Genomic DNA, 72,089 nt, shown 5'->3' with positions numbered 1-72,089 from the left:
TTCTTCCCAAATCTCACCACGCCCTTCACAGGCGACACTCGGAGAAATACCCGCTCTCCAACCATAAAATCCACATCTCGCACCTTGCGATCTGCATAACTCTTTTGCCTGGACTGAGCTGTACAAAGCCTATCCTGAATAATCCTGACCTTGTCCAAATCCTCCTGAACCAGATCTGTACCCAACAATCGAGCCTCTTCCAGCTCAAACCATCCAACTGGAGATCGATACCGCCTACCATATAAAGCCTTATAAGGAGCCATTTGGATACTCGACTGGTAACTGTTGTTGTAGGCAAAACTGATCCCACGAGCCTCCAAAGTCAATGACACAAGCTCGGAGCATATCCTCCAAAATCTGAATAGTCGCTCGGACTACTCGTCCGTCTGAGGATGAAATGTTGTATTCAACTCAACTTGGGGGCCTAACTCTCGTTGAACTGCTCTCAGCTTATCACGACCCGGATATTCCAACCTCAGGGGTCGTGATGGCGCCTACTAATGGGAGATAGGCAAGCCAAACCTTAACTACTTGCTACGTTTCCATATTGCTTCATTTAACAAACACAAGGTGATAACATGATAACAACGAAACTTTAAATAATTAAGCGAAAGTCAACAATTAAATATCTTAAGTCTACATCTATTACAACTTTTAAAACCTCAAATACCCAAAACCTGGTGTTACAGTGTCACAGACTAACTATGATTTCTACATACAAGGTCTGGAGAAATAACAGTACGCTGTTTCTGAATAAAAGAAAATGAAACGGGAAGTAGAGATAGAGGGAGACGCTAGGGCCTGCGAACGCCTGCAGTTTACCTTGGGTCTCCGGGTGGACTGAAGGAAGTACCCCAACTACTGTCCAAAAGCTGCTCCTAGATCTGCACATAGTGCAGAGTGTAGTATCAGCACAACCGACCCCATGTGCTGGTAAGTGTCTAGCCTAACCTCGGCGAAGTAGTGACGAGGATAGGACCAGACTACCAAATAAACTTGTGCAGTTCAAATGTATATACAGCGGAAAAAGAAATACAGAAAATAACCAGTCAATATGGGAGGGGGAAATATGATTTGGGGAGATAACACTTCCGAATAGAAAGCATCAAGTAAGAAAAGAAACAACATAACTCGAATATCAACAAAGAATCAGAAATCAACAATTTGCACGGCATCACCCTTCGTGCTTTTACTCTCGTCCTCTCCAAAGCAATTTTATAATAAAAGTGTGCACGACATCACCCTTCATGCTTTTACTTTCATCCTCACCAAATCAATCATATAATAAAGATGTGCATGACACCACCCTTCGTGCTTTTACTCTCTTTCCTCACCATATAATCAATGAAAATCGGTACGGAATGGTACATCGTACGGCACGACATCACCCTTTGTGCTTTACACGCTTTCCTCACAATAGCAAACAATGCACGACATCACCCTTCGTGCTTTAACACTCTTCCTCACCCAAACAACAATCACAAGCAAAAGGGAAAGGGAATAAATAAAATAGTAATAGAGATCCCGGCAAGGGAACAACAGTTAAATAATTAAATCCTGGCAATGGAACAACATTAATAATCTCAACATCCCGGCAAGGGAGATAAATCAACAAAGCAACAATATCCCGGCAAGGGGAACCCTTTCTCTTTCTTTCACTTTTATTTCATAACTCACTTTACCACTTGAGCCAATGCTCTAACGGGTTCAATCATCTCATATACTTTCACAATTCATAATATAACTTGAGCCAATGCTCCAAAGGGTTCAATCATCTCATATACTTTCACAATTCATAATATAACTTGAGCTAATGCTCCTCGATGTTCAAAGGTTACAATTCCTTCCACAAACTTTCCACAATAATTAGAAATCATCACCAAGGCATGAAAGGTACAACGAAATCAAGATCTTCAAAATTTAAAGACTCACGATCATGCTAGACACCAACATATAGATACTCGTCACCATACCTATACGTCGTACTCAACAATTATCACATAGCAAATAAGACTCAACTCCTAATCCCTCAAGATAAAGTTAGACCAAACACTTACCTCGATGCCTCGAACACAACTCAAGTTTCAATTATAGCTTTACCCCTTGATTCCTCCGCCAATTCGCTCGTATCTAGCCACAAGTTACTTAATTACATCAATAAACGCTAAATGAATCGATTTGAATGCATGAAAATGAGTTTTCCAAAGTTTTACCCAAAAAGTCAAAATCACCCCCGGGTCCACGTGGTCAATAGTCGAGGTTCAAACCAAAACCCGATTACCCATTCCCCCACGAGCTCAAATATGTAATTTGTTTTGAAATCATACCTCAAATCGAGGTCCAAATCCCTAATTTTTGAAAAACCTAGGTTCTACTCAAAACACTCAATTTCCCCCATGAAAATAATTGATTTGAAGTTGAAATCATGTTAAAAGATGTTAATGATTGAAGAAAAGTAGTTAAAAACGACTTACAATTGATTTGTAGAAGAAAGGTTGTTTGAAAAATCGCCTCTTATGTTTTTGGGGTCTAAAAAAATGAAACATAACTGAAAATCCCATCTAAATATACTGCCCTTAGATGCCCTGTGCCGCACAAAATCAACCGCGGCCGCACAGGCCTTCTTGTGTTCTGCAGTGATAGGTCTTAGTATTTTGGCCATAACTTTCTCTACAGATATCTAAATTGTAAGTTCTTTACTTTTCTGGAAACTAGACACAAAGTGCTACAACTTTCATTTTTGAATTATCTCAAAATTACTTATGGATCAAAAGATGTAGGCTTCCGAAGTTGGACCAGTGAAGTGTTCTTCACCACGGACCGCACCAAAACTAGTGCGGCCGCACATGCCCTCACCGCGGTCCGCACAAAATCCAGTGCGGCCACATAAGCCCCCCCCCCCCGCTTCAGCATTCCTCTTTTGTGTGGACCGCATTGGTCGGTTCAGAGGCCTTCCACCTCTCTGAACCTGCAACACCTATGTTTTTAAGCCTAAGGCATCTCGGTACCTACTGGAAACTCACCCGAGCCCTCGGAACTCCAAACCAAGTGTGCATACTAACTCAAAAATATCATATGGACCTACTCGTGTAATCAAATCATCAAAGTAACATCATGAATATCAAATTAAATCTCGAGATCAATGAAATTTTCTCAAAACTTCTTTAAAAATAAATTTTGCAATTTAAGTCCGAATCACGTCATATGACATCCGTTTTTCACCAAATTCCACAGAAATGTCTTAAATCATATATAAGACCTGTACCGGGCAACAGAACTAAAATACGGGCCTGATACCATCATGTTCTAATCAAATTTTATTTCAAATTTCTTTAAACAATTCTAGAAAACAATTTCCTTTGAAAATTCATTCCTCGGGCTTGGGACCTCGGAATTCGATTCCGGGCATACGCCCAAGTCCCATATTTTCCTACACGGGTCTGGGTCCGTTTACTCAAAATATTGACCGAAGTCAAATTAGCTCATTTCATAATCAAAATTTATCATTTTTCACAGATTATCATATTTAAGATTTCCGGCTACGCGCTCGGACTACGCACGCAAATCGAGGTGACTCTAAATGAGGTTTTCAAGGCTTCAGAACATGGAATTTCATAAGTGATGACCCAAAAGGTCATCACAGATAGGTATTCAAAACTTAACACTAAAAAATAATGATCTGCTTAGTAATCTGGCCTGGCGCTTGTTCACCAACCCCTATACCCTCTGAGCTTCTATCTTACTAGCTAAATACTCACACATTACTAGCAGCCAAAATGCTTCACTCGTTTGGAAAGCTATTCAGTTAGGCTGGCATCTTTGCCAGCATGACTTAGTCTGGAATATAGCCAAAGGCACCCATGTTCGCTTCTTGCAAGACCCTTGGGTGGGGCCTAACATTGTCCTCCGTAACACTATAGAAGGTCCCCCCCCCCATCTTACGAAATAAAGGCAATTGTCCACCAACACACTATTCATAATCACATTGACCTAACTAATCTACCCTTCGACATGCCTGAACCTGTTTGTACCCTACTAAAACAAATTCATATACCCACCCTAATTAACCCCCATTACTATGATCAACTCATCTGGGGTTTGACTGCCAATGGCAAATTCTCCGTTAAATCCTTATATCATGATTTAACACCACCCACTACCACTTATCCCCGTAAATGGCTTTGGAAGCTCCATTTACCCCCAAAAATTATCTATTTTCTCTGGCTCCTATCACACCAAAGATTAGCTACATCCTCCCACTTACACCACATCAATGTCACCCAATCCAATTTGTGCACTCTTTGCCTCTAAAGAGAGGAAACAATCACCCACCTACTCTTCCAATGCCCTATGACCTCTACTGTATGGTCTCAATTGGGGGTTGAGGCCTTATTACAAGCTTGCAACCTCCTCCTCTCCCCATCTATTCAAATCATATACCACCTAATCACCAACTCTCCCACCCCCATTCCAACTGCCCCCCTCCCTGCCTACTGATTCCCTATACTGTATGGCATGTTTGGAAACTACGCAATCACTATATTTTCAAAAGGCACTCCTCACCACCACCAGTTCCTTGCTATTAGAAGCCATAGAATATCACTACCTTATTCAACAACACTCCCCATCCACTGCACCCACACAAATGCTTGTTAAATGGCACCCTTCTCCAATAGGCATAATTAAACTAAATACGGATGGGGCTGCAAACACACACCTTAATAATCGTGGTATAGGGGGAATGTTTCAAAATGCCACTGGACACTGCTTATTTGGTTTCATGGGCAACAAAACAATAGGGAACTCCACATCCATGGAATTACATGCATTATTACAGGGTTTGCAATTAGCTTGGCATCACCAATTCATACCGCTAGAAGTGAACGTGGATTCCACAGAGGTAATTTCGATGCTTAATGATCATAACTTCCATTACTCATCCGTATTAATGGAATGCAGGTACTTGCTACAACAGCTGGCTAATCCTCCTATTACTCACACTTACAGGGAGCAAAACTATGTTGCACATGCACTTGCCCAAAATGGTGCTACTACATTTTTGCCGAATCAAGCCACTGTTTTTTGCCAGCCACCCGACTTTTTGACCCCACAACTGGAGGTTGATCGCCAAGGCACAACTTATTCAAGACTTGTAAAACTAGCGGGCACCCCAGTCTTTTGAACTACTCGCCCCATGCACAAGCCCCAGGTTCTCAAATGGAAACTCATGAGCATAGAATCCCCTTTGCACCACTGCAAGCTAGGGAACCCCTTAGTGTTCATCCTTTTGATTACTCCTTTTGTACTGTAATGCAACGAGCTCCTTGTAATATTCTTGCTTAATTAATATAAGTTCGTCTTGTTGACCAAAAAAAGAAATACTCGTATTTGGTCTAAGAATAAATCATAATGAGGTTACAGTATGATAGGGAGATTAAATAATGATAGAATTATTTTTAAAATGACATGTATAAAGTATAAATATAAAATATAGGTTTGATTTTACAATAAATAAACTTGGATAAAAATTTATTCCAATTTTAATATCAGGCTTCTTACGAGACACTTGAAAAGGGTGGATGTATATCATTTTATTATTTTATACCAAAATTCAAAAGTATTGTCCCCCATTGCCTCATTGAAGGTAGAACAAAAACTACTACTACTATAATTATAGTAGAAATAATCTCAAAATTAATTATCAATAAAAAATTATCAAATTTCTTATGTCCAAATGGGTAGCATCAATGTCGCATTTATGATAAGTACAAATATATTCCTTACTATAGTTTTAAGTTGCAAAATAGCCAACTACCCCCAACCATATCTCATATATATATATATATATATATATATATATATATATATATATATATATATATATATATATATACTTTGGATTTTCCAAAGTTGGTTTCTATCAGAATAGATTCATTTTTGAAGTCCATGATTTTGCACATAGGATTCAAAGTATATAAAGGTTTGTAATAAATCCTATAACAGATGCATATTACTTCTATACCAGGTAAATAATCATAACCATGTAATTTAATGCTCAGTATTAAAGCATTCAAAGAATTCTCATCATTAAGAGAAATCTGCAAATTAGGATAAGCATTAAAATAAACAGGGTCATAGGCCAAACTGGTTTGCACATTCCCTATAAGAGACTTTTTCCAGTTCTGGTTTCTGCCATCTCTGAGAGCTGCTATAAAGCTTTTAGGTAAGCCTCTTAACGTAAGTGGCTTAAAGGCGACTTGTATTAAGCCTATATGTATAAATCTATGTGAATCCCTATAAGGGGCTAAATCACTTTCAGATAATAATCTGAATGTAACATGGTCACTATCTACAGTGATAGTCTCCTCAGTCGTTTTAACTACTTGTTTTAAACCTATCCTTTCAAAGGTACCTAACTGGTATATTACCTTAGGCTTGACTAGAGGTATTGTCCACTTATTAAGCAGATCTAATTGTTGAGGCAATTCATATTCTTCTTTTCTACTATTTTTAACAGTAGTTTTCTTCCTAATGATATTCATTAAGAAAATAGTGTTAAACTTAGCTTCTAAGGTTTTCTACAAGCATGGCTCTGATACCATATTATTCCCTCTACCTTCGGCAGATGCCCGTCTTCTTTCTCTTCCTCGAGGAGGTCTATATGTATGTCTCATAATCTGTAGAACAAAATAAAGAACTATTAGTTCAAATATTCTCAGGTGAGAAATTCATGAAGGGTATTATCAGACCTTTTTTTATATATTATCTCAAGATCAAAAGGGACTAATAAAGCTTGCCACCTTGCAAACATTTGTTTAGAAACATCATGTTTAAAATCTTTATTAAAGATAAACTTTGCTGCTTGACAATCAGTCTTTATTAAAAAAAATATTATATAAATCAGTCTGAAATTTCGTAACACATTTGACAATAGCAAGAATTTCTTTAGCTACAGTCGCATAATTTTTCTGGGAGTTATTCCATTTACCAGAATAAAACTGAACAAGGTATTCTTATTTGTCTACTGGAGAACATTGTTTTAGTATCCCTCCATAACCAATATCAGAGGCATCAGTTTCCACAACCTTTGCCCAGGTGGGATTGACGAGAGTTAAACATGGAAGGTTATTAACCTTTTGTTTAATTCTCTTGACTGCTTCAGTATGATTGTCAGTCCAAGCTTTAGGGTTCTTCTTTAATCTTTCATAAAGAAGAGCAGTATCTTTAGCAAGGTCTTTTATAAAAGGAGAAATATAATTTAAGCTTCCAAGAAATCTCTGAAGCTGGGTTTTATCAGTAATTATATCAGGGAACTTAGAAGCAAATTCAATACTTCTATTAATAGGAATAATCCTACCCTTTTCAATATTATGACCCAAAAATCTAACAAAAGTTTGGAAAATCATCATTTTTGGTTTTGATATAACTAAACCATTTTGAATAATAATCTTTTTAAACAAGTCTAAATGTTTGAAATGAGGTTCTAGATTTTTTGAAAATACTAGAATATCATCAATATAAACAATTATAAAATTCGTATAAGGAAGGAAAATACCATTCATATTTTTTTGAAATTCAGATGGAGCATTTTTCAAACCAAAGGGCATAACATTCCATTCATATTGACCCATTGGCACATTAAAAGTACTTTTATATCTATCTGATTCAGATATCTGAATCTGCCAATAACCTGATTTTAAATCAAAATTTGAAAATATAATGGCATCATGAAGTCTATCTAATAAATCCTTTTTATTAGGAATAGGATATCTAATCCATTTTAATACCTTATTAAGAGGTTTGTAATTAATGACTAATCTAGGAACTCCTCGTTCCTGCTCAACATGCTTATTCACATAGAAAGCAGTGCAAGACCATTTGGACTTTGAGGGTCTAATTAAACCCTTTTTGCTGTAAGGAATCAATTTCCTTTTTGCATAATTCTAAATATTCAGAATTCATTTGACAAGGTCGAGCCTTAGTAGGGATATTGTCCTAAAAAAATCTTCTTCATAAGGAAGACTTATAATATGCTTCTTCTTACTCCAAAATTGATTCGGATGATCACCACAAATAGAAGCAGCAAATTGGGTTTTGAGAAAATTGATTTTTTCTGCTAACTTTGGATTTTTTAAATCCTGTTCAATCGTAATGGAACAAATTTCATTCTTCAAAAACTCAATTTGATTGACCTTTGAAGAAACATTATTAGAAATAATTTCATTCAAAAATCTTTGGACTAGCTCAGTTATAAACTCAAAAGTGATACTTTTACCATTGTAAGTACCAGTAAAACTTTTTGTATCCCAATATAAAAAAGGCATTAATTTTATAAAAAATGGGATACCAAGTATTACATCCTGTTGAATATCTTTTATCAAAACAAAACTTTCAGGGATGCATGTGTCCTGTTGGCAAATATAAGCTCTAGGTAATTTATATGAAATCCTCATTGCACCACCACTAGCATTTTTTAAACGGTGAGTGGTTTTATGAAAATATCTGGAGGGTATTACTCCTTCTTTTACACAATTTAAATCTGCTCCACTATCAAATAAAGCAACAAACTCTTTTTTGAAATTGTAGTCAATTAAAAGAGTTATTTTTATTAAAACTTTTGGGTGATAAAATATTGTAATTTTTCTAGAAATTCATCTTCAGGAAAATCCATTACTGCTAGTAAAGTATTAGTAGTTTGTTCTTCTAAAGAGCTAGCAATATTATCTATCTCAGTAATCTTAATACTGAAATCTTTATTAATCACCACAGAATTTTCTAATTTGAAAATTCTTTCATCTAAAGCTACATTTGAAGCTTTTAATTCCGAGATCTCTTTCTTGAGATTACTTATCTTAATACTTAGACCTTGGACAGTAGCAAGCCTTTCAGACTGAGACTTATTTTTCACCATTTTCCTGGTTTCAGACATGGTGTAAGGTCCTTTTTGAGATGAAATTTCTTCTATCTCTGTTCCTACTTCTGGGCTTGTAGGAATTTTATCTATAAGTTGGGACCTTAATTCAGGGTCTTTAATCACCCTTAGTAAATCAATCAAATTGTCATTTCACAGGACATTGATCTTCAAGTTCCTAAATTGAGAATAGATATTAAAAAGTTCATCGTCGGTATCACAACAATGATTTGAGCATTGTCCTTTATATATATATATATATATATATAAAGTGGGAAGCTTCTACCTTCAAAGTTAATTTACAATATCCTTTAAAATCTGAGTTGCTATTTTGTCCTTGAAGAAAAATGACAAACCTTCAATTAAATAATTTTTTTTCATTAGTAGTGGGGAATTAGAAGTTAATGGATAATACTTAAATGCTTTATACACTTAATTCAATGTATTCAAGTACGTTTGAGGACATTTATATTCTTCTTTGATTACTTCTCAAAAACTGAAGAATTCGAAAAGATACTATTATTTAAATAGAGGCCAAATTCATATGCATTAAAAATGGTATCTGAGTAGTTTTTTTTCACATCTATTTAAGAACCTAATATTAAGGCGGGAATAGAAATTGATCCAGTAAGTTTTATCATATCAAGTAAACAAGTTATCATCTTTCATGGATCCATAATTAATTATTCAATAGCCTACTATTAACGTTTTTAGTGGAATTGATAGGTTAATTAGCGAGAATATTCGTGCCCTTTATCACTTTGATTTTTTCCTTTGTCAGTATCTCATTGAATCATGGATTTACTAAATAACTTTCCTCTATTAGAGAGCTTCTCTTTGGTTAAATATTTACCCACACCGGGTGTTTACATCAAACTATATTAACTCATTATGATTAATTAATTTAATTAGATGAGAATGTATATAATTTACCATGGTTAAATGATTGAAGTCCATATACAAAACACATATCATGTATCTATTGGTTTAGTGTAAACACCCGGTGTGGTTACGTTTTTACCCTTCTCTTTCCTTCCACCACTACTTGATAAAAAGTACTTCCTCCGATATACCTTAATTTATTTTTTGGGATTTTCACACATATTATGAATCCATCTTTTAACATTAATTAACAATAAAATTGACCATATTAAACTTAATTTGTTTATTGAAAATATAACAAACTCTTCTAGAATCTTTACTCCAAATATAACTTTAGAAAAAGAAGTAATTTCTTCGTGATATTTAGAAAAAATCAAATATTATAGACCACAAAAAAAGACTAAAAAATTATTAAAGTGGGCCAGAGAAAGTACTTGATCAATTTCCATTGCAATGTTTTAAGTATTGACAGTTACTAAATCTTGGAAATGGAATATTGAATGTTTCATTAACAACTCATAAAAATGAGGTACTCTATTTGATTATCGGTTTATAATATTACGATATTCTTTTGTAACTACTTTCGTTTTTGAAATTGATTCAATGTTCAAAAAGTTATTTGGATTGTGCAGTGTGCAAAAAAGAGGATAATAAGGAGATATTTTATTTCATCTGGGCTCTCTTTGAATAATAGGAATTTTCGTTATGAAAAACTGGCATGTAACAATTCATAATAGGAATTGGCAATTTTTTAGTCTTATATTAGGTTTGGCAAAGATAGTCCTAAACAATTGGCATTATATAGCCAAATCCTAAAAAAAAAAACTATTTTCTTTTATATTCCCTCTAAAAAAAAAAACTGCACGCTTATTTTGGTTTTCCTCCCCCCTTTTCTCTTTGTATTTCTTCTTCTATCTCTTCTTTTTTGCACTCATAGTTTAGCATATACTTTCCGATTCAATAACATTAACAAATTGAACATAACAAACAAGTAGATTTAAATTTCTAAATTCAATAATCATTTGAACTTCAAACTAAATCCAACAACATTACAACCAAGATAAATATTCAAATTAAATCAAGAATTAAAACATAAACTCACATTAAATCACCGGATTAAGAACGAACTTCAAACAAAAGATGAACACGAATTAAATCTAAGCTAATCAACAAAGATGGATGATCCAAGCGATTAAACTAACATATTTCTATATTACAACTAAATTCTTTTAAACGAATAAAAACAAACAGAAGAAGAAATAATTAATTGAATTTCAACTTGAATCTAACAACATTAACAATTTCTAAAAAAATACATAAAAACACATGAAACAAACTGAAAAAATAATTAATTAAATTTCAATTTGAATCTAACAACATTAAAATTAAACTAACAATTTCTTTTAATAAATAAAAACACATGAACAAACTGAAAAAACTAATTAATTAAATTTCAATTTGAATCTAGTAACATTAAAAATACATTAAACTAACAATTAAACTAACAACATTAAACTAACAATCTAATAACATTAAACTAATAATTTCTTTTAATAAATAAAAACACATGAACAAACTGAAAAACTAATTAATTAAATTTCAATTTGAATCTAATAACATTAAACTAACAATTTCTTTTAATAAATAAAAACACATGAACAAACTGAAAAACTAATTAATTAAATTTCAATTTGAATCTAATAACATTAAAATTAAACTAACAATCTTTTTTTAAAAAATAAATAAAAACACATGAAACAAACTGAACCCAATTAACAAAACGATAAACACGAACAAAACAAGAATCAAACATTTACCGATTTTAGATCCGAGAATATCAAAACAAAATACGGACAAAATGAAACTCAAACCCACTAACCGGATCGAAACGACGAAGAACTTGAATGAAAACAAATCTGTCCGGAAACGATTATCGCACCAAAACAATTTGACGCCGAAGACGACCACGAACGGACGATCGAAGAACTGAAGAAGGAAGCAGCGGACAGCAGCAGTGACGGAGCAGCAGCAGCGATCGGGCAGCAGCAGCGACGAGGGCAACGACGAAGAAACAGCAGCAGGCGACGGGGTGGAGAAGAAGACGCAACAGCAGCCATGGGTGTTGAGCTCAAACTCGATGGCGATGGACGAGTGGCTGACGAAAAAAAAGACGCAGCAGCCATGGTGGATTGCTGGTGGTTGCTTGGCTGCGTTGCTGGTTTTCCGGCGACTGGAGGAGCTCGTGACGGAGGGCGGGGTCGTTGGGATATCATGAGGACAATGAAGAAGAAGAAGCAGCAGCCATGGACGGGCTGATGTATGTGTGTGTGTGTGTGTGTTTTGTTGTGTATGTGTGTGTGCGCGTGAGTGTATGCGTGAGTGTATGTGTGCTGCTGTGTGTCTGTGTGTGTTGTCGATGGGTAGGGGGAGGTCGTGTGAGGGAGAAGGGCAGCAGCCATGGCTGCTTGGGGAAGGTGATGGAGAAGAAGAGGGAAAGAGAGGGGGGGCGGGTGGTTTAGTCTTTTAGGGTTTGAGTTTTTTTTTTGTTTTTTGTTTTTGTTAGGAAAATGAAAATGAAAATGAAGAAAGGGGTTGGGTTTTTGGGGTTATGGACTAGGTCGACCCAGTTTTAAATGGACCGGGTCGTAGGGGAAGGTTAGATATATTTGGGCCTGTGGTTCAAAATTGAAGAAGAGGCCCAATTCCGATTTTCTTTGTATTTTTTGCTCTCTTTTCTTTTACTTACTAATTAATAAAACTAAAATTCTAAATTAAGTTATAAACTAAATTAACTTATCAAAATACTAATTAACTCCAAATAACAATTATCGCACATTTAAATAGCAATTAACTGTAAAATCGCACAATTTAGACGTTAAATGCTAAAAATGCAACGTACATTATTTTTTATGATTTTCTCATTTTGTAAAACAAACTTAATTAAATATTAAACGCAAATGCGACATATTTTTATATTTTTTTATTAATCTAACAAATAAACATGCGCAGACAAAAATACAAATAGTTATCTGAAAAATTCTAAGAAATTCAAAAATTGCACACAAAAGAAAATCATTTTATTTTGAATTTTTGGGAGTAATTCTTTCATAGGGCAAAAATCACGTGCTTACAGCTGCCCCTCTTTGCTCGAAGACACGAAGGGTTTTCGTGCAAAGATAAAGTGAGCGATTTTTGCCCATCCGAGTACTCCGTGTGAAGCATTTTTTGAAAAAGATTTAACCGAACCTTTGCTTCAAAGGTTTCCTACATATCCCTGGTTAGAAGGGAATCAGGTTAATGTAGTTCGGGAAGTTTTGGTAGCTGGGACTACCATGGGATTGCAATGTTACTGTTGTTGCATGCTGTTATCACTGCTTACCGATCTCTTTGTTACACCGTGCTTAAAAGAAAAATCAAGAAACTAGGCTAGACTACGGATTACAAGATCCCATCTATCTTCCATTTGTTCTTGATGCCCTGCTTTCTTGTTGGCTTGCGTCTATCCCAGTGCTTCTTTCTTTCGAGAACTGATGGGGATGACACCGACCTTTTGCTACTCTGAATACCAATTCTCACTGTCTAGTTCGGTCCGCTGGGGATATGACTTCCTTCATTAAGCTTTTCGGTGGTTCCTCTGGGGATACGGCTTTCTTCATCAGATTTGTTATGCTGGGCATAATTCAATGTTCACAGGCCGCTTCTTTTAAGATGCGTCTTTTCTTCCTTTTGACTCATGCGCTTGAATTTGCGCTGGGATCTCTTGTTGCAACCTTTTGCTTTCCGGTGCTGGGGATTTTTATTGTTTCCCGCTGGGGATTTCCTGTTGGATTCTTCTGTTTTACTGACTTGCAATGTATTCCTCTATTATATGGGCGGGCTCCCATCTTCAACCAACAACTTTGAAAATAAATCGTCATTCCTCTCTTCAGGCGGGCTATTGACCTCAACAACAACTTTGAAAATAAAATGTCATTCCTTTCTTTAGGCTGGCGAGATTTCAACAACTTTTTTTTAAAAAAAAAATAAAAATAAAAATAAAACGTCTTTCCTCTCTTCAGGCGGGCTCCTGACCTCAACAACAACTCTGAAAATAAATCGCCTTTCCTTTCTTCAGGCGGTCTCCTGACCTCAACAACAACTTTGAAAATAAAATGTCATTCCTTTCTTTAGGCTGGCGAGATTTCAACAACTTTTAAAAATAAAACGTCTTTCCTCTCTTCAGGCGGGCTCCTAACCTCAACAACAACTTTGAAAAATAAAACGCCTTTCCTCTCTTCAGGCGGGCTCCTGACTTCAACAACAACTTTGAAAATAAAATGTCATTCCTTTCTTTAGGCTGGCGAGATTTCAACAACTTTTAAAAATAAAACGCCTTTCCTCTCTTCAGGCGGGCTCCTGACCTCAACAACAACTTTGAAAAATAAAACGCCTTTCCTCTCTTAAGGCGGGCTTCTGACTTCAACAACAACTTTAAAAATAAAATGTCATTACTTTCTTTAGGCTGGCAAGATTTCAACAACTTTTAAAAATAAAACGCATTTCCTCTCTTCAGGCGGGCTCCTGACCTCAACAACAACTTTGAAAAATAAAACGCCTTTCCTCTCTTCAGGCGGGCTCCTGACTTCAACAACAACTTTGAAAATAAAATGCCATTCCTTTCTTTAGGCTGGCGAGATTTCAACAACTTTTAAAAATAAAATGTCTTTCCTCTCTTCAGGCGGGCTCCTGATCTCAACAACAACTTTGAAAAATAAAACGCTTTTCCTCTCTTCAGGCGGGCTCCTGACTTCAACAACAACTTTGAAAATAAAATGTCATTCCTTTCTTTAGGTTGGCGAGATTTAAACAACTTTAAAAATAAAACGCCTTTCCTCTCTTCAGGCGGGCTCCTGACTTCAACAACAACTTTGAAAATAAAACGTCTTTCCTCTCTTCAGGCGGGCTCCTGACTTCAACAACAACTTTGAAAATAAAATGTCATTCCTTTCTTTAGGTTGGCGAGATTTAAACAACTTTAAAAATAAAACGCCTTTCCTCTCTTCAAGCGGGCTCCTGACCTCAACAACAACTTTTAAAAATAAAAACCTTTCCTCTCTTCAGGCGGGCTCCTGACCTCAACAAAAACTTTGAAAAATAAAACGCCTTTCCTCTCTTCAGGCGGGCTCCTGACTTCAACAACAACTTTGAAAATAAAATGCCATTCATTTCTTTAGGTTGGCGAGATTTAAATAACTTTAAAAATAAAACGCCTTTCCTCTCTTCAAGCGGGCTCCTGACTTCAACAACAACTTTGAAAATAAAATGCCATTGGCAATGATTTATGAAACATATATTTTGGCAATGTTCATACAATCAAGACCACTCGGGTCGAAATAAATCAAAACGTCCTTTGGAGAAAGGATTAAATTCAATATCCTGTTTGAGGGCGGATGAACCCAAAATATCCTATTCGAGGGCGGATGAATCCAAAATATCCTATTCGAGGGCGGATGAACCTAAAATATCCTATTTGAGGGCGGATGAACCCAAAATATCTTATTCGAGGGCGGATGAACCCAAAACATCCTCAAAACTTGAAAATGTCTTACCTCAAAACTTGCTGGGGATTATTTTGGGGGGGATGAATTTTCCTTTTCTTCCTTCCCCACTCTGGGTTGTCCGACCCTCTTGAAACTTGGTCGAAAATCTGTCGAGGATGCTTCTACATCTCGATGATCTGCTGGGGATAACACTGCGAACCGCTGAGTAACACTGCTGGGGATAACACTGCTGAGGATAACTCTGCTGAGTAAAATATGTTATCTTACTCCTTCCAAAACTACTTCCTTTTAAGTAGGATGTTTCATTCCTCTGCAAACTGTTTCCTTTTGCAAAATTGTTTTTTTTTATTATTTATTTATTTTTTATTTTACTTTTATTTTTCTTTGTTTTGCTAGTTTCTTCCTTCGAAGACTACCTCCCTTAAAACTCGTTTTGCCTTTCCCCGAAAAAACTGCTGAGGATACCGATTTTTACCAAGTTTGTGTTAGACTTCTCGAAAATTTTCGAAATGAACGAAAATTCTCTGCCCCAGTTTGACAATCTTTCTTGCGGCGCATCTTTCTGTCATCGGTAGTATTCCCTGTCCCTGCTTCAAATCAAAGAAAATTTGGTCAGTTTAAATGTGGTGGTTGGCGTGATACTCCTTCTGGGGACGCCATCAACCATTCTCCATCTATGCGTTGTCTGTCTATCCTGAAACTTGGGCTGATAGACCTTCTTGACGATTCGTTATTCCCCAAACCTCTTGACCATTTCCCCAGTCTCCTTATCTGACCTCGCGCGTTTTCGTGACAGCTAATGTAACTTGAAGATCGTGCATGTTCATTGAGATGATCTGCTGGGGATACCACTCCAAATCCCTATTTATTCGTGTTGCTGAAAGCAACCTTTTCTGTTGGGGATATCCCTCTTCTTTTGCGGCATAGCAAGTGAAACTGGCATTTCCCCCGACCTTTTAGTCTCATATGAATTTCCCAAATCATGCTCATTGCTCTCCGCGTTGTTCTTTCTTGATTTAGACCATTTGGATGTTCTAATCGGATCTGGTCTTGCATAATTGGAAAGTTGATGGCAGATTTTGAAGTCATTTCTCACTTTTCTGACCAAACAGACTCTACTGGGGAATTTTTCTACGAAAGGAGAAAGATAAACAAAAAGGGAACCGAATAAAAGACAAAGGAAAAAGATGACTCTTTAACAAGAGAAACAATAAATAAAAGCCTATTAAACGCAGATACCGACTCTAATAATCATGACATGCACATGTGGCTTATCCTCTGCCGTCAATCGTCTTTCAAGACTTCATTTGGCGATTCCCCATCTGATTCTTAATCTTATTCGACCTATAGTGCCCGAAGGGTTTTCACTATCAAGCCTCTCTCATTTTGACTTTTTTCTCGGTTTCCATCGCCTTATGGTATCCGTGAAGATTTTCACCGATAAGACTCTCTCATTTGTATCACTTTCCAGCTGGGGATTTGGAGTGTTGCCGATATGACTCTTTCTGCTGGGGATTTTTTCGGCTATCAATTCATTTCCAATCCATGATCTTTTTTTCTCTGTTGGGAATCGGGGTGCTATCCCCGACTTTCGTTTGTATGACTTGGCATCTTTCGAAGACTGGTCAAAATGTCTTTCCTTGGACCGTAATGTGGGATTTTGGATAGGCTAGAAAGAAAGGGTAATAAAGGCTCAAAAACAAATAAATTTGGGGTTCAAAATTACAACCTTCGGAACCATATTTGCTTACAACAAGCGCAACTCTTGCCCCAGTTTCTTGCTTGGGGATTTTTATTTTTTGTTATACTATGTTACACTATGCACACTATGACCATTATGGCCATTATGACCGAGCCGTGAGGCGCCTACGTATCCTCTTTGAGGAATCAGGTCAAACGTAGTTCCCAATTCCTCTTTTCATTTACCTATTATTTTCCTTTCTTTTCTTTCTTTTTCTCATTTCTCCTTTCTCTTTTGTCGTTTTTTTTTCTTTTCTTTCTCTTTTTTTTCCTTTCTTTTTCTTTACCTTCCATGCTAGTATTTTACTAGTCGTTGCTACTGATTCCGAACGAGGGGTACGAAAGAAAAACAAATAAGGCTAAAATGGGTTAACGAAGGATAAAGTGTTTAGATAGCAAAATAAAATGCCTTCGTCATTCCAGTCTTCAAAACATGCCAAGTGTAAACAACACAAAGATTTGTAGCCTCTTCTGAGGGTGCTGGACTTGACAATTACATTCACACATTTGATTTTTCATTTGTTACCTCTAAAGCACCGTTGAGCGACATTCTCACTCTCATTATCATGAACGACCCTCATGTCCATTTGGCGAATCATGATTTTAACGGTTTTCTTTGTGTTTTACTTGCCCTAGTTCCACATGACTCGAGCTCCGAATAATCTCAAACCATCCTTATTCCCTTTAAATGTTCTGATCACTTTTCCGGGGTTTTATGATTAACTTGTTAGATTAGGCCCAAACCGTGTGCGCATGTCATGTCACTAGAATTGGCGCTGAACCAAAATGATAAAGGACTAAACAAAAGGATGACTGGAAATAATAAAGGACCCGATTTTGCATTAGACTAGCGGTGAAATGGTTTGAATAACAAAACAAACAAAACAAACCAGAATAAAATCCTAAAACAACCCGGACAAAACTAAACAAACCGCTATGACAAGATAAGAGAGTTTGACACAAGACAATATCCGAATTACAACCCTAATAATCCGGAGAACAGAAATTACAACAAAATAAACCACCAAAAGCTTCTCTCTTGCTAACCAAGGAACGAAGCGCCCTCCCAATTATCAAACCTGGCATCTTAGCCGCTGAGCTTCGCATCAATATTGCCAAGACTATTACCAACTTCAATATCATCAACCTCAGTCAACAAGTTCTCGATAGGGTTCGAGTGCTCCATGTCACTATAATCGATCACAATCCGCCCTTTTTGGATCATTCTTTCTACTTCCCATTTCAGATTATGACAGCTCTCAATGCTGTGCCCTCTGACATTGGAATGGTATGCGCATCGTGCAGCAGGATCAAAGCTTCTTGCACGTGGATCTGGAGTATATGCGGGGAGCGGCTCAATCAGGCTAGCATGTTTTAGCCTTTCAAAAAGACTTGCATAAGATACTCTGATAAGGGTGAGAGCTTTTTCTCGTTTCAGCAACCTCTCGTTCCTAAATGCTTGATTGGGTCGGAAACCTGATCCAGGGGGCTTCCGGCAGGCTTGTGAGGGTGGATAGGCCTTTTGTGGAGCTGGATATTTGGAAAGTGAAGCATGTCTTTGGGAGTCTCGTGGAGAGAAGTAGTGTTGGGGAGGGGAGTAGCATTGAGAAAACATAGCTGGGGGCGAGGGATGGAGCTACTCGGGTGGCTGGGAAAGCTGTGATAGGCGGTTATATATGGAGAGTGTGGGGGATCATCCGTTATGGTGTTGGGCGCTTGGGTAAGGACAGAGTTCAAGAAGCTAGGCGGTGGCGGGGGTGGTGCTCTCCCGGTCATCCACTCCCGATGCATGTCTGCCATATGCTGTCTCAGCATTTTCACTTCTTCTACCAACTTGTTGTTCCGTTCGACCAGTTGTTGCCGGTCATCGCTACCGACCCACTCGGTTCTGAGGTTCTGTGTCATTGTCCTTTTTTGCTTTGCAGGGAGGAGTTACCACAACCAACCACTTTTCTATATATGAACACATCAAAGTGAAGCCATTACGTTAGTGTTAGGGCATTTGACAGATAATCATATATCAGAGATGCAATGCACCTAAGCAGTTAAACCGTTCTATCAGAGATGCGATGCACCCGCGCTTTCCTTTATTTTTATTTTTTTTATTTTTTTATTATCATTCCTTTTTCAGTGGTTTTCGAATCTTATGGAGATTGCCTACGTATCATGACCCTGCATGAATCAGACCTTGCGTAGTTCGGCCCAATAAAAGATAAATAATAATAAACTTTTTTTTTTGGAATTTTCAATTTTCATATTAAAACAAATTGGGTTTCAAAGGTTTAAAGATGACCTACAAACTCGAAAATCAAACAACCCACCTATTCTAATAAAAAAGATTTACAAACTCAAAAACAAACGGCCAGCTTCCTTTCCCCGTTTGACAAATGCAACCAAACGGTTATTTTTGCAAATGTGGCCCCTTCCAAATTTCACATGAATTTTGAGGCCGGGGAGGATTATTTTATGACACTTTACAAACTCGTCCGTTCTTTTACGAAAATAGCCTTTCGACAACTGAAAGATACTCTAAGGCTATTTCGGCAAGAACGGTTTAAGACACTGCCGAAGTTGGCTCGGCTTATTTTGACTAAAAATCCAAACTGTATTCACCTGGCCGCTGACTCTTTGTTTTTTTAAAAATAAAATAAAAAAAAAGACCTGGTGTTGCAAACACAGCCTTTCAACGTCTCGGGGACAAAGATTTTAAGGCCGCGTTAGCTAACCGGCCAAAATCCTAAAAAAAATGACCCAAGGTGGCTGTTTATACAAAGTCAGCCTTCCGGCGTCCCTTTCGGGAACATTCGTCTATTTTTGACAAAAACAACATCACTCGAATTATTTATGACTCTTTTTATTATTTTTCAAAATAGAAGACCAGATATTGCAAATACGGCCTTTCAACGCCTCGGGGACGTAAATGTTTAAAGCTGTGAGGGTCAATCGGTCAAAATCTAAAAAATGACCCCAAAAGTGGCTGTTTATGCAAAGTCAGCCTTCCGGCGTCCCTTTCGGGAACATTCGGCTATGTTTTGACAAAACAGCGTCAACCGACATATTTATGACCTTTTCTTGTTTTTCAAAATAGAAAACTCAATATTGCAAACACGGCCTTTCAACGCCTCGGGGACGAAGATTTTTAAGGTTGTGTGGGTCAACTGGACCAAATCTAAAACAATGACCCAAAGGTGGCTATTTATGCAAAGTCAGCCTTCCGGTGTCCCTTTCAGGAACATTCGGCTATGTTCTCACAAAACAGCGTCACCCGACTTCTTTATCATGAAATTAAAACTTGACATATATATATATATATATATATTTATTTATTTATTTTTATTTTATTATTATTATTATTTTTGCTATTTTTTGCAAAAGAGGAGGTTGGACCCGATGAGGGCTGCCTACGTATCTCACATCCGGTGAGAATTAAACCAGCGTAGTTCGCCCATCAGAAATAAAGGAAATAAACTAACTCTTTTTTTTCGAATAAAAATACTTACAAAGAAGAGAGAAAATATTTTTGAATTTCGATTTAATTTTTTTTTTTAAAAAAAAGAAGCGACGACTAAAGAAATATTTATTTTTTTGGATTTTAACTTCTTTTTTTTTTTGGAAAGTTCGAAAAATCTTCTAAAGAAAAAGGAAATATTTTTGGACTATTACTCTGAATTTTTGAAAGAAATACTACAAAAGAAAAGAAAAAATATTTTTGAATTTTAAATTTTCTTTTGAATTTTTAAACAAATATTTTGGATTTTGAGAGAGATTAAAAGGAAATATTTTTGCATTATTTTTTTTAATTGAGGTCTAAAAGACTGAGTAATGGACAATATTTTTGGATTTTTTTGGAATGTGGTGGGTCGGAACCGAAGAGGTTTGCCTACGTATCTCTCATTCGGTGAGAATCAGACCCGCGTAATTCGGGTAATTAACTGAACTATTTTACAACAGGATTTTTTTTTATTTTTTTTTCATTTTTGGAAGCAAATAACAAAACCACTTTCAAAGCACGACTCTTTTCATTTTCATTTTTGGCATTTTCAGAAACAAATAAAAAACTATTTTAAAAATAAGACTCGTTTTCATTTTCATTTCCCATGGGAAGACAAACTATTTTCCTTTTCTATTTTTGAAAACAAGACAGAATAACGACTCTTTTTTTCTCTATTTTTCCTTTGCTTTTAGTAAAACAAACTAATAAATTTTTTTTTTCATTTTCTCAAAATTTCGGCAGAGTTTCGACAGTATTTGAGCATTGTTTTTTTTTTCAAAAATAAACAATTAACTCCCTAACTGATATTTCTCTTTTTTTCTTTTCCTCAATTTCAGAATATTATTCAAAAGTCAGTCAACACACAAGTCCGAATCAAATAAATACACCAGTAGCAGCAAGCAAGATGCCTCAGGATGGTCATTTTCATTTTTGGGTACACCTGTCCTAGACAGACCCAACCCATGTGTTGAGCCTCCAAAGTCAAATGCACGTGATGCAAACAAACGTTCCTACTAGGGATCTGGCATGAAGCTGAGTTAATCTAGGTTCATAACCTGGGTATTTGTTCTAGACTGTGTACCCGAGCGGACAACTCGAGTCGAGGAGGGGGCTACGTACCGGGGACCCGCGGGATCGTCCGGCTTTGTAACTTGTCCGGCCTCTTTCTTATTTCAGGTATTGACACTAACAGAATAGGGAGTCTCGACCAGCGAGCTTCTCCCCGGAGGTAAGAAGAGAAGGGTTTCGGCACAGTTTATATACAGTTCAGATAATATCAAAGCGGTAAAAGACAACATTTAGCACGTTATGCAAAAACATGTAATAAAGATCAGATAATAAAGCCAAATATAACAATTATTCTAAGCTCGAATTCTTGAACCCTGAACCAGTGGTTCTGGGTTAACAGCATCCCCAGCAGAGTCGCCAGAGCTGTCACACCTCCTTTTCCGCCCCCGCGAGGGGTGAAGGAGTTTTTTCAATTAAAGGACAATCGAAACGGGATTTGTTTATTTATTTCAGAATCGCCACTTGGGAGATTTAGGGTGTCCCAAGTCACCAATTTAATCTCGAATCGAGGAAAAGAATGACTCTGTATTACAGTCCGCGAACCAGAAATTCGGATAAGGAATTCTGTTAACCCGGGAGAAGGTGTTAGGCATTCCCGAGTTCCGTGGTTCTAGCACGGTCGCTCAACTGTCATATTCGGCTTGTTTATCTGATTTTACACAATTATGAGCTCATGTGCAAGTTTTAACTTTTAACCGTTTTTGTCATTATTATTATTATTTTTTTATCAAGAATTGCAACATCATGGAAATACATCTCGAACCACATCACATCAATGCACCCGTGGTTGTTGGCACATTTCTACTCCATTGAGATTTGGATTTGGGTCACATAAATGTGCACCCGAGTTTAAGAAAATTAAATTATTAAAGACGCGCCTAAAGCGACTAGCGTGTCATTTACTTTGGGTAGAGCCGTGAAATTTTACTAAACGGTCCATCCCGAAGTCTAAGCAATTTTAAAGCAAATATTTATTGAGGGCCCCGCAATTTGTATTTTTATTCGGCGAGGCTCATCTCATTCTTATTTTTTAAAAGAATTTGCAACGTCATGGACACGCATCTCGAACCACGTCACAATTAATGTACCCGTGATTAGAGACACATTTCGACTCTGCTGAGATTTGGATTTGGGTCACATAAATGTGCACCCGAGTTTAAGAAAGTAAGATTAATTAAGAAGCGTCCTAAAGAAACTAACGTATTGTTATTTTGGGTAAGGCCGTGGAGTTCGCTAAGCGGCCTATCCCGAGTTCTAAGTAATTAACACATACATTTTTGTGAGGGCCCCGCAATCTGTACGTTTTATTTGGCGAGGCTCGTCTCATTTTTATTTAAAAGGATAAACCTACAGTGACTACATTCTTTCTATTAAGTTCGTCTCTAAAATAAAAGAAAACTTCCTAAATAATTACATGCTAAAAAAAGACGTAACTTATTAGTTATTAGTTTACGGCTAATGCGAATGGAAAATTGCAACCGAGTTTGTACAAAGAAAGATTGCTTTTGCTCTATATTCTATTATTTAATAATACTAGAACATGAGATTGACACACCATAATATCAAAACAAATTAACTAGTCTTTGATTAATTCAAACTAATATTATTAGATGAAGAAATTATACATATGCAACCCCATTACTCATTAATCAGTTAATTACATTTGTATACAAAGAAAGGAAAATTCTATTCAAGCACAAATCTAAATAGGAAGAATTCAACAGGAACAAAGCCTGGTTAATACTTCATTTCGCCTCAAGACAAGAGTGTACAAAGGTGTACCTGGGAATGGTAATACAATGAGAAAAGAAGAGAGAGTCAACAGCAGTAGTAACACAACAATGCAACAGCAACCCCACAACAGCAATTCGAACCAGATTCAAGACCCAGAAAAATTTGAAGAAAATCAAGCAAGCTCGATAGAACAAACCCAAAAGTTTGTAAAAGACTTAAACAACAACAAACCACATCACCACAAACATACTCAACCCCACGTGTATTAAACCCGAAACTAAACTCGTCTCTCCCTTTGTTTTTGTTTTCTCTTTTTAAAACTCTCCAACACTCTCTTAGGATTTTTAGAATGTCTTCCTCTCTCCAAAAATAATCCTCTCTAAAACTGTCTTTGTAAAAATGTCTTCCTAAAATGTTCTCCTCCAAAATCCCATAATATGTTCTCTCCTCCAAATCTTCCTCTCAAAAAATCTTCCTCTCCAAAAATCTTCCCTTTAAATGTGTAAAAATGAGTCCCCTTATATCCAAAGCAAGACCCCCTTTTTTCTTTTTACCTTTTTTACTTTTATCCCAAATATTCTTCTACTATGTATAACTTTTAACCTTTTTATTATTACCTACACTATTTCTAATTTTTACTTTAGTAAAAGTAGTCAACATGGGCCCCCACTGTTCCCTCTTTTTGAATGGTCAAAAGAAGACATCATCATTAACCTTTTCTTTTTACTTTTATCATTATGTCTTGTCCCCCACCATAATTAAATAATATGCAATTGTTTAATTCCCGTATTGCCCCTAAAACTACTATTACTGTCCTGATTCAAAATATGTTCAAACTTCAAAATTATCTAAGAACTAAAATTAAATTACCAGCTATAACCAATTCACATAATCAATTAACCAAAATATAGCAGCTATAACCAATTCTTAATCCAGTTCAATCAACAAATTCAAACTAAACGATGAACAACAAAGCAACAACCGGAATTGTTTTGACCGAACGATATTTTTAACAACACATATACTTTCAGATTCAATAACATTAACAAATTGAACATAACAAACAAGTAGATTTAAATTTCTAAATTCAATAATCATTTGAACTTCAAACTATATCCGACAACATTACAACCAAGATAAATATTCAAATTAAATCAAGAATTAAAACATAAACTCACATTAAATCACCGGATTAAGAACGAACTTCAAACAAAAGATGAACACGAATTAAATCTAAGCTAATCAACAAAGATGGATGATCCAAGCGATTAAACTAACATATTTCTATATTACAACTAAATTCTTTTAAACGAATAAAAACAACTGAAGAAGAAATAATTAATTGAATTTCAACTTGAATCTAACAACATTAACAATTTCTAAAAAATACATAAAAACACATGAAACAAACTGAAAAAATAATTAATTAAATTTCAATTTGAATCTAACAACATTAAAATTAAACTAACAATTTCTTTTAATAAATAAAAACACATGAACAAACTGAAAAAACTAATTAATTAAATTTCAATTTGAATCTAATAACATTAAACTAACAATTTCTTTTAATAAATAAATACACATGAACAAACTGAAAAACTAATTAATTAAATTTCAATTTGAATCTAATAACATTAAAATTAAACTAACAATTTTTTTTAAAAAAAAATAAATAAAAACACATGAAACAAACTAAAACCAATTAACAAAACGATAAACACGAACAAAACAAGAATCAAACATTTACCGATTTTAGATCCGAGAATATCAAAACAAAATACGGACAAAATGAAACTCAAACCCACTAACCGGATCGAAACGACGAAGAACTTGAATGAAAACAAATCTGTCCGGAAACGATTATCGCACCAAAACAATTTGACGCCGAACACGACCACGAACGGACGATCGAAGAACTGAAGAAGGAAGCAGCGGACAACAGCAGTGACGGAGCAGCAGCAGCGACGGGCAGCAGCAGCGACGAGGGTTGTTTGGCCGCGACGACGAAGAAACAGCAGCAGACGACGGGGTGGAGAAGAAGACGCAGCAGCGGCCATGGGTGTCGAGCTCAAGCTCGATGGCGATGGACGAGTGGCTGACGAAAAAAAAGACGCAGCAGCCATGGTGGATTGCTAGTGGTTGCTTGGCTGCGTTGCTGGTTTTTCAGCGACTGGAGGAGCTCGCGACGGAGGGCGGGGTCGTTGGGATGTCGTGAGGACAATGAAGAAGAAGAAGAAGAAGCAGCCATGGACGGGCTGCTGCGTGTGTGTGTGTGTGTTTTGTTGTGTATGTGTGTGTGTGTGTGTGCGTGAGTGTATGCGTGAGTGTGTGTGTGTTACTGTGTATTGCTGTGTGTGTGTGTGTTGTCGATGGGTAGGGGGAGGTCGTGTGAGGGAGAAGGGCAGCAACCATGGCTGCTTGGGGAAGGTGATGGAGAAGAAGAGGGAAAGAGAGGGGGGCGGGTGGTTTAGTCTTTTAGGGTTTGAGTTTTTTTTTTTGTTAGGAAAATGAAAATGAAGAAAGGGGTTGGGTCTTTCGGGTTATGGACTAGGTCGACCCAGTTTTAAATGGACCGGGTCGTAGGGGAAGGTTGGATATATTTGGGCCTGTGGTTCAAAATTGAAGAAGAGGCCCAATTCCGATTTTCTTTGTATTTTTTGCTCTCTTTTCTTTTACTTACTAATTAATAAAACTAAAATTATAAATTAAGTTATAAACTAAATTAACTTATCAAAATACTAATTAACTCCAAATAACAATTATCGCACATTTAAATAGCAATTAACGATAAAATCGCACAATTTAGACGTTAAATGCTAAAAATGCAACGTACATTATTTTTTATGATTTTCTCATTTTGTAAAACAAACTTAATTAAATATTAAACGCAAATGCGACATATTTTTATATTTTTTTATTAATCTAACAAATAAATATGCGCGGACAAAAATACAAATAGTTATCCGAAAAATGCTAAGAAATTCAAAAATTGCACACAAAAGAAAATCATTTTATTTTGAATTTTTGGAAGTAATTCTTTCATAGGGAAAAAATCACGTGCTTACATATCACATTGTATATCGTGTATATTAATGTATATCACACACAAGTTTTTAAAGGCGACTGTGTATATCACTTTGTATATCTGTTTACAACATTTGGACTCCCGTGTATATCACATTGTATCTCGTATATATAATACAAATTTTCATGGATATACACATATACATATAATATACATGAGATATCACTATATACATAAAGCAAAAATTTTGTTGTTGCAGTCTAATGCCTAAATTAAAGCAAAAATGTAAAGATAAAAATAGACTGAAAATTGTCCCACCCTCCCCTACCCACCCCCTAACTTTGAACACCGCTTCTTTTTTTCCCCTTTCTCTCTCTGTTTCAGAAAGAGATGTAAGAATTAAAAGAATTCGAAGAATCTCTCGATCACGCACACATTTATTAATGTTGTTTACTCCCTCCGGTCCAACATAAATAATTTTTTAATTTTTTTTTGTGGTCCAAAATAAGTAATTTTTTCAGATTTCAAGAATGTATTAATTATTTTTTTATTGCATTGTCCTTAGAGTAAATAGTGTTGGAATATGTATTAGGGTATTTATGTAAGATAGTAAATATTAATATGGTCAATTTCATTGTTAATTAATGATAAAAGATGAATTTCTTAATATGTGCGAAAATATCCAAAAAATTACTTATTTTGAACCTCTTGAGTATTTGTTTATTTCTCTTTCCGAATTGAGTCAACTCACATTCGCCTCCAGGGGTTGACACCTCAAATAAGAAAGTAGTAGTAAAATACACCATTTATGAATAATGAATTTATAACAAGGGATTTTTTGTCTTTAAAAGAAACGTTATCGTTTACCACGAGTCCACCTTCTCCGTCGGTTAATTTACTACTCTTATTTTTCTCATATTATTGCCATCTGTTAAGAATTGTAGCTCAAAAATAACAATATAGAACAAGGAAAAACAAGTTAAGAGATATAGAGAGAAAGAGAAAAGGAAAAGATTTTCTTCTTCAATTGTGTGTATTTTTCTATTTATTACAAGGCCTTTATATAGGCATAAAAAGTGAAGAAAATATGTCATGGAATATGTCATTGAACATACAAAATATGCCATTAAATATGTCATTAAGCATTTGAGATGAATATCATGGAAGAAGAATAGACATCCATCAAAATATGATATTTATCATAATACTCCCCCTTGGATGTCCATAGATAATGTGTCTCGTTAAAACCTTACTAAGAAAAAAAACATATAAAAAAAATCCTAGGGAAGGAAAAAGAGTACACATGTTTAGAAATACGCCTTTTGGTTGCTTCATTAAAAAACTTGCAAGGAAAACCTAGTGGGACAAAACCTTGTAAGGGAAAAAGAGTACAACTCGTATTAACTCCCCCTAATGAGAGCATCAACTCACATCCTTGAGCCTTCACATCCCAATCTTGTACACCAGTTTCTTGAAGGTTGATGTCGGTAGAGATTTGGTGAACAAATCAGTCATATTATCACTTGAACGAATCTGTTGCACATTGATATCACCATTCTTTTGAAGATCATGTGTAAAAAATAACTTTGGTGAAATGTGCTTTGTCCTATCTCCTTTTATGAATCCTCCCTTCAATTGGGTTATGCATGCTGCATTGTCTTCATACAAAATTGTGGGTAGTTTGTCACACTTCAAACCACATTTGTCTTGGATAAGATGTATTATAGACCTCAACCAAATACATTCTCGACTTGCTTCATGAATAGCAATTATCTCAGCATGATTAAAAGAAGTAGCCACGATTGATTGCTTAGTCGATCGTCAAGATATGGCAGTGCCACCACATGTAAACACATAACCTGTTTGAGATCGAGTCTTATGCGGGTCAGATAAATACCCAACATCGGCATAACCAACAAGATCGGGATTGCAATCATTGCCATAAAATAAGCTCATATCGGTAGTCCATTTTATATATCGCAATATGTGTTTGATCCCATTCCAGTGTCTCCTTGTAGGAGCAGAGCTATATCTTGCTAAGACATTAACCGAAAAAGATATGTCAGGCCTTGTAGTGTTAGCAAGATATATTAGTGCACCAATTGCACTAAAATATGGTACTTCAAGACCAAGAAGCTTTTCATTCTTTTCTTGAGGTCGGAACGGATCCTTATTCATATCAAGTGATCGAACAACCATCGGAGTACTTAATGGATGTGCTCCATCCATGTAAAACCGTTTCAATACCTTTTCTATGTAGGCAGATTGATGAACAAAAATTCCGTTTGCCAAATGTTCAATTTGCAAACCGAGACATAATTTTGTCTTTCCGAGATCTTTCATCTCGAATTCCTTCTTTAAATATTCTACGGCTTTGGGAAGCTCTTTAGAAGTGCCAATGATATTCAAGTCATCAACATATACAGCTATGATGACAAATTCAGATCCAGACCTCTTAATAAAGACACAAGGGCAAATAGGGTCATTTTTGTACCCTTGGTTTAGCAAATACTCGCTAGGGCGATTGTACCACATCCTCCCTGATTGCTTCAATCCGTATAAGGATTTCTAAAGTTTTATTGAACAAGTTTCTCTTGAACTTTTATGTGCTTCAGGAACTTTAAATCCTTCAGGGATTTTCATAAAAATCTCATTGTCTAGTGAGCCATATAAGTAGGTTGTGACAACGTCCATCAACCTCATATCAAGTTTTTCATGGACTGCCAAATTTATTAAATACCTGAAGGTAATTACATCTACCACATGAGAATATGTCTCCATATAATCAATGTCAGGCCTTTGCGAAAACCCTTGTGCCACAAGTCGTGATTTATGCCTTATGATTTCACCTTTTTCATTTTGTTTTCACATAAAAAACCATTTGTACCCCACTGACTTGACACCTTCAGGTGTTTGGACTATTGGTCCAAAAACTTCATGTTTTTTGAGTGAAGCCAATTCCACTTGAATTGCATCTTTTCATTTTGGCCAGTCATTTCTCCATCTACATTCATCGATAGATTTTGGCTCAAGATCCCCATCTTGTTGTATTACTTCAACTGCAACATTATATGAAAAATTGTTGTCAACAATAACGTTATTTCGGTTCCACCTTTTTCCCGTAGAGACATAAATTATTGAGATCTCTTCATTTTCATCATTTCCAGGTACTAGAACCTCCTGTGAGGTCTTATCAATTATTATGTTTTTATGCTCATCTTGAGCAATTGCTCTATGTTATGATCAACTTGATCATTCTCTCCTTTCCTCTTTCGGGGGTTCTTATCCTTAGAACCGATTGGTCTACCACGTTTAAGGCGTGACCTAGACTCTTTTTCATTATCATACTGTCCAGCTGAGACATCAATTCGAATTGGAGCATTTACAGCTGGAATATGCGATTTAGTAACCCGTGGAAGGTTAGTAAATGCATCTGACAATTGATTTGCAACATTTTGCATATAAATAATCTTTTGAACTTCTCGTTCACATTGATTTGTACAAGGATCCAAATGAGATAAAGATAATACGTTCCAATCTATCCCTTTTTTCACCTGTTTATTTTCTCCCCCTAATGTTGGAAAAACAGATTCATCAAAATGATAATCAACAAATCTGGTTGTAAACAAATCTCCTGTCATAGGCTCCCAATATTTAATAATAGAAGGAGATTCATAACCTACATATACTCCCAACCTTATTTGGGGGCCCATTTTTGTGCGTTGTGGTGGAGCAATTGGAACATATACCGCACATCCAAAAATTCTTAGATGGGAAATATTTGGCTCCTGACCAAAAACCAACTGTAATGGGAAGACTTCATGATAACTGGTTGGCCTTATGCGCACAAGTGTTGCTGCATGCAAAATAGCATGTTCCCACACTGAAAGGGGAAGTTTTGTCCTCATTAGTAATGGTCTAGCTATTAATTGGAGGCGTTTAATCAATGATTCTGCTAGACCATTTTGAGTATGAACATGAGCAACCGGATGCTCAACTTTTATTCCAGTGGCCATACAATAATCAGTAAAGACTTGAGATGTAAATTCACCAGCATTATCAAGACGAATTGTCTTAATTGCATAATCTGGAAATTGTGCTCTTAATCTTATTATTTGGGCCAACAATCTCGCAAATGCTATGTTACGAGTTGACAAGAAGCACACATGTGACCATCTTGTAGATGCGTCTATCAAGACTATAAAATACTTGAATTGTCCACATGGAGGGTGTATAGGCCCACATATATCACCCTGTATACGTTCCAAAGTGCAGGGGATTCAATCCCAACTTCAACTGTTGATGGTTTAATAACCAATTTTCCTTGAGAGCAAGCAGCACGGGAGAATTCCTTAAATTGAAGAATCTTCTTGTTCTTCAATGTGTGTCCATTTGAATTCTCTATTATTCTCCGCATCATGTTAGAACTGGGATGACCCAACCGGCCATGCCAAATGATAAAATCATTAGAAGTAGTAAACTTTTTGTTTACTATGACATGTGATTCAAGCACACCAATGTTTGTGTGGTACAACTCAGAAGAAAATGCGGGTAATTTTTCATGCACATATCTTTTACCCGCTTTTATTGTAGTAATATAAAGCTATTCAACCTTTCCTTCGTTTGATGTCTCAACATGGTAGCCATTTTGGCGAATAGCTTTGAAACTCAACAAGTTTCTTTGAGACTTACTACAATATAATGCGTTATCAATAATTAATATCGTTCCTTCGGGAAATAATAAGGCCGCTCTTCCGGAGCCCTCAATCAACTTTGTACTACCGGATATTGTATTAATATAGGCCTTTTTCATAATCAAATAAGAGAAAAATTTCTTTTCTCTTAATATTGTGTGAGTTGTAGCACTATCCAAAAGACATAAATTTTCATTACTCATCTTGGATCCAATTGAAGACTGGGGAATTTTAATTTATTCATAAATAAAAGAATAAAAGTACATCATGAGAAATACAGAAAACAAACATCTCCAACAACGACATAAAACAACTTAAGTACTACTTAAAAATAAAAACAACTTTAGATGAAATAAAAACACTGAAAATAACAACATAATTGCATTCCCCAATAGAATGATCAAACTTTAGTTTTGATCTCCAAAGAAATCTTCAACTTCCAAATGAGTAAGATCATCGAGTCCTTGAAAATCATCATCTTTCAAAGCAAGATCTGTCTCGGCATTGTCATCATTTTTATTTGAAGGCCCTGCCTCAAAATTATTTTTAAAGGTCAAGTGTGACTCCACCGGGGCATTAGCAGAAGAAGCTCCAACATTATTTGCCTTTCTTTTGATGGAGTTTTGATAAAGCCTGACAAAATGCTCAGGTGCACGACATTCAATTTTCCAATGACCTTTCATGCCACAGCGGTGGCAGTTACCGCTTTTGCCTCTTGAAGGATTGTTTTAAGAACCCATATTGTTCTCTCGTTTGCCATGACCACCACGATGATGACTATCATATCGTCTCTTACCATTGCCATACCCACGTACATTAATATGGCCATGATTATTATTCTGTTTTTTTCCGGACTTATCACGTCTAGCTGCCATATTTGCTTCAGGAAGCGGAGCTGACCCTGTGGGACGAGCTTCATGATTTTTCAGTAAAAGGGTGTTATGTTGCTCAGCCACCAGAAGGCATGAGATCAATTCAGAATACTTTTTAAAACCCCTTTCACGGTATTGCTGTTGTAATACCATATTTGAGGCATGGAAAGTTGTAAGAGTCTTTTCCAGCAAATCCTTATCATTCATAACTTCCCCACATAATTTCAATTGGGAAGTTATTCAAAATACAACAGAGTTATACTCACTTACGGTTTTAAAATCTTTCAATCGTAAGGGTATCCACTCATATCGAGCCATTGGCAATACCGTATCCTTAAGGTGATCATACCTTTTTTTCAGGCCAGTCCACAATTCAAGTGGATCTTTCACTGTTAAATATTCAACCTTCAAACCTTCATCCAAATGATGATGAAGGAAAATCATGGCCTTCGCCTTGTCTTGGCTTGATGCCTCATTCCCCTGAGTAATGGTGCTACCAAGGCCTTTAGCGGCTAAGTGAGTCTCAGCATTGAGAACCCATGATAGGTAATTCTTTCCAGAAATGTCAAGTGCCACAAACTCAAGCTTTGACAAATTTGACATAGTAAAAACTATCAAAGAAAATAAATGAATTAGAAATGATTAAGATGACAGTGAAAATAAATAAATGGATATAAACATTACGAATGTTTAAATTGTGTTACCATATAAAACATACAGTGATAATGATAACATTAATCTATTTATTAGTACTTATGCAGATTTGAGAATGAAAGGTTACGTATTATATCAAACAACAATTTCTATAAATGAAGACAAAAAATACATAATAATATAGGTTTTAGGTGATGGATTTTAACGTCAATAACTAGCAATTTATCATGTTTGCCACAGTGTAGTGTGATTCATATTGATTCGTAATGATCACTTATCATGATAACAATTTGACTTAATTCATACAATACAATACCACTAGAATGACAAGAAAAGAAGAAGAAATGTAGAAGATAACTTGTTATACCTTTCGGATGAAGAATTGCACTTAACTTACGACAAGGCTAGAGTCGTGCTGATAACGTGTTAAGAATTGTAACTCAAAAATAACAATATAGAACAAGGAAAAACAAGTTAAGAGATATAGAGAGAAAGAGAGAAGGAAAAGATTTTCTCCTTCAATTGTGTGTATTTTTCTATTTATTACAAGGCCTTTATATAGGCATAAAAAGTGAAGAAAATATGCCATGGAATATGTCATTGAACATACAAAATATGTCATTGAATATGTCATTAAGCATTTGAGATGAAGATCATGGAAGAAGAGTAGACATCCACCAAAATATGATATTTATCATAATACCATCCATATTTTAAAGGGGAATGCACCTAGTTTTCTGGATTTTTTTTTAATCGCCTGTCAGTAAGAAATTATATACAAAACAACTTCATTAAATTTATCTTATCTACGACTCATATTGTTTCAGTTCTTTTTTTAAATAACGGATTTATCCTTGAACATACTGCAGAATCGAGTTAACAAACTAAATTATTAAAAGAAATAATTAAGTTTTGACTAATATAATTGAGGAATTTGTACCATCTAATCCAGAGAAAAAGAATAAAGGAATATTGGGGTACACAAAAAGAAGATAAATTGGAAAGGAAACAAATGACACCGACACATTCTCTCTATCGTTGCGAGACTGGATATATTCATTCATAAAGCTTATATAGTAATCACTTTCTTACAACTATTCTGCAACTTTATATATCCTCTGACAAATTTAATTTAATACTCCTGCTGCTGCATTTGATACGACAAAATTCTTTTTCGCAAAGAAATAAAAAAATTTATGCGTCTGTGAATCCATTGCTATAAGAAGTCGAGTCTAAGTGATTCTCCCGTTGCTACCTAGACATCGACTGTGAACTCTGTGAAAGGCCACAAGGCTAGAGCAAATACCCAAATCTGTTCTTACAAATTCAATTTTGCCCTAATAATAATGAAAGCTAATTCTTGGCCTAAATCCATACTTTAATAAGGGCCTTGATTTTTTCTTTTTTATCTATAGTATAGTTATCTTGCAAAATATAGTATTAATATTACATTGCTTTTATTTTTCCTTCTTTCTTTCTTTTTGTTTATAGTATAGTTATCTTATAAAATATAATATTAATATCCACATTGGTAAGAAAATTCAAGTTAATAATATGTTAGCCACGTATTTACAATTCGTTACCTTGCAACTTACAGCTTGTTTGGATGGTTGTTACCCATTGTATCGTATCGTATTGTTACTTAAATTTTATTGTATCGTATCGTTAAATCCGTCGTTACATAACGACAAAATGTGCCACTTTATGTAACGACCGATTTTGGTGTGGTCGCGTCGTTACCTTGTCTTTTTCTCTCAATCTCATCCTCTATTATTATTAAGTTATTTTATTTTATCATTTATCCAACCTTTTTATATAGTAATTTTACGTGGTATCATAATTTTTCTTTATAATATTGCAAGTGTATTCTTCATATTGCTGGTGCGTGATATCATGAAACGATGACTGTCACACCTCCTTTTCACCTACACCCCCGCAAGGGCGTAAAAGAGTTTTTCCAATTAAAGGACAATCGGAACGGGATTTAATTATTAATTATTCAGAGTCGCCACTTGGGAGATTAATGGTGTCCCAAGTCAACGGTTGAATCCCGAACCGAGGAAATTTATGACTCTGTTAACAGTCCGCGAACCAGAAATCCGAGTAAGGAATTCTGTTAACCCGGGAGAATGTGTTAGGCATTCCCGAGTTCCGTGGTTCTAGCACGGTCGCTTAACTGTTGTATTTGATTTTATCTGATTTTAATACATGCTAACTTATGTGCCTTTTATTCGAAAACCGCTTTTATCATTATTTTTAACGAGAGTTACAACGTCGTGAAAAATGTGTCTCGAACCACGTCACATCAATGCACCCGTGGTTACTGACACATTCCAACTCCGTTGAGATTTGGACATGGGTCACATCAATGCGCACCCGATTTTTAAGAAGGTTATTTAATTAAATCGTGCCTCAAGATACTAACGTAGTGTCACTTTGGGGAAAAGCCGTGAAGTTCGCTAAATGGCTATCCCAAATTCTAATTATTTCGATAATTATTTACTAAAGGACCCACTTTTATTCAATTCGTGCGACAAGGCCCATCTCAAGTTGCAAAGCTCTTTTCTATCATTATTTATTTTATAAGAATTACGATGTTGCGAAAACATGCTTTGAACCACATTGCAATCAATGCACCCGCGATTATCGACATATTTCGGCTTCATCGAGATTTGGATTTGGGTCGCATCAATGCGCACCCGAGTTTAAGAAAGTGATTTAATTAAGGGTGTACTTAAAGATTCTAACGTATTGTTATTTTGAAAATACGGTGAAATTCGCTAAACACCATTTCCTAGCCTATACAATAGAATAATTGTGTCATTAACTACTTAAGGACTTTAATTAATTGGGCCCATAATTTGCTGAATTTGAAGTAGAAAATACGGACGAAATACCAAACGAATGGGCCCTGAGCTCACGAAGCCCAACCAGGCCAAGGCTACGGACACAGCCCCTTTAGAGCCCATTGGCGTCAGGCCCACAGCAGGCCCAAGACTGGGCTTGCATTCACACAGCCCAGGGAGTGAATCCTTGGACCCTATTTCAATCCCTTGTATAACCACAGTCTGGGCTGCCTGCACATCCACCAGGCCCAAAATTGGTTTATATGAAACTGTGCCCAACTCATTTTAGATCCACAATTAAAACAGCATATTGTGAAACTTAAGCAACAGAAAATAATAATCAGTATAAACATGCAATGCTCATTTTCAAAGAACTTCACCCCGGATTATACACAAGAATTTGAATACCCAGATGCCCAATTAAACAATTCTAAACATGTAATCTACTCTAATAAACAAGTTTAACATACATATTCTGCCAATTACATAACAAAGGAATACACTACTGCTATTATTAAAGAGACAAGCTACTTTCAATTGAATAACAAGCCTTGAAACACTTCATTTCAACTTCAACACACCATTGAGATTCAGGGAAATGTACCTGGAAATTTGAATATGAGATAGAGAAAAGGTGAGGGTTCAAGTATTTTGAACAACAGCAGCAGCAACCCAACAATGTGACAACACAGAAACACAGACAGACTACTTAAAAATCAGAAATGCAAGCCCATTTCCACAACTCAGGCTGACATACCCCTATCCCTCACAACTGAAACCCAATACTGAGAATGAAACTCTGGAACTGTTTCAGATTTCCATTTTTGATGTTTTGTTTTCTGAATAACTTAAAATTGAAATGCCAGCTAGAATACAGAACAATAATGAATGCTCAGATTAAAACTTAAGGCTCAAGGCAGAAAATCTGAGAGCCTCCCTTTTCCAAGGCATCTAATGCTCTTTTATAGGCAAAGACCCCTAAGAATGAACTAAGTTCTGATTTCTCTAATTAGTCCCTTTCTATTTTCATTTTGGTCCCTCTATTCTTATCTTGCTAAACAAGTAACTGCAGTGTACTTATTAAAATTTACACTTGAAACCCTTTCTAGAAGGTCCTCAAGCATTCCTCCAACCCTACAATACCCATACTGCCCTTCTTTATACCTGGATATTACTATTCTTATCAAAACTACCATTTTCCCTACCCAGACTACCCCTGAAGCCTCTCAGAATCACTGATCTTACCCTTACCCTTAATAACTAAAACCCAATACCTTAAACCAGTCTAAAACCAATCTAAATCAATTAATTACAATCAGAACCAACTAAAATTAATCAATTAACAAACAGAGACCAGCTAATCAGACTGACTAACTCAAATGTTGTTCAACTAACCAACTCAAATAAGCTAAAGCGAAAATAAACTGTGATTAAGCTGCCATGAATAACATTAAAAGAACTTAAACTAATTATTAATCCACAAAATTATAATCATTCAATCAATTAACAAACTCAGAAAAATTAACAGAACCCAAAGTTAAACCAAAATTAAAACCTACATAAAATCCTCGTTAGTTCCGGACCGTTGGATTGATGAGATCCAACGGTCCTGATCCAAGGGCCCCGAAACGATGTCGTTTCATTTTAAAAAAGGACGGACCGGGTATAGACTTGGGCTGGACTTACTTCTCCAATCAAATGCGTTTGGGCCGGGGGATTTTATGTATTTGGCCCAAATTTCCGGGTTTCACACAAGTTAATTCCATTATGTATTTTATCTCATTTTTGTTTTCTTTTTCTCATTGTTACAATTTTTCTAATTTTTTCTAATTTTATAAAGATGTAAAACCTACATAAAATCCTAATTATTTTAAAACAAAGATTAATTAATTCCTAAAAATATGTTTTAAACAAGTAAAAAAAAAACTATTTTATGACAAATGCAAAAGTGAAATTGTTTTGTGATTTTCATGTTTTGTTCTAAACAATTTAAACCTTAATGGATACTAAAAATGTAAAACTAAATCCTAAATGCCAAAATGCACATTTTTTGTATTTTATAAAAATTAACACGCGCAAATAAAAATGCAACAATTATCAGAAAATGACACTAAGATGCACAAAAATTGTAAAAATCAAGGCAAATTATTTTGTTTCGGATTTTGGGAATTATTCATATGTAGGGCAAAAATCACATGCTCACAATGACAAACGACACAATGTATCCAAACATTGTATTTATCAAACGATACAGTACAATACAATACAGTACGATACAATACATTATGAAACGATGCGTAACAACCATCCAAACAAGCTGTTATTGTAAAAAATGTTATTTATCAATACGAAAGATTTGAGTATATTAATTCAAAGTTCTAAAATATTTCTATTGTTAACAAATAGATAGTCTTTCTTTCCATTTTTATAAGGATTTTGTATTTTTTTATTTTTTCTTTTATAAACTTTAATATTGTCTAAACAAAAATAAGACAGTAAATTCACAATTAAAAATATTTTTGGGGTCCCAAAATTTAGGGGGCTAAAGCAAAGACTTTACTAGCTTCCCCTAGAGCCACCCTTGAGTTTAAGTTATATACATGATGCCGTAAATAAATTTTATATCAATTACATAGTTTAAATAAATTGGTAGATTCCTACTCTACTTTTAGGTTATCAGTTAAAATTAATTTTTATCTCTAATTATCTATTGTTCCAGATTTTTTTTATTTATATAAAATGTATGTATGTAACATAAGCTATCAGTTTGGCGAACAAAATATATCTTTAGCCTTGGCCCTATGTGTTAAAAAGTCACCTAATATATACGAATATTAAATTTCGAACTCAATTATATTAGCTTTTAGTTTGTTGCCTTAGGGCATCTCCAATCCTTATCAATTTTTGGTCTCCAAATGGGGATTTTCCCATTTTGGGGCCAACTTACTCCAACCATTCCCCTATTTTTTTTCCCAAAACTTTTTTATATTCTTCAATCTCTTCTATATTATATTATTATCTTTTATTTCAATTTTATTTTTTTAATTTTCATCTTTTATTTTTATTAATTTGTAATTTTCATAATTAAAACATTCCATACAATTTTAAACAATGGTTGAGGCGATGAATAATGCAACCCAGGCAAAAAAGAAGTTTTGAATGTTCAAAAGGAAAAAGTAAGAGTAAAAGAAATGAAAGAAGAAAATAAAATTTTAATAATGGATGTGGATTCTATTGTCGATTTGACTCGTCGTGAATTTATGCGATAAGAACAACAACGAATAATGTATAAAAGAAGTCAAGAATATTCACAATCACAACCACAACAATCCTCAGCCCCATTCAGTCAATACTATAATGATTTTGGTGTATCTGGAAACGACATAGCTCCCTACTAAGTTATTATGCAATTTACCATAGTTTCAATTTTTATGTATTTTAATTTAATATATTTTCAATTGTCATGATTTTTCAATTTTAATGTATTTTCATTTAATGTATTTTCAATCTTCACTTTTCAATTTTACCAACATCTAATATTTTATATTCGCACCTTTCAATTTTAGCAACATCTAATATTTTATATTTGCACCGTTCTTTTTTTGAGATAATTATATATTTTTTGTACAATAATAACTTATAATAAAATTAACTTATAATTTTACATAAAAATAATAAATGCACGAAAATTAATTTATCAAAATTATACACCAAAATTAAAATATAAAATTAATATTATAAAAGTATTACATAAATATAATTAAGTATATATAAAGAGATAAATTAAAAAGTTAAATAATAAAAGTGTAACTCATACTAACACTATTCATTCCTATTTTGAGGATAAAAGTAGAGGAGGGTCGGAACTAAATTAACCCAAAAATTACCCCTATCACGGTATGTGGCAAAGGTTGGAGAATGGAGATGGCACCCATAAAATTCTGAGCCAAACTTAAACTCCTTACTAATAATGACGGTTTTTTTTTCCAACAGAGGTATTCAAAAACTTTGAGAGCGTCACAAGCTAGAGCAAGTAACCAAATCTGTTGTTACAAATTCAATTTTGACCTAATAATGAAATCTAATTTGAATGCTTTCATCCAATTCCGTTTCCTATTCTCCACTACTAAAACCCTTCGTTCCTTAAACCCTGCCAGATTCCTCTCCATAGGTGGCTTGCCTTATCGTGAAGCCCAAGAGGACCAAACAGAAAGCCTCAGTACTCCTTCAACAGATCCTTCAGATTTGTTAAGGCGATGGGGCTGCACTGCTGATGATATTTCCAAGATTTTTCAGCGCCGCCCATCTTTGCGCAGAATGGAACACAAAAACCTTCAATCAAAGCTCAAAATACTCAGCGATTTAGGTATTGAATCCTCTGACCTTACCAAGATTCTTAACTGTCGTCCTCGTTTCCTTAATTGTCGTATCAATCGTTGCTTAGAGGAGCGCCTTGAATTTTTCCAGACTTTGTTTGGTACCAAACAAGTTCTTCTCAAGGCTATTGTGAGAAATCCATCGTTGCTTACTTATGACTTCCACAAACAGATTAAACCAACTGTAGCATTTTATGAACAATTGGGTCTTAGCAGAAGTGATTTAATTTCCATGCTTTTAGCTCGACCAACTCTCATACCAAGAAGTTCCCTGGATGATGAGAAGATGGATTACATTCGAAGAACCGGCGTGGAAAAGGGTACTAGGATGTTTAAACATGTGATTACGTTGTTTGCTATTTCACGGTCGGAGACTATCCGACAGAAGGTGGCTAATTTGGAGAAATATGGGTTTACTGAAGATGAGGTTTTTAGGCTTTTTGGACGGTCTCCTTTTTTGTTAACATTATCTGTCGATAAGGTTCAGAGGAACATGACATTTATATTGGCTACAATGAAACTTTCTGCCAGTTTGGTTCTTGATAACCCATGTTTGCTTTTCTTGAATTTGGAGACCGCCATAAAGCCAAGGTATTTTGTAGGGGGTAAGATAGATGATATGGGTCTGCTTCCTCGTGTGAAGGGTCCTTCGTTGTTAAGAGCAATGAGGATGACCGAAAAGCGCTTCATCAAGGCCTTTATAACTTGTCATCCGGAGGACGTGGCTCGTGAACTGATGGAGTACTACGGAAGCGTTAAATGTGTTAGAAGGTTGGCAGAATCCTCCAAAAAACATTTGTACAAAGGATTCCCCTTTTGAGAACAGAGGCTTCTCCAACTATTATTTGACTCCGTTTCTTATTGAATTCCTTTTCATTTTCATTGACTAAAAGCAGATTATACATGTATCATTGACTAGCTGTGTATGCTTGATTGTTGTTTTGAAGTATAGTCAATAAGAATGATATTCTGTTGGCGGAGTGGATGGAGACTAATGATATAAAGTTACCTTGTGATATAATGTATTTCATATCCATATTTATTTCTAGCCAAATGCAAAAGTATTGAAATGCCTGACTTGTTATTGATAATGATTGGTCTTTTCCTTGTTAAGACATTATGTTTGTGTATGAGTTCACTGAAGTTATGACGCCAATTATAGTGATTTAACTAGGGGATAGTGTCTTTTTTGTTGTTAAGTGGCATCCGAGTTTGTATTACTTCTTTGTTGAATCAACTGGTAGAGATGTGATTCTTAGAGAACTATATAGAAGCAATTGTTTATGGGTTTTGGACCCCATTGTGATGTTCTTACCTAGATTTTGTTGATTCTTAAAGTATAACATGCCTCAGCTCTCCCCTATAGACCTTCCTGAGTGTTAGCTCAAATTGGCAGTCTCCGCAAATCAGTGATGTGGGTAAGATGTTTCTACTGAATTTGCTTTCAGTTGCTTATACTCGAGCCATGGATAATGGTGTGGAAGGGAGGCTACTTGATTCACAAATAGAAAAGGTCGACGACTTAGAAGGGAGAATCTACGACGAGTCTAAGAAGATATGGAGAGTTGCATTACCAGGAGTACTATCAAGAGTAGCTTCATTTGGAACTATAGTTGTCACACAATCATTCATTGGACACATTAGTGAATTATATCTTGCTGCTTATGCGCTCGTACAAACTCTTACAGTCTGATTCGTCAATGGTATACTGGTAAGTTTGCTCCTGTTATCTTTTATTACGATCTTCTTATTGTCCAGAAAATGTACCATGTACATCATATATAATGTGCTTGTTCCTGTTGTCTGATAGAAAATTATGCACGATATTGTATAAATGCAAACATAACAACATAATGCAGAGTCAGAGTAGTGTCGTTCATAGAGAATCATATCATGTTTCAGACTCTAGATTCTCTACCTTTTGGTATACTGCTTGAATACAGGAGATTTTCCTGTTATAAAATTATTTACCTTGTCACAAATAAATTTTTTTTAATGCAGACAGAGGTGTATGTGTAATGTAGGTCATGTAACATATATAAGGACTAATCGAAAGCCACCTGACGGTTAGAGTATTGACTTATGAGATCTTAAGGCGTGTCATGGGCTAGTTGATATAGTTAATTCTCACATTTGCTTGAATTTTGTGTTTATTGTGGTAGATTGGAATGTCAAGCGCGACAGAAACGCTTTGTGGACAAGCATATGGAGCAGGGCAGTATCATATGATGGGAATCTACTTGCAAAGATCATGGATTGTTGATTTCATGACATTGACCATCTTGCTTCCGTTTTTTATCTTTGCCACTGCAATATTTAAGCTACTCGGTGAGAATGGATCAATTGTGGAAGCTTCTGGATACGTTTCCTTCTGGTTCATTCCCTTTGTCTACAACTTCGTATTTAGCTTGACGATCCAGATGTTCCTTCAAGCACAACAGAAGAACATGATTATTGCTTGGCTATCTATAGCACAATTTGTAATCCAAATTCCATTGTCTTTGCTACTGGTTATCAAGCTAAACTATGGAGTCCCTGCTGCCATGATTGCGTTGAGCATATCATCGTGGTTTGTAGTGGTCGGGGAGTTTGTGTACATCATAGGAGGTTGGTGCCCTAACACATGGAAAGGATTCTCTTCAGCAGCGTTGAAAGATATACTACCTGTCGTGAAGCTTTCAGTATCCTCCGGTATCATGGTTTGGTAAATCCTTTTCCTTAACTTATTATTCTCGATTTTTTCGTTAAACATTCTTGATGTGCATGAGCAGTGCTTCACCAGTAATACGGAGTTTAAAAGCTATATCAAATTGTTGATAAGTTAGACCTTCGACCAAATTTAAACTTCATTAAACACATTTATAATCTGGAAAAGACCCGAGGGGTTAATTTGTTTTTGTTTTTGGATGTTTTCACAGCTTGGAGCTATGGTACAATGCTGTTCTGGTCCTGCTCGCAGGATATATGAAGAACGCCGATGTTGCTATATCTGCCTTCTCTATCTGGTGAGATTTTCTTTCTCTTTTCCTTTTTTTTATATGGATTATTTCATTTTGTTTGCTGCACAAAGAACATCTTGATCAATTTAAAATAATGTTGCAGCCTCAATATCAACGGATGGGAGTTTATGATAAGCCTTGGCTTTCTTGGTGCTGCTTGGTACACGACTATTTCCCTATGAAACATTGATATCCATTTCCATCTAGTGTTTAGCCACCTTCCATTTTGAGTTTTTTCCTTCAATTGTTTCCTTGTACAGTGTCCGGGTTGCAAATGAACTCGGGAAAGGAGACGCTAAGGTTACAAAATTCTCCATTAAAGTCTTAGTGGGCACTTCAGTTATAATTGGATTGTTCTTCTGGATTCTGTGCTTGATCTTTGGCAACAAGCTTGGTTACTTATTCAGCAATGAGAAGGCGGTAGCTGACAGCGTCGCAGACCTTTCTACTTTACTCGCATTTTCAATTTTGCTCAACAGCATTTATCCTGTACTATCAGGTAAGTTTATTATCCTCTGAAATAGCTCGAAGTCGAAAAAAAAAAATGAGAAAGTTGACAAAGTTACCAAAAATGTTTGAAAGAATGTATTGTGTGTTTCATAGTATTTCTTGACACTTAAAATTTTGTAAATTTCATAGGTGTGGCAGTAGGAGCAGGTTTACAAAGCACAGTTGCAATCATAAATCTGTGTTGCTTCTATTTGATTGGAGTACCTATTGGAGCTTTGCTTGGTTATGTGGTTCATCTTCAAGTGAAGGTAATTTTCACTTAAAATCAAGGATCTCTAGATTCCTTTAACGTGACATTTTTGAATTTGAAACCGTCTAAGGTTAAGTGTGAGATTTAGAGCGCCTTTAAAAAAAAGAGCAGCTTGGTGTACTAAGCTCCCGCCCCGGGAATGAAGTAAGAAAAGCTCTGGTACCCCCTATCTTACAACCCTGATGCTAGACCTCCAGACCTTCCTATCAAGGGCTATGTCCTCGAAACTCCGCATTCTTGCCATGTCCTGCCTAATCACCTCTCCCCAATACTTCTTAGGCTGCCCTCTACCTCTGCTCGAGCCAGCCACCGCCAGCCGCTCACATCTCCTCACCGGGGCACAAAATCTACCAAGAAGCATCTTTAGTTGAGCACAAGAGAAAATTTAATAATGTATTCGTGTCTTTCTACAGGAGAATTGAACTTTAAGATTGGCTGCAACATATCATTTTCTATGCTTATAGGTTTGTGCTTATGTTTTAGTTAGCTTCCAGCTTTCACTTTGGTTTTATCAATTCCTTTATGTGTTTAGGAAGGAATCTCCACTATTTCCAGCATTTCTGTTTCATTTAGAAGATCACTGCATTTGGACATTTTTATTTGATTGAGAAAGTAGTATTCTTTAATTAATTTCTCAAAACAGTTTTCTGGTAAGCGAAATACCCTGCAACTATACCTCTCCCAGGACACTACATTTCTTTCCAGCTTCAGTGCCATTGTGTTTAACGTTCATTCAAATTTAGAACCCACAATAATGCCCCAAGTACACTTGATTAAACTTCACTTTGATTAAAATATACAAGGAGAGTAACAAAATAATTGTAGATCCATCCAAGACAATCCCACGCTAGATCCCACATTTGAAACGAGGTGTTTTATTGAGAGTTAAAACTGATACTGTCAAAATCTGTTTAAGAACTATGCCAATTCAAATGAGTTGCTGTCATTTTCTAATATTGGTTTCTGAAGTGTTCTATATAGAGTGGGAAAGTGATTCAGAGATCCCATATTAACTTTGAATTATGTTTTAGATGAGTGTTACAATTTTGTCTATTATGAGTTTTGTGTGTGAATATATGCAGACAATAATTTAAATGTGTTCATCATAAAAGAAATTGCTCCTATTATATATTTCTTTTCTATTATATAGAAGAGCCAAGTGTGGTCGACCAAGGGTAAAATTGTCTTTACAATCTCAGTCTAGAAATGTCTTTTCGTTCCCTTTTTTTTCTCTTCGTCTTTTCCATCTCTGCCAGGCTTTTTTAGCTTCATTTGCCATAAAATATGTACTACTCGGCCGGCGACAAACCAAAGCCCATGGATAAATATAATGGAGATTTTTGTGTCTGTTTCTCTTAGCTCTTTCCTTTTCTTTTTCATTCTTTTCTTTCCTAAGTTTCCTTTCCAAGGACCATACTGGAATTTGGGTCTACTTCTGAATTTGATCCTAATTAAGTAGTTTCCTTTCGAATATATGTGCATTCCACCTTTACTTCCTATATTTGCATTATGTATTCTCTGTTTCTTTTATTACACTTTCTAGCCATCGATACCAATGCTGTAAATTTGAATATCTGTATCTTGTCTCCTTCCTTCCAACTTATGAAAGTGTGACATAGCTTCTTCAACAAGTACATTCTTAAAATAACCACCAAGCAAAATGCAATGAGAGCATGAATCCGGTACGTGCCCCGCTGATATCATCTTAACAAAGAATTTTTGTGCAGAGGTAGTTCTTCCAAGTTAAAAAAGACCATGCAAGATAATATTGTAGGCAGGAATATCACGTTCAATCCCTTTTGAGAAATTTCAAGAAATAATTGCATGGCCTCGTCCACCTTTTTGTTCCTACAATATCAATTTATTAGAATGCTATAGCTAATAATACTAGGCTCAATACTCTTATCTACCATGGAATTAAAAAATTTCCTTGCTCTCCATTGACCACACATACAATATCCGTCCACCATGGAATTAAAAAATTCCCTTGCTCTCCATTGACCACACATACAATATCCGTCCATTATCACACTGTAGGCTAAGTTGCTCGGACTCGGGCGCGGGTATCCAATACGGAGACGGATCCAAGTATCGGATTCAGCAAGATCTAAATTTTAAGATTCGGGGGTGCGGATCCGGATATGGATACGGGTGCGGGAATTCGGCTAATAAAAAATAGAGCTATGAAAATATTGCAAATTTTGAGAGATATCTGTGAAAAAACTTACATGAATATTGTGGAATTCAATCTTTCATTCTCCGAGATGGACATTATTCTTTCATTCTCCTAAATCTGTTTTATTTTTTATTTTGAAAATCAAAATCTCAATTTTTCTTCTAAAGTTGTCGTTGGATTCCGGTCATAGTGTCCGAAGTCAGTTGACCGTATCCGGGACGTATCCCGCTCCTGCTCCTGTCCCGGTCTCGTATCGGGATGGGGACGACATCAAAATCGAAGAGTCCGCGCAACTTAGACTGTCGGTGATCTCATCAGGGTCTACACCTTTTTCAATCATGTTTGTCATTATTTCCTCTGTGTCTTCAACTTTTAATTCTTTGCATAGTCCATCAATCAGCAAGTTGAAGATGCACACATCTGGATGAATATTAAGATGTACCATCTCAAATAACAAATTCCTAACCTTTTCCCACTGACCAAACTTATTGCGGGGAAAAGAGTAGTACCAGTTCCAACTCATATAAGGACAATTTTCAAAAGACACCTAATTGCTGAAGCCTAATTAACATTGCATAAAAAAGAAGCCAAGACCCGATAACTAATGCCACGACAAAAATAATTCTCATCCAAGTTAATCATACATAATAAGCTATCCATTTGTATAAGGAACTCATTAAAATTCACCATGGGACCTTCAATGGACGACAAGAAAGTGAAGGGAAAAAAGAGAAGTATAGTAATTATAAGATTTGAGAGATAATAAAGATAAATGTCAAAGATAAAATTATTTCCTATCCAGCTCATTCACAGAATACTTGTTTATATAAGAAATTTACTTCCTATCCAAGTCACTCATAGAATACCTATTTATATAAGAAACACAGTCAAAATCCACCTCCTACCTTCAAGAAAATGAAGTGAAAGAAAGGAAAAGTTAAAAGCAACAGAGGAGGAAACAAATCATCAAGAAAATCATGAAAGCAACAAACTGGCAACATAGTAGATTAACTATCAAAGAACATAAAAAAATAGCAAAAGCTAAAAATATGTATAAATCTCAAGCAGCAAGAAAGAGACACTACCCATGTTATTCAAATAATAGAACAAAAATATGATTGACTTGCATATTACCTGGGCCAATTACTGTTCCCCACAAGAAAGAATGGAAAAAGGAAAAACTAAACATATCAGCTAAACGTTTTAGTTTCCGTTTCAATAGTCATTTCTATACCCATTTTGAATACATACCCATTATTTTCCTCTTCATCTCTTAACTATCTATTATTGTACTTCTCACCTATATTCTCTTCTTTTTAGACAAGAGGGGTTACTCTGATGGTAAACAACCTCCACTTCCAACCAAGAGGCTGTGAGTTCGAGTCTCCCCAAGAACAAGGTGAGAAGTTCTTGGAGGGAAGTATGCCGGGGGTCTATTTGGAAATAGTCTCTCTACCCCAAGGTAGGGGTAAGGTCTGCGTACACACTACCCTCCCCAGATCCCACTAAGTGAGATTATACTGGGTTGTTGTTGTTGTTGTATCCCATAGATTCTTCAATCAAGTAAAAGATAAATAAACAAATTTCATAAAAAAAAAAAAAGTCAAAACCATATACTTACAAGATTAACCTCCAAATTTTAAGTAAACGTCTATACTACCAACAAACACATTATTGTTATTGTATTATTAAAGAAACTAACACATATACTATAATTTTAGAGAGTTACACTTTTCAAAACACCAACCTAGTCATTTTACATCCTATTTGAGTTACATGTGGTACAACTCAAAATCCGTTTCATTTCTTAAACATCTGGACTTATCCTACTCATCCGATTTTACTCTTTTCTTCACAATTGCAGTTCACCGGTAAGTAAATTCCCAAAAGACGAAATACCTTTAAATAGACTAATCAGATTACTCATCAAAGTACCCCCAACCGATTCTTTAGGTTTGCTTAAAGCAACATTATAAACAAAGCAGTAGCAAAGAACCTGCGCAAATACGCACAATTTCCTGAATACTGTTGAATTAAACCTTTTTTTTTTGAGCTCATAAAGGTCTTTTCTGTACCTGAGCAAATACAACATTAGGAACAGCCTTGTTCATCTTCCAGAAGGAAAGCTCCAGTATGAGAGATTCTCTTTTTCTGCTATATACAGATGCAGTTATTAGATCGTGATCCTGCATCTAAAGTTACATGTTATAAAAAAATCATAATTTGAGGGATACTAACTGGCCGTATTAACATTAAGAAAGTGCCAATTAGACATTAGAACTATTAGTTAACAAAATTTCCAACACAATTATTGAAACCTCTATTTCAAATTTTTAGCCTTTAATGCAATATTGCATATGAGAATTTAAATTTAACACCTTACGGTAAAGTTCCTTATTTTTTCTTTTTGATGCAGTTTCTCAAGTCAAATCTTTCAAAATGCGAGAATCAAAGAGTAAATAACATAAGAATTAAGTATGTCAAAAAAGAACAGAAGATCTTGTTAATATGTAATTAAAGGGATCGAATTTCCATAACCTACAGAAAAGTCAAACAACAGTCCTTTTAAAAAAACCAAAAATTGAGCATAGAAATACATACCAAAAGTGTCGAATTCAGCTCTCACGTAAACAACACAGTTCTTCTATTTAAGACAAATTGCCAAACACCTTGGTTGCGTATGAGATCTTGTCTCTTTCTTCACCATTTTTGTCCTAGATGGAAATTCATTATGCCCAAATCGTGTTTAAACCTATGCAGAAAATTTTCCAAACATGCATGTGCAAATCAGACATACACAGTGGAAGAACTCACCGAAGCGAGTAGTGAATAAGAGATACCCAACAAATACCCAATACCAACACATGGGTGCAACAAACAAAGAAAAACTTAGAAAATTCTGCTAAACTCCGAACCAAATATAGCACAGTAGCACACACTGAAGGAAAATTAGAGAATTTCAAAAGGAAACTCAAAAATTAAGGCTTGTGCAAAAATGGTAAGCTTGAAGCTCTTGTTATTTTTGAAAAACTTTCTCTGACAGGTTTACATCCTAACGTGATAACATACACCACAACAATTGATGGAATTTGTCGAGAAGGGTTGTTAGATGAAGCTAAAGATATGCTAAGAAAAATGGAAGATAATGGTTGTTTGCCAGGCAACACAACTTACAATGTTATTGTGCAAGGATTTCTTAGAAGTAACAATGTTAGTGAAATGAAGGCTTTTTTAAATGGAATGACCGGGAAGCGCTTCTCTTTTGATGCAACTACAACAGAGTTATTGATACACGCTATAGCGGAGGATCCTTCTTTGCTTAACAAATAAGAAGTGATTTTTTTTCACTTAGCTTATTCAGCTTTACTATCGCTATTATTCAATTTCCTTTCACTTTCGCAAAATTAGTAGCATCTGGAATTGCTAAAACTAAGAAAATGGCACTAAGCTTTCCAGGCTAGCTTGTTGAAGAGATACATATCTGTTTGAAATTCTCTCATGTAATTGTTTGTTTCTTTATCTTAGAATATGAAATCCCTCTCTGTATAATTTGGACTATATGGCTAGAAAGAGATCACAGATGTTGTAATTGGAAAAAGAGCATATTGCAGTTGTTAAATATACGTTTCTTCAATACCTGTATGTAGGGTTCTTCTCAGAAGTGTAAAGTTGTATGATGCAACTAGCCACGTGGCTTTGGTCTAATGGTAAGAGTACAACTTTTGATGTGTGAGTTAGGCGCATGTTAAGGCGAATTCTACGACAAACAAAAGCTTAGTATTTAAGTAGAGAAGAGCAGGGGGTGGGCCCATTTATCCACCGAATTATAAACCGTGCTCCACTAGCCCTCGGGATCTCTCAGTTATAAAAAAAAAAAAAAAGAAGTTTATAAATTTTGTAATGTGAAATTTTTTGATTTGGATTATAAGCTCTTTTTTTTTGAATAACAGTGGTGTTGGGACCACCTTGCTCGCACCTCGTATATTTGCTACAATATTTGCATGTCTAGAAGCTACAACTGATAGCTCATTCTGAATATAGCACCTGTTTTAAAAGATGGCCCGTGGTGATATATCAAAACATGGATAATTTATCTTTTTGTGAATCGATAACAGTTGCATGTAACTTAATTACTGTTGCTATGGGAATGTGCAGACTTATTATGTTGACATCTTTGGACTTTACCTTATTATGTTGTATACTAGCCAACTTCATCATTTTCTATATCTCTGAGAATCAATGGAAATTGTCTACAGATTTGTTTCATTACTAGAGATATTCAGAATCTAGTTAAAGTTCTTCAGAAAATGTATTCTGGTTGGCAAGGTTGACATCTTTGCTACTGCAGAAATCACTGGTTAGACCATTGCATCTTGATGCTGAATCCAAGACTTATTCCCCGAATCACAATCCGAATCCGATATCGTCAAAGTCAACTCTCACTCAAACTTATGAACATTCCAAACCTTCAAATTTTTAATTTTCGCCAATTAGTGCTGAAACCTGAAGTCATTTATTAGGGTAGCTTGTGATGTTATTTTGATATTGTTGTGTTTTCCTCCAATTGCTTTTTATGTGTGTCAGGGTGCTTTATAGCATGTTTGACCAATTTTTTCTAAAGCCAAAAAAAATGCTTATTTTCAGAAAAGAGTGCTTTTGAGCAGAAGTAGAAGTAGTTTTGGAAAAGCAGAAAAAAGTAGTTTTTCCCCGAAAGCACTTTAGAGAAAAATACTTAGAAGCACTTTTTAAAAATTTGGCCAAACATTAATTGCTGCTCAGAAGTGCTTTTCAAATTAACACAAATTGTTTCTTACCAAAATTATTTTTGAAAAAAATAAACACTTATCAAAATAAACTGATTTTTGAATTTTGGCCAAATAGGCTATTAGAAGGATTTGACAAAGTAGCAGTTAGTGACTTCTGCAAATGGTTTGAATATTTCGGGCATGGAACAGTGTCACATATATGGGTTGAATTCAATATTTAAACTTAATGATTTTATGGTTCTGAATTCTTTAAAAATATGAGTTTAATATTAATGTTTATAATATTTTCGACATTTTCACGCTTGTAATTTTTTGTTATAAGACCCTTGTGGTTCAATCCTTCTTCGGATCCCGCACAAAGCGGGAGTTTTAGTGTACCCGGCTGCCTTTTTAGCTCTTTGTTATAAGAATGGATGGTGTGGGAACTCCTTTTTCACGTTCCGGTTTTTTGTGAGTTTTCTTTAGTGACTTTCAGAATCTTGTAGAACTAATCATATCAAGTTGATACTACAGTAATATTTAACATTTTTATTGAGTTGATGGGCTTAAATCAGACGAGGTACCACAACCAAAGTGGATGAGTAAATTATTATTATGTGTCATTGAACTTAGGTGAGTGTGATGTCTCATGTCAATCGTGATGATGTCCATCTCATTGAAGAAGTATTAGGCATGTGCCTAATAAGAGTTTTCTTTGGTTTGGTAGCCAACCTTGTTGACTTGGTTTGGTTGGTAGCCAACCTTGTTGAATTAGTTTGGTTTGGTAGCCAACCTTGTTGAATTTCTTTGGTTTGGTAGCCAACTTTGTTGAATTGTGAAAAGTGTGTGTAAATTGTCAAATATGGTAGGAAAATAGAGAGTGAGCGATATTGTAGTGAGGTGGGAATATCAAAAGAGGGTTATTTCTTTTGAGTGTTGTAGTGGTCTTTGGAGTATTTACCTCCGACCTACAAAGTTGTAAAATTCCTTACTATAGTGATATCAGTTGCTCCTCTCGGGGTCGTGGTTTTTTTTCCCTTATTCAGAAGGGTTTTCCACGTAAAAATTTTGGTGTCATTGTTACTCTTTTATTCTTGTTAATTACCGTATCTCGGTGCTACATTATTATTCCGCTTTATTACCGTGAATATTATTTTGGTAAGGGGTTTATTCCCAACAACTGGTATCAGAGCACAGGTTCTGCTCGTTCACTGAAATACTATTCACTGTCGGTAGTACTATACTTGGTGAAAAATAAAAATGTCCGGAGTAAAGTACGAGGTAGCAAAATTCAATGGAGATAACGGTTTCTCAACATGGCAAAGAAGGATGAGAGATCTGCTCATCCAACAAGGATTACACAAGGTTCTAGATGTTGATTCCAAAAAGCCTGATACCATGAAAGCTGAGGATTGGGCTGACTTGGATGAAAGAGCTGCTAGTGCAATCAGGTTGCACTTATCAGATGATGTGGTAAATAACATCATTGATGAAGACACTGCACGTGGAATTTGGACAAGGTTGGAAAGCCTATACATGTCCAAAACGCTGACAAATAAATTGTACCTGAAGAAGCAGTTATACGCCCTACACATGAGTGAAGGTACGAATTTTTTGTCACATTTAAATGTGTTTAACGGACTAATCACACAGCTTGCCAACCTCGGAGTGAAAATCGAGGAAGAAGATAAAGCCATCTTGCTATTGAACTCGTTGCCATCTTCGTACGATAATTTGGCAACAACCATCCTGCACGGTAAGACTACTATTGAGTTGAAAGATGTCACATCGGCTCTTCTACTCAATGAGAAGATGAGAAAGAAGCCTGAAAATCAAGGACAGGCTCTCATCACAGAAGGTAGAGGCAGGAGTTATCAAAGGAGTTCGAACAACTATGGTAGATCCGGAGCTCGTGGGAAGTCAAAGAACCGATCCAAATCAAGAGTCAGAAATTGCTACAACTGTAATCAACCAGGTCACTTCAAAAGAGATTGCCCAAATCCAAGGAAGGGCAAAGGTGAAACCAGTGGCCAGAAGAATGACGACAACACAGCCGCCATGGTGCAAAATAATGATAATGTTGTCCTCTTTATAAATGAGGAAGAGGAATGCATGCACCTGTCAGGTTCAGAGTCGGAATGGGTGGTTGACACAGCGGCATCTCACCATGCCACACCGGTAAGAGATCTTTTTTGCAGATATGTAGCAGGTGATTTCGGCACAGTGAAAATGGGTAACACAAGTTACTCAAAGATTGCGGGGATTGGTGACATTTGTATCAAGACAAATGTCGGATGCACATTGGTTCTAAAGGATGTGCGGCATGTACCTGATTTGCGGATGAACTTGATCTCGGGAATTGCTTTAGACCGAGATGGATACGAGAGTTATTTTGCAAATCAAAAGTGGAGACTCACTAAGGGATCATTGGTGATTGCAAAGGGAGTTGCTCGTGGCACGTTGTACAGGACAAATGCAGAAATATGCCAAGGTGAATTGAACGCGGCACAAGATGAGATTTCTGTAGATTTATGGCACAAAAGAATGGGTCATATGAGCGAGAAGGGATTGCAGATTCTTGCCAAGAAATCACTCATTTCTTATGCCAAAGGTACAACTGTAAAACCTTGTGACTACTGTTTATTTGGTAAGCAGCATAGAGTCTCATTTCAGACATCGTCTGAAAGAAAATTGAATATACTTGATTTAGTATATTCTGATGTTTGCGGCCCAATGGAAATTGAATCAATGGGCGGTAACAAATATTTTGTTACTTTTATTGATGATGCTTCACGAAAATTATGGGTTTATATTTTGAAAACCAAAGATCAGGTGTTTCAAGTTTTCCAGAAGTTTCATGCTCTAGTAGAAAGGGAGACGGGTCGAAAGCTAAAGCGTCTCCGAAGTGACAATGGAGGTGAGTACACTTCAAGGGAATTTGAAGAGTATTGTTCAAGTCATGGGATCAGACATGAAAAGACAGTTCCTGGAACCCCACAGCACAATGGCGTAGCCGAGAGGATGAACCGCACCATTGTGGAGAAGGTGAGAAGCATGCTCAGAATGGCTAAACTGCCTAAGTCATTCTGGGGTGAAGCAGTTCAGACAGCCTGTTACCTGATCAATAGGAGTCCATCAGTTCCGTTGGCGTTTGAAATCCCAGAGAGAGTCTGGACCAACAAGGAGGTGTCCTACTCGCATCTGAAGGTGTTCGGTTGCAGAGCTTTTGCACATGTACCAAAAGAGCAGAGAACAAAGCTGGATGATAAATCTATTCTCTGCATATTTATCGGATATGGAGATGAAGAGTTCGGGTACAGACTGTGGGATCCTGTAAAGAAGAATGTCATCAGAAGTAGAGATGTAGTCTTCCGAGAAAGTGAAGTTGGAACTGCTGCTGATATGTCAGAAAAGGCGAAGAATGGTATAATTCCTAACTTTGTTACTATTCCTTCTACTTCTAACAATCCCACAAGTGCAGAAAGTACGACCGACGAGGTTGCCGAGCAGGGGGAGCAACCTGGTGAGGTTATTGAGCAGGGGGAGCAACTTGATGAAGGTGTCGAGGAAGTGGAGCACCCCACTCAGGGAGAAGAACAACCTCAACCTCTGAGGAGATCAGAGAGGCCAAGGGTAGAGTCATGCAGGTACCCTTCCACAGAGTATGTCCTCATCAGTGATGAGGGGGAGCCAGAAAGTCTTAAGGAGGTGTTGTCCCATCCAGAAAAGAACCAGTGGATGAAAGCTATGCAAGAAGAGATGGAATCTCTACAGAAAAATGGCACATACAAGCTGGTTGAACTTCCAAAGGGTAAAAGATCACTCAAATGCAAATGGATCTTTAAACTCAAGAAAGATGGAAATGGCAAGCTGGTCAGATACAAAGCTCGATTGGTGGTTAAAGGCTTCGAACAAAAGAAAGGTATTGATTTTGACGAAATTTTCTCACCTGTTGTCAAAATGACTTCTATTCGAACAATTTTGAGCTTAGCAGCTAGCCTAGATCTTGAAGTGGAGCAGTTGGATGTGAAAACTGCATTTCTTCATGGAGATTTGGAAGAGGAGATTTATATGGAGCAGCCAGAAGGATTTGAAGTAGCTGGAAAGAAACACATGGTGTGCAAATTGAATAAGAGTCTTTATGGATTGAAGCAGGCACCAAGGCAGTGGTACATGAAGTTTGATTCATTCATGAAAAGTCAAACATACCTAAAGACCTATTCTGATCCATGTGTATACTTCAAAAGATTTTCTGAGAATAACTTTATTATATTGTTGTTGTATGTGGATGACATGTTAATTGTAGGAAAAGACAAGGGGTTGATAGCAAAGTTGAAAGGAGATCTGTCCAAGTCATTTGATATGAAGGACTTGGGCCCAGCACAACAAATTCTAGGGATGAAGATAGTTCGAGAGAGAACAAGTAGAAAGTTGTGGCTATCTCAGGAGAAGTACATTGAACGTGTACTAGAACGCTTCAACATGAAGAATGCTAAGCCAGTCAGCACACCTCTTGCTGGTCATCTAAAGTTGAGTAAGAAGATTTGTCCTACAACAGTGGAGGAGAAAGGGAACATGGCTAAAGTTCCTTATGCTTCAGCAGTCGGAAGCTTGATGTATGCAATGGTATGTACTAGACCTGATATTGCTCACGCAGTTGGTGTTGTCAGCAGGTTTCTTGAAAATCCTGGAAAGGAACATTGGGAAGCAGTCAAGTGGATACTCAGGTACCTGAGAGGTACCACGGGAGATTGTTTGTGCTTTGGAGGATCTGATCCAATCTTGAAGGGCTATACAGATGCTGATATGGCAGGTGACATTGACAACAGAAAATCTACTACTGGATATTTATTTACATTTTCAGGGGGAGCTATATCATGGCAGTCTAAGTTGCAGAAGTGCGTTGCACTTTCAACAACTGAAGCAGAGTACATTGCCGCTACAGAAACTGGCAAGGAGATGATATGGCTCAAGCGATTCCTTCAAGAGCTTGGATTGCATCAGAAGGAGTATGTCGTCTATTGTGACAGTCAAAGTGCAATAGACCTTAGCAAGAACTCTATGTACCATGCAAGGACCAAACACATTGATGTGAGATATCATTGGATTCGAGAAATGGTAGATGATGAATCTCTAAAAGTCTTGAAGATTTCTACAAGTGAGAATCCCGCAGATATGCTGACCAAGGTGGTACCAAGGAACAAGTTCGAGCTATGCAAAGAACTTGTCGGCATGCATTCAAACTAGAAGACAGTGCTACCTCCTCTGGATGAATGAGACTGGAGGGGGAGATTGATGATGTCCATCTCATTGAAGAAGTATTAGGCATGTGCCTAATAAGAGTTTTCTTTGGTTTGGTAGCCAACCTTGTTGACTTGGTTTGGTTGGTAGCCAACCTTGTTGAATTAGTTTGGTTTGGTAGCCAACCTTGTTGAATTTCTTTGGTTTGGTAGCCAACTTTGTTGAATTGTGAAAAGTGTGTGTAAATTGTCAAATATTGTAGGCTTTAGAGGGTGAAGCTTTGGCTATAAAAGGAGAGCTTCAACTCTCATTTCTTCACACCAACAAAGAGAGAAAGAAAGAGTAAGGTTTCACAGACAAGGTATAAGAAAATAGTCTGTGAGGAAAATAGAGAGTGAGCGATATTGTAGTGAGGTGGGAATATCAAAAGAGGGTTATTTCTTTTGAGTGTTGTAGTGGTCTTTGGAGTATTTACCTCCGACCTACAAAGTTGTAAAATTCCTTACTATAGTGATATCAGTTGCTCCTCTCGGGGTCGTGGTTTTTTTCCCTTATTCAGAAGGGTTTTCCACGTAAAAATTTTGGTGTCATTGTTACTCTTTTATTCTTGTTAATTACCGTATCTCGGTGCTACATTATTATTCCGCTTTATTACCGTGAATATTATTTTGGTAAGGGGTTTATTCCCAACAAATCGAACATCATTACTCTTTGCTTCTGTACTCTCGAGCCCACGTATTGATGTTTGTTTAGGAAACATATGTAACTTATATATAATGATAATGTAAAGACTTTTTACACTATTTTTCAGGTTAGTCTTACGCTTACATTATTTTTCAGGTTATTAGTCTCAATTTTTATGAACATATACTTGTACTATTATTTAGCTGGTTTTAAAATGTTAAGTTTTCTCTTCGAGAGTGCAGACATGAGACAAGTGTTATGCTTCAGGAACAAGGAAAGAAAAAAAATCAAGCACTATACAAATTGTCTGGCTGAAAATCCTTCGAGATTATGTGCAGACGAATTGAAATGGTATAATGTGATGCGTGAGGATTCATATAATAAATATGTTAAGGACTGAAAACGTAATTGTTGTAATTTCAATTACGAGAAGAGTTACTACCATATACTCTTGCCTATTCTCATTAGGTCATTTCCTGTTCATTGATCTGTTACCTTTTATATTAGAAGAATCAACTTAAATAATTGTTCACTCAATCACTTATACAAAAAATAATCGGTATATATATACACTTTTTTATAAGCACAAAGTTCAAGTTAATAACTCAATTTCTTTCCTTTTTTTAGTTTAATTATCCGGTATTTGGAATTTAATGTACCAACTAATTTAGGTTCGACTCTAATTGTTGTTGCTGGTAAGGATCTTGTTTACCCTAAAATTTGGATAACAATTAAATTTATAATGTGATTTTAAGAATATGTAATTTCACTTAATATCAACTGATAAACAAGAAGATTAATAATAGTAATCAACAGTAAAGTAAAGCAAACCGGTGTTTGAATAGGACTCAGCCCTCGAGTTAGAGTACCCTCGAACTGATTAGTGCAAGAACAATTAAAAATGTAGCAAGCTATGAACGAGAGTGGAAGCGAGAAAGAGAAGTGTATTGCTTTTATGTCTATCAACAATGTGTCTTGCAAATGATTAGAACTCCCTTTTATACAATAGAGGAATTCCACTCATGGTATAACTCTAATTACAGAAGGAAATCCCATGATTAGCTGATTAACCGTTTCTAATTTGATCCATTTTGAAATTCACGCCATGATCCTCGACCAGTCACGGATATCTCGCCTTTCTGTTATTGTGCTATCTTCGATCTTACTCAATGTCTGTCTCATTTGGCTCCGATTGCTACTAGCCTCGATCTTGGCAGGTACCTCGATTCTGCACTCGGTACCTTATCCTTGTATTTTAGTTTGTTCCGTAACGAAGTTGTCCTTCGATGCAACCTCTTGGTCTCAGTCAAATAGTAAAATCGGATGGGCCCGGTTTTAATCATATACAGATAATCCCATCGTTTTTTGGAGTGTAATGACAAGAAACGAATTGAGCCTTCGATTTTTTACCTCGAACCGTCATGAAGTCATCCCGTGACTTAAGCGACAGAAGTAACTGAGACGTCCCGTCAGTATAGTTCCCCTAATCATTAATGAGTGTTAGTTGGTGGTCGGCCACTAGTGCTTTTGATCCGTCGCCGTAACTCCCATAAATATGTCATCTCCTCATTGATTCAAACTTTACTTTCACTTTCTTTCAATCTCCGAAGCTTTTACCTCTCCACAGTTCTTTCCTTCTACAAATCTTAAGGTTTCGCTATTAATTTTTTCTTAAACATCAAGTCTTATTACCTTCTTCTTTCTTCAAACTCATACAAAAATGGAAAAAACATCGAAATCGGTACCGCAAAAAGAAGCTGCTTCATCCTCAACCGGCCGTCGGGAAAACGCCGGTAAACCCTCTTTGAAGAGTGTATTCCTTGGGGGGAGGTGTGCGTTAAACTCCGACTTCAAAACCGACAAGGCTTCGTCGGTTCCAAGTCGGTGCGAGCCAGTGTCGAGATATATATGCTTGATAATTGAAGGATACCTCGAGCGGGAAAAGAAGAACTGCAACTGGGGGGATAAAGAGGTGGTGATCCCGACCCCCGAAGAAGACATAACTACCCATATGGAAGGGTTTCTAAGTATTTGCACTTACCCTTTCACACCAGGTCCCCTTGGCCCCGTCATTGTCAACTTCTATCGTCAATATCAAACAACCTTAGGCCAAATCCATCCTTCCTTTTGGCGAATAGTCATCCTGCTCCGATTCTTCTCGAGCAAAGTCGAGGGGATGTCTTTCACCCTCGACTACCTCATTAGATTGTACAACCCCTGTCTTTAACGAGGCGATTGATTAAACTCCAGTGTCGAGCTACCAAGGTGTTGTTCTCGAGCATCGATGAGGACAAAGATCGAGGCTGGATGGGCAGGTTCATTCGAGTGAGGACTTCCAACCTAATCAAGACAGAGAAGATGCCATTTCCCTAAAAATGGAACATGAAGCGTAAATATTATCTCACTGCTAGCTTTCATGCATTATTTCATTCCTTTGCTTTTTCTCATTAATATTTTCTTTCATGATGTAGCGGTTGCTTGGATGCCTCGTGTGATTCCCAACCTCGAGAACTAGGTTCGAAACCTTGCCTCGACCTCCACATACGTCGAGCGTTGTTGGCGTTATTTAGCAAAAGGCTAGGGGGGGGCAATAACCATGGTAAGCTCGCTTTTGCGTATTTGAGTATTCGATTAAGGTGCCCTTCTTTTACTTATTAATTTCATCGTGTACAAGTTTGGGCAAGGATGCGGTCATGAGGCCCCTGTCTGGTAAGGAGGAGGTTTCGACCTCGGTTCCGATGCCGGCGAAGGACAAGAAGAGGAAAATGACCTTAACCTCCGAGGATCCAAAGCCTAAGAAAAATCCGGTTCGTAAGCCAAAGAAAGACATTGTTTCCCTTCCTGTGGATGTGATCCAACGGCTAAGGGAGGAAGAAGAGGAAGATGAAGATGATGGCTCGGAGCTGGTGACCCGAGTGAAGAAAACCATCAACGCCCCAAAGACCGCTGAATTGGTGGTAGTTGGTGAGGCCCGCCTCCGGCTGAAGGGGGTTTTATAGAAGAACTCGGGTAAAGTCCCCGAGTCATCGAAGATCGAAGGTGTCCCCCATCGAAATGAAAAAACGGTGGGCAGGTTTGAATGGACCGGCCCTGAAACCCATCGAACTGAGGAGAACGCCCCAAGTGACTCACTTGGGCCAATAGTAATCGGAGACTGGCCTACTCTTCCTACTTTTTCCGAAGAGGCAATTAGGGATGCCCAAGCTTTGAAGACCCTCAAAGTAGAAGGAGTTCAGGGGGGAGGACCCCTTCCATGATTTGTTTACCGGGGGTTAAGGATGCTACGAGCTCAAGTGACGCATCGAGCCTCTTTGATGAGGCTCAACGAGCCCTGAATCAGGTAAGTCTCAATTCCCTTTGTTGATGTCACATTTTTCTATTTTCTATCTAACTTTCTCTCTTTTTCCATATAGGCTTTGGCACTTCATCAGGGGGCATTTTCTAAGTCCCGAGCAGAGCTGAGCCGGTGTGAGGCCGACCTCCAAGGGATCTCGGAAGAAAAGAATGCCCTCAAACTTCTCTACGGGCAAAAAGAAGGGGAGATCAAGGACCTCCGAGCTGATTTGGCTAAGACTCACAAGGATCAGACTAACCTGATCGAGTAGGTAATGACACTCTTAAAAGTTCATGGGCTCGATTCGGGAACGGTGGCTAACATTTCAATATTGCAGCTACAGCAGAAGGTCGAGAGGATCGAACAATTCCACGAGGAGGTCAACATGATGAAGGCAGAGACCTTGGGGTAGAGGCAAAGTATGGACCGCTTGGCTGTAGAGAAAGAGACTACTCGAGCCCAATTATCATCGGCCAAGAGTCAGCTTCAAGGGCGTAAAGGGGAAAAGCTCATCTCACGCAAAGAAAATAGTGGAGCTCGAGGCCCGGTTGGCTTCTGAACCCGGAAAGGCCAAATCTGAAGCCGAAAAGGCAAAGGTCAAGGCAGAGGCGATCGTGGCCATCTACCGGGCCGATGCTGAAACCGCTCAAGTTTAAGCGAGAGAGGCCGCCAAGATGGATCAAACTCGAGCACATTGGATTGCTGAACTCGCCAAATGCCAATATCGGAGGGAAACCCTCAAGGAGATCCACACTCGAGGTTCTAACCTTTTCGATGAGATAACAAAGGCCAAAGAGTAAGAAGTCGATGCTAGAGCGCTGGCTTCTGACGATGATGATGATGATGATGATGATGATGATGCTGAGGAGGATGGGTCCGAAAATGAGGAGGACCTAGATAAAGAAGCTGCCCCCGGGAATAGTTAGGAGCTTTTGTATTTCTTCTTCCCTTTTTCTTTTGTGTAGGATCTCGATCGGTATTTTGTAAATATCTCCATATGTATAAAACATTTCCTTTTTTCTTTGTCTTGTCTTTATCTCAATTTATGTCTTGCAAAAATTCTGATTCGTTTATGCCTTATGAAAATTTTGATTCACTTATGCCTGGTGAAAATTTTGATTCACTTATTCCTTGTGAAAATTTTGATTCACCTATGACTTGTGACAATTTTGTTCGTAAATTCGAAGCTTAGGCAACTTGATCGAAGTCGGACTGATGTAGTCTTTGTAGTCGAGTGAGTATTTGCTTGAACTAGAAGTAGGATGAGCCTTAGGTTTTAGTTGAGTGAGGTTGATTTCTCGAACTCAAAAGATATAATGGACCTTAGGCTCTTGAATTGGGCCGATATGGCCTCAAAAGGGTGGGTTTTTTCCTTTTTTGGCTTAAAAAGTTAATCATATAAAATTTGTCATGCCTATGCATGAAATAAGTCTGTACCCATTAGGTTTTTCGGGATTTAGTGTTATCGAAACCCTTTGTTTATTTTTGCCTTAGCACAAAATTGTTCAGTACAAAATTATTCGAGGGTTCGAATAATTCTATACCCTTAGGGTTTTTTGAGGGTTGACGTTGTTGAGACACTTTTGTTTTTTTACCGAGGGTAGACTTTTTAAACGGATTATAAATGTATTTGAAGTCTTGTTTTCATTACGGAATTCGTACGTCTCTGAACCGTGTTAGTTTGGACATAGCCTTGGGATTTGCCTCTTGGGCTTATTTCCCGATTATACTTCGAACGTGTTCGAAGTATCAGTCCCCAAGTGGGATAGCCTTGGGCTATGAAATCGAGGATTTCCTTTTTAAGGTCTTACGATCTCGAGGTTTAATAATTTGAACATGTCAATTTTTGGGCTGCAGTCTCCGAGTATGGGGTAAGTTGTTCGAACTTCAGTTTTGATCGGACCTTAAGCCAGTTTCTACAATAGATCATTAGTATGAAATTGTAAAGTATAAATTTTTCTAAGGCACAGAACATCTAGTAAGGAAAAATACTTCTTTCAATAGATTATACATGCATACATGTTTTGCTATTAGGGCTCGAGTAATCTACATGGACACGGTTCATTCGACCGTTTGGCCTACAAAATTTACCTATTGAGACATTGTTGACACGAATCATTTTCCTTGTAATCATCCGAGGGTGATTTCCCCCAGCATTCGAGGTTGATTGTAAAGAAGCCTCGGATAATGTTGAATTGCTGTAAGTTAGCATGAATAATGGTTGCCTCGTTAAAAACCTCGCCGGAAAAACCCATCTGGGATGAAAACCGGTCTAAGGGAAAAAGAGTGCAACACGTGCTTTCAAACCTAAGGACTTCGTGTTTGGAAAAAAACTTCGATGTCTTCGATCGAACACCTGCAACTAGTTAGTATAAAATATAAATGAAAATATAGAAGGTCACACCTCAGCAATATTATCATTTGAGGAGTGATTTGTTCCAATTATTTGGTAATTGTTCGTCGTTCATTGTGCCAAGTTTGTAGGATCCTTTTCCGACAATATCGAGGACCTGATATGGTCCCTCCCAATTTGGGACAAGTTTTCCTTCGTTTGGATCTCGAGTATTGAGTATGACTTTTCTCAGAGCTAAGTCCCCGATTCGAAAGTGTCAAAGATTGACTCTTCGATTGTAGTACTTTTCGATCCGCTGCTTTTGTGCGGCCATCGAAGAGGACCTTGGGTAATATTTCTTTCCATTTTCCCTTAGTGTCGTTCAATCTTTTCTTTAGATTTTGAATGATGGTCTTGTTTTTTGATTCGGCATGTCCGTTCCTACTGGGGTGATATGGAATTAACAAGATCCTTTATATTTTGTGGTCTTTGAGAAACTTTGTTACTTTGCTGCCAATGAATTGATTTCCATTGTCTCATACGATCTCGGCAAGAATCCCGAATCGACATATAATGTGGTCGTAGATGAAGCCTATGACTTCTTTTCTCTGACTTTCTCGAAGGCCTGTGCTTCAACCTGCTTAGAGAAATAGTCAGTCCTAAATAAGATGAATTTCGCTTTACCTGGGGCTGATGGTAGAGGTCCAATGATATCCATTCCCCATTTCATGAACGACCATGGGGATAAAACCGAATAGAGTTGCTCTCCGGGTTGATGGATCATCGACGTATATCTTTGGCACTTGTCGCACTTTCGAACGAATTCCTTAGTATCCTTTTCCATATTGGCTCGGTAGTATCATGATCTAATGACTTTGTGAACCAATGATTTGGCACCGGAATTATATTCACAAGTACCCTCATGAATTTTCCTCAGGACGTAGTCGGTGTCTCCGAGACCCAAACATATTGCCAACGGTCCATCGAACATTCTTCTATATAATATTCCATCTTCATCCAATGTAAATCGTGTGGCCTTTGTACGTAGAGTCCTTGATTTCTTAGGGTCCGATGGAAGCTTCCCGTTTTTTAGATACTCAATATATTTATTTTCCAATCTTGGGTTAGGCTTGTAGAGTTTATTTCGACGTAGCCTTCTTCGATCACTGACTTTGAAAGTTATACAACAATCCCCGAGCTAATTTAGTCATCTTCGACTGATAACCCAAATTTGCAAGGGCATCAGCCTCACTGTTCTGTTCTCGAGGTACATGTTGTAGAGTCCATTCTTTAAACCGATGTAGTGTCACTTGTAGTTTGTCCAAGTACCTCTGCATTTGATCTTCTCGAACCTCTAAGGTTCTATTGACTTGGTTCACCACAAGTAGGAAGTCACACTTGGCCTCGATGACCTCTTCTCCCAAACTCTTAACTAGATCGAGACCTGCAATCATGGCCTCATACTCGGCCTTATTATTAGTCAACTTAGAAGTTTTGATATATTGTCTAATTGTGTTTCCCATGGGTGGCTTCAAAATGATGCCTACCCGAACCCTTTCATGTTCGAAGCACCGTCTGGAAAAGGATCCATACCCCCGATGATGTACCCATTTTTAATAAAATTTCCTTTTCAACCTCGAGTACGAGGGCTTTCGTAAAGTTGGCCACGAAGTGTGCTAAGATTTGAGACTTGATGGCCGTTTTGGGTTGATACTCGATATCATACCCACTAATTTTGATGGTCCATTTGGCCATAGGCCCGAGAGCTCGGACTTATGCAAAACATTGCGAAGAGGATAAATGGTTACCACACAAATTGGGTGACATTGAAAATATGGTTTTAATTTCCTAGAGGTGCTTATTAGGGCAAGCGCCGATTTTTCTAAGTGTGGATACTGGGTCTCGACCTCACGTGAAGTTCGACTAACATAGTAAACAGGAAATTGTGTACCTTGCTCCTCTCGAACCAGGACCCCACTTACCGCGACTTTCGAGACTGCTAACTATTAGTAGAGTTGCTTATCTACTTTTGGAGTATGAAGCAGTGGCGGGCTCGAGAGGTACCGGTTTAATTCTTCCAATGCTTGTTGGCATTCCAGGGTCCAAGCGAAATTGTTCTTCTTTTTGAGTAGTGAGAAGAATCTGTGACTTCTATTTGAAGATCTCGAGATAAATTGGCCTTGGGTGGCTATGCGCCATGTTAATCTTTGTACAGCCTTTACACTGTCCACGATTGTGATGTCTTCGATTGAGTTGATCTTATCGGGGTTGATTTCGATCCCGATTTAACACTATAAAGCCGAGGAACTTGCCCGAGCTGACCCAGAATGCACATTTCTCTAGGTTGAGCTTCATGTTATATTTCCTCATTATATATAAGGTCTCCTGCAAATGTGTCAAATGTTCCTCTGATCGCAGGGACTTAACTAGTGTCGTGCCCCCTTTTTCCTCGCGGAGTCGGGGTTTCGACATTTTTGGGACAACTCATTTCCTTTTTGGGAAAGGGGTATGAAATTTGAAACGTCGCCACCTAACGGGTTAATATGTGTTAGGGTACCTAATGCAAATGACTCATAAGACCGATTTACATTATCAGAAATTGGGTAAGGGCTCGAAATTACCTTGAGGGGAAGGTGTTAGGCACCCCTCGAGGTCCACAACAGTGGGTCCTGACCAAACTCATTTTGTAAATTAGTCATTAAGGAAATAAATCAATTTAAACACATAGGGATCACAAAAATGGGAATAAAGGGGTCCTAGGTTTATTAGCCTATAGGATCACTTATGTGCAATACCTGGTAAGCTTTCCTCAATTAGAGGTGTTAGGCGTGACATTAGCGCACATGCCATCATATCCTTTACTACCCAATTACCCTCCCCTTAGTGGTTATATAAGCGATTTTATTTAAACGTACTCTATGCGTGCAGTACCCGTCCCTTGCCTATGGTCCCAGAGTCTGGTATTTAGGACTTCTAGTTAAACTAGACTCTCTTATAGTGATTAAAAGGAGAAAATCTAAGTGACAAGCACAACAAATAGGATTGTCATATAAAGAAACAATTAAAGGCCCACATTCACTTCCACAAATAAATATGCAATTGCATGTCTCAAACAACAGTATTTTAGACACTTTAAAAGTCCTATAACAGGATATCTAGGTGAGCACAAAGCATAATATATGCAGTATTTTATTAAAGCGAGGCAGTGAAGACCTAATCAGTTTGCCTACTGATTTTAGGGTTTGCTGGATCTGGGAAATTCACAAACAGTTAAACAAAGCACAATTTTACAATTTCAAGATTTAGTTGTCCTACAGGCTTGCCTAGGCGTGGATTAGAGATAGTCCTATAAACATGATATCTAATTGTTAATTAGAGCCCTAATAAACAAATAAATGATTTTAAGCAGACAGTTTGGTTCATTATGTCCTATAGGCATGCTGTCTAGGTGCTGAAAAATAATCACAAACGTTACAGAACTAGTTTTATATATTTATCTCTATAAGCATGATATCTAGGTGTTGGGACCGCTTTTATACTTAGTTTTTATAGGCATGATTGCTACTGAAGAAACTGATTTTTTATACGATTTGACTGAAGGCATGGTATCTAGGCGAGTGTAGTAAAGGTCCTAGAACATGATCTCTAATGCATATAGGAGAGTTTATGAATATGATTATGAAGGCAGAGTTGGTAAACAACCTAGAAATAGGGTCATTAACGCAAATGTGAGTATGCAGAACTTTAGAAAACAGAAATTTAGAACAAATAGTGATACGAGTCCTATAAACATGATTTCTAATGCACATAACAATCCTATAGGCATGGTTTCTAATGCATGTAGATAATCATAACAGTCCTAAGAGCATGATTTCCACCCGATTTTCCCATAAAATATATATATATATAAACCCCTCATATTTTACTAATATCCTCAATATATGTTTTACAAGAATTATTATTACAGGCCAAGTGATAAACGAATTAAAGGAATGAAATATCTACACTATAGAGAGCCTGGATAGGCTCAAAAGTAAAACCTGGAGGACCAGGCCTTCAATCAAGTCCAAAGTGACAATATCTCATAGTATCCAAGAGGGTATCCTGGTGCGTCAAAGTTCCCAAGGGCCTCAGGGACCTCGGGCAATGCTCACACCAAGGATCCTTTAAAGAAAAATAGTTTTTTGTGCAATGTGGAGGAGCCAGCCTCAGTGTGTCAGAGTTCAGAGAAGTCTCATGTACTCCTAGGTAGTGCTTACTTTGGAGGGGCAGGACCTTAGATATTCTAAGAGTAGGAGTGGAAGATAATGCTTGAAAACAGAAATAGCTTTTAAGAAAACAGTTTGGAAGTAAACAATTTGGGAATAAAATCATTTGGAAGTGAAACAGTTTATAAGAGAAATAGTTTAGAAGTGAAACAAAGTCATTGAAGCATTCTGAAAATAAAGATTTCAGCAAACAAACAACAAACAGAATATAGTCACAAAGTTTCAAAGCAAAGACTCACATTGCCCAGATTTAGCTTAGTTTATTAGTTATCACTAGGTATGCATATAGCATGCTGAGAACAAATAATTACACAGAGAAGGGAGCAGAGGTTGGGCACATAGGAATCTTGAATCAGGAACACATACAACAGGGTGAGAATGAAAGCATATTGATTAACAGGGACATAACATACTGATTTAGGGTCATAAACAGGAAACACATAAGTCTGATAACCATGCCTAATAATAGAAGTGATCATATTGACTTAAAGCAATAAATAGGGAAAACATAGAAGTTAAAACACATCAGTAATCATGTTGAATAGAGCAGTAGGACATAGACCCAAATACAGAAGTAGTTATGCTGGTTAGAAGCAGTAATACAGAAGTAACCATGTTGATTAAGAGCAGTAAGACATAAACCTAAAATACAGAAGTATTCATGTTGACTGGGTTCAAGGAAGATACAAGTTCAATTGCACAAAAGTAGCCATACTGATTGAAGTTACATGATACGAAAGACATGAGTCTAAACGCACAAGTAAACATGCTGGTTTAAAGCAATAATTAGGAAGCTTAAACACAGAAGTAGTCAGGCTAATTGAACTACAGAAGAGACATGAATTCAATAGAAGTAAAGCAACAGATAAGAGAGCACATAGGTTTAAACTTCATAGTATAATGAAGGATATTAGTATTAGAGATATACCGGTTAAAGACAGTAAACAGAAGATGAAAGGTATGCAAAACTCTGTGGTCTAGCCTTGGCTTACAGCCGGATAGACAGCGCAATGAACACAAGTAGCAAAACGGTTTTTAGTGAGAGTGGAACTTGTGTGTCAGTGTGTTTGTGAACGTTATTCGTATCATTGAAGAATCAGTAATGAGAGTTTATATAGCACTCAGTAGGGCAAACAAATAAGGCAAGAAAATTGAAGTTCATAAATAAGGCAAGTAATTATAATCAATAAGTTAATTAGGGCTAAACCCAACTAATTTGCACAAACAGAATCCGGAAAGGTCACGTTAACACAATGAGAATCAATTACCATCCCTGATTGGGTCTCAAATAAGGTAAACAAATCACTTATTGACCATAAATTAAACAAATTAGTCTGAATAAGGCAAGCAACACCAATTAAAGGTCACAAATAAGGAAAGTAAGTAAAATCACAGAGAAGCCCTAATTTTTGCAGAAAAATATACTTCGAATCCTAATAAAATTAGTCGATATAACTGGTTAACAGAAATAAACACAATAACGGGAAAAATTGAAGAAATCAGTCCAATAATCAGAAAAAGACCTATGGTTTAAAGAGCATACACAAAATTATCCAAACGAGTAAAGGATAGTCAGATTAAACACTTGAGAGTTTGAAAATCGTTTGAAGAGAGCTTTAGGATGAACCCTAATTTTCATAAAAATAATGGAATCGAAATAGTATTAACAAAACAGAAGATTTTTGAGGAAAAAATACCAAATATTACTCAGAATATTTCAGATATACGAGGATCTGAACAAACCCAAGTATCATAAAACTAGGGTTTTCCAAAAACAACAGAGATGAAAGAAACTTGGTCCAAAGCCATAGATTCGAACTAAAAATAGGAGGAAATCAGAACTCACAAACGAGAATGGCCATAGACAGGCTTGTAAACAAGTTTCGGACAAAAAGCAAGTTGAATCTCTCTGCAATTCTCTTAGGAATCCATGTAATCAAACAACCAGAAGGTGTATAAGGCCGGTAAGGGCCGAAAAATACACAGAAACTCCATAGACGGGAGTTTTGCCGGTGACGACAATTAGGGATTAGGGAGTGGTTGAGAGAGAATGGAGAGATTACGGAAAGCAATGACAACGGGAGAAAGGGGAATGGGGGTTCAGGTTAGTCATTTAGATTAAAAAAGGCAAGAAATAACGTGGACCGTTGATCTTACAGATCAACAGCCACGATTAGGCGAGGTATTGGGTCAGGTATGAAATTGGGCCTGGGTGGATTGGGCTGGTATTTAAGGGGTTTGGGCTGGTATAATTGAGTTTTAAAAAATAAAATTAAAAAGGGCTATTTGTTAAATATCCAATTAAATAGTAAAATAATTTGCAAAAATAATTAACAGATTATAAAAATAATTTTTATGCATAAAAATGTTTTAAAACAATTACTCAATATTTCTAAAAAAATACAAAAAGCTATTTTCTGGTAAAATAATGTAATAATGCATACATGGGCTATTATTGCAAAGCTGTTACAATTATGACCCAAAAATGTAAATGTGTCTATTTGTGAAATAATTAGGCTTAATATAAATATAAATAGTAAAATTCATAAAATTATTATAAAATTATTTGTGATGCAATAAGTAATTATTCATATAATAAAAATACTAGGATAAATTAATTAAAAAATCCTTTAAAAATGCAAAAATTATGGAAAAATATTAATTGATGCTCATGCATTGTTTTGAAGGTATATATGCATTTTTAAAATATTATAGAAAAAAGTGGGTATCAACAACTAGCATATCGTCAATATAAACCCCCATTGATTTACCTATTTGTTCTTCGAACATTCAATAACTAAGTGTTGATAAGTGGCACCAGTATTTTTTTTGTCTAAACGGCATTAAATTATAGCAATAGGTATTGTACTTAGTGATGAATAAAGTCTTTTCCTGATCCTCCGGGTTCATTTGTATTTGATTGTACCCGGAGTGGGGATCGAGAAAACTAAGGATCTCATGGCCGGTTGTGGCATCGATCATGCGATCGATATTCGGCAGAGGAAAAGAGACTTTAGGATATGCTTTGTTTAAATCTTTATAGTCTACGCACATCCAAATTTTATTTCCCTTTTTAAGGACTACAACTACGTTTTCTAACCACTCGGGATATTTTACTTCCTGAATGGATCCTATCTTGAGAAGTTTAGTTACCTCATCCTTGATGAATGTATATTTTACCTCGTCCTGGGGCCTCCTCTTTTGTTTTACTGGGCGGAACTTTGGGTCCAAGCTCAGTCGATGTGCATTGATCTCCGACGGGATCTCTGTCATATCTAGGTGAGACCAAGCAAAACAATTCATATTATTGATAAGAAATTTAATGATTTTTTCCCTGAGTTCGGGGGTTAACCCCGTACCCTGGTATACCTTTTTGATCGGGTAGGTGCTTGATCAGTATGACTTGTTTTAGCTCTTCGACTGTCGTCAGAATCCTCGAGGACTATGAACGATCGAGGGATCTAGTAGTCATCGTCCTCATCCGTTCCCTGCTTCCCCGACTGAGTCGAAGTTGGTGGTTGTGGTTGCTATTTAGCTTTATGTTTTCCTTTGGACTTCGATCCCTGACGAAAACATCGATATCAGTATCACTTCATTGACTGCGAACATTTCTTTCACAACATGTTGTTCCCCATATACCCTTTTCACTTCATCCGACGTCGGGAATTTCTACATTTGGTGAAGGGTTAAAGGGACTGCCCTCTTATTGTGAATCCAGGGTCTTCCGAACATGATACAAGGGCGTTGTATCTCATATCGCCCTCGATCATATGGAACTTGGTTTCTTGAATACTCCCAACTACATTTACTGGTAAAATGATTTCACCTTTAATTGTTTCGCTTGCCATGTTGAAACCCTTGAGAACCCAAGCTACGGGGGCGATCTGATCTTGCAGGCCGAGCTGTTTCACGACCCTCGATTGAATAATATTGGCCGAGCTCCCTGGATTAATTAAAACATGTTTAACCTGAATTTTATACATAAAGATAGAGATTACCAAATAATCATTGTGGGGTTGTGAGATCCTTTCTACTTCTTCATCATTGAATGATAAAGTGCCTTCTGGTATATAGTTTCGAGTCCATTTTTCCATGGTGATTGATACTTTAGTGCGTTTGAACATGGGCCTTTGTGGAATATCGACCCCACCAACGATCATGTGAATCACGTGCTACGGTTCTTCATGCTCGTTTTTCCTGTTTGTATCTTTGTCTCTGAAATGGTCTTTAGCTCGGTCGTTCAAGAATTTTCGAAGGTGACCCTGTTGAATAGATGGGCCACCTCCTCTCTCAGCTGTCTACAGTCTTAGGTTCTATGACCATGGGTACCATGGTATTTGCATATTTGGTTAGGGTTTCTTTGGGAAGGATCGGTCTGAAGGGGCCTGGGCTATCTAGTATCTTTGATTCTCCCAATGGCTGACACAATGCTTGATGTGTCAATGCTGAAGTTGTATTCTAATAATCGTGGTGCTTCTGTGGGATCAACATGTTTATCGAAGCCAATTTTGCTCATGATCCCTCGAGAGCTCTGTCCTCGATCGCTCCTTCGATCATTTCAGATGGGATTGCGTCTTGGGCCACTGTTTCTACGATCTACATTATATAGTTGATATCGATCTCTATTCGAGCGAGGTTCTGTGTCGATATCCCTCTGAGTTCTGCTGATGGGCCTGTTCGGATAAACGGAAATCGGAAGGGGTCCTCATTTGATCATCCTCGACCCTGATCTTTGACTGGTGCCGATTATGCACATCGGCCCAGGTTACCGCCAGATATTCAATTAAATTCTGCTTCAATTGTCATGATGCCACCGAACTTTGGTCGTTCAAACCCTGAGTAAAGGATTGAAAAGCCCAATCGTTTGTGACCAGTGGTAATTCCATATGTTCCATCTGGAACCGAGATACAAACTCTCTCAACATTTCGTTGTCATTTTGTTTCACCTTGAAAAGGTTCGACTTCCTTGTCTCAACCTTTATTGATCCGACATGTGTGATACGCTCAAATTACACTTTAAAATAGTGTAAAGCTATCGATGTCAAATATAGTAACCCAACTAGGTTGGGGTCGAATCCCATAGGGAATAGGCGTGAAAAGTTTACTTGAGTAGTGTGAAGCTTAACTTAAATCGTATTTCTATTCCGTTAGAGTAACACGAGTTTGTAGTTGAGGGTATTGTAATTTAGTGAAATAGTAACAAGTATGATTATATAAAGTTGTAATTAATTTGATTAACTAAACCAAGGTTGTGTCCTATTCAATAAAATGTAATGCTATCGGTGTTAATATGATATATTTTTAATGGAAGGTCCTTTTGATATGCAAATGATTTCTAAATGACTACCCAATATTTCCAATATTTGGGTAGTATTTCCTCTTTATGATTTTTCCAAATATAAAAGAATTTCAATTAAGAGTAATCAATTTATGCCAAACAAAACCCACTTATTCCTAAGCGATTCTATTAAACAAGGTTTAAAGCCTTGAGTCTTTGATATTTACTTCTACCAAACCCTAACTCACTTTTCCAAGTAAAGAAAGAATATAATGGCACTTGTTAATGATTGCAACCACCAACAATAAATAAAGAATGAGAAATAAATATATATCAACCAACCATTATATATATGTCCAATGTTAAACACCCATTAACATTACACCCATTTAGGGTTCACAACCTTAGTATTTAATACTAGCTACACATGCTAAAAT

The 72,089-nt window shown here is 36.7% G+C and overlaps 1 protein-coding gene and 1 pseudogene across 1 annotated transcript; one reads left to right on the top strand and one right to left on the bottom strand.

Annotated features, from left to right (window-relative positions):
- Positions 1-31,815: 31,815 nt before the first annotated feature.
- Positions 31,816-32,562, bottom strand: LOC138882269 (uncharacterized). Its single transcript, XM_070162805.1, has 2 exons — positions 32,230-32,562; positions 31,816-32,097 (listed from the first exon to the last, which is right to left on the bottom strand). Exons 1-2 carry the CDS (start codon positions 32,560-32,562, stop codon positions 31,816-31,818), a joined length of 615 nt encoding a protein of 204 aa, XP_070018906.1.
- A 6,801-nt stretch (positions 32,563-39,363) lies between these two features.
- On the top strand, positions 39,364-49,406 carry LOC104225144 (protein DETOXIFICATION 24-like; annotated as a pseudogene).
- The last annotated feature ends 22,683 nt before the right edge of the window (positions 49,407-72,089 follow it).

Source organism: Nicotiana sylvestris, chromosome 2 (assembly GCF_000393655.2).
Source record: "Nicotiana sylvestris chromosome 2, ASM39365v2, whole genome shotgun sequence".
NCBI lineage: Eukaryota > Viridiplantae > Streptophyta > Magnoliopsida > Solanales > Solanaceae > Nicotiana > Nicotiana sylvestris.
This window is presented reverse-complemented; position numbering and strand designations above follow the sequence as displayed.

Excerpts from the sequence above, each read along its gene's own strand:
- LOC138882269 (XM_070162805.1), bottom strand. The coding sequence starts at position 32,562 with ATGTCAAATTTGTCAAAGCTTGAGTTTGTGGCACTTGACATTTCTGGA. Across the intron at positions 32,098-32,229 it reads GATTGAAAGATTTTAAAACC|CAATACCGTGAAAGGGGTTT; the intron begins GTAAGTGAGTAT and ends GTATTACAACAG.